This window comes from Cloeon dipterum, chromosome X (genome assembly GCF_949628265.1).
Source record: "Cloeon dipterum chromosome X, ieCloDipt1.1, whole genome shotgun sequence".
Taxonomy (NCBI): Eukaryota; Metazoa; Arthropoda; class Insecta; order Ephemeroptera; family Baetidae; genus Cloeon; species Cloeon dipterum.
In genome coordinates this window covers 557,624-629,712 of record NC_088790.1, presented here as the reverse complement: position 1 = coordinate 629,712, position 72,089 = coordinate 557,624, and the positions used below count along the sequence as shown (strand labels likewise).

General features: G+C 36.6%; 3 protein-coding genes and 2 long non-coding RNA genes across 5 annotated transcripts; 4 read left to right on the top strand and 1 right to left on the bottom strand.

Annotated features, from left to right (window-relative positions):
• Positions 1–47,528: 47,528 nt before the first annotated feature.
• On the top strand, positions 47,529–48,503 carry LOC135947353 (uncharacterized). Its single transcript, XR_010575620.1, has 3 exons — positions 47,529–48,074; positions 48,144–48,212; positions 48,278–48,503. It is a non-coding gene; the product is annotated as an uncharacterized LOC135947353 (long non-coding RNA).
• A 1,109-nt stretch (positions 48,504–49,612) lies between these two features.
• On the top strand, positions 49,613–51,434 carry LOC135945133 (uncharacterized). The gene is made up of 2 exons (XM_065492587.1): positions 49,613–49,890; positions 50,528–51,434. Exons 1-2 carry the CDS (start codon positions 49,613–49,615, stop codon positions 51,432–51,434), a joined length of 1,185 nt encoding a protein of 394 aa, XP_065348659.1.
• Positions 51,435–53,308: 1,874 nt separating this feature from the next.
• LOC135945123 (uncharacterized) lies at positions 53,309–55,870 on the top strand. Its single transcript, XM_065492547.1, has one exon. The coding sequence runs from the start codon at positions 55,043–55,045 to the stop codon at positions 55,868–55,870; it is 828 nt and encodes a 275-aa protein (XP_065348619.1). The 5' UTR covers positions 53,309–55,042.
• Positions 55,871–56,002: 132 nt separating this feature from the next.
• LOC135946775 (uncharacterized) lies at positions 56,003–57,779 on the bottom strand. Its single transcript, XR_010575543.1, has 3 exons — positions 56,567–57,779; positions 56,429–56,497; positions 56,003–56,363 (listed from the first exon to the last, which is right to left on the bottom strand). It is a non-coding gene; the product is annotated as an uncharacterized LOC135946775 (long non-coding RNA).
• A 5,677-nt stretch (positions 57,780–63,456) lies between these two features.
• LOC135946499 (uncharacterized) lies at positions 63,457–66,052 on the top strand. The gene has a single exon (XM_065494727.1). It carries the CDS (start codon positions 63,550–63,552, stop codon positions 64,771–64,773), a length of 1,224 nt encoding a protein of 407 aa, XP_065350799.1. The 5' UTR covers positions 63,457–63,549; the 3' UTR covers positions 64,774–66,052.
• The last annotated feature ends 6,037 nt before the right edge of the window (positions 66,053–72,089 follow it).

The following is a 72,089-nucleotide window of genomic DNA, read 5'->3' as shown; positions in this document are numbered from 1 at the left end:
TTTGGTCAAACATTCTTAGAATTCCTTCAATTTTTGGAAAGAATTGTCTGTTCTAATCACGGGAATCGATAATTTTGATCAAACATTCTTGGTATTTCATCAATCTTCGAAGGTTTGGTCGGTTCTAATAACGGGAATCGATAGTTTTGGTAAAAAATTCTTGGAATTCCACCAATCTTCGCAAGTTTATTGGGTGTTATAAAAGGAAATCCATAGTTTTGGTCAAACATTCTTGGACTTCCATTAATTTTCGAAAGATTGGTCGGTTCTAATAACGGGAATCGATAGTTTTTGTCAAACATTCTTAGAATTCCATCAATATTCGAAATATTATTCGGTCGATTGAAAGGAAATCGATAACTTTGGTTAAACAATTTCGGAATTCGATCAATCTTCGAAAGATTATTCGTTCCTATAAAAGGAAATCGATAGTTTTGGTGAAACATTCTTGGAATTTCATCAATCTTCGAAAGATTGTTTTGTTTTAAGAAAGCGAATCGATATTTCTGATCTGTAACTCTTGGTATTCGTTCAATCTTCGAAAGATTATTTGGTCCTATAAAAGGAAATCGATAGTTTTGATCAAACATTCTTGGTATTCCATCAATATTCGAAAGATTGGTCTGTTCTAATCACGGAAATCAATAGTTTTGGTCAAACATTCTTAATATTCCATCAATCTTCGAAGGTTTGGTAGGTACTAATAACGGGAATCGATAGTTTTGGTCAAACATTCTTAGAAATCTATCAATCTTCGAAATATTATTCGGTCAATTGAAAGGAAATCGATAACTTTGGTTAAACATTTTCGGAATTCGATCAATCTTCGAAAGATAATTCGGTCCTATAAAAGGAAATCGATAGTTTTGGTCAAACAACCTTGGTATTCCATCAATCTTCGAAGGTTTGGTCGGTTCTAATAACGGAAATTGATAGTTTTGGTCAAACATTCTTGGTATTCCATCAATCTTCGAAGGTTTGGTCGGTTCTAATAACGGGTATAAAAAGTTTTGGTCAATTATTCTTAGAATTCTATCAATCTTCGAAATATTATTCGGTCGATTGAAAGGAAATCGATAACTTTGGTTAAACAATTTGGGAATTCGATCAATCTTCGAAAGATTATTCGGTCCTATAAAAGGGAATCGATAGTTTTGGTCAAAAATTCTTGGTATTCCATCAATCTTCGAAGGTTTATTCGGTTCGAAAAACGGTAATCGATAGTTTTGGTCAAACATTCTTAGAATTCAATCAATCTTCGAAATATTATTCGGTCAATTGAAAGGAAATCGATAACTTTGGTTAAACATTTTCGGAATTCTATCAATCTTCGAAAGATTATTCGGTCAATTGAAAGGAAATCGATAACTTTGGTTTAACATCCTCAGAATTCTAACAATCTTTGAAAGATTATTCGGTCCTATAAAAGGAAATCGATAGTTTTGGTCAAACAACCTTGGTATTCCATCAATCTTCGAAGGTTTCGTCGGTTCTAATAACGGAAATTGATAGTTTTGGTAAAAAATTCTTGGAATTCCATCAATCTTCGAAAGATTATTCGGTCCTATAAAAGGAAATCGATAGTTTTGGTGAAACATTCTTGGACTTCCATTAATTTTCGAAAGATTGGTCGGTTCTAATAACGGGAATCGATAGTTTTTGTCAAACATTCTTAGAATTCCATTAATATTCAAAAGATTGGTCTGTTCTAATCACGGGAATCGATAGTTTTGGTCAAACATTCTTGGTATTCCATCAATATTCGAAAGATTGGTCTGTTCTAATCACGGAAATCAATAGTTTTGGTCAAACATTCTTAATATTCCATCAATCTTCGAAGGTTTGGTAGGTACTAATAACGGGAATCGATAGTTTTGGTCAAACATTCTTAGAAATCTATCAATCTTCGAAAGATTATTCGGTCAATTGAAAGGAAATCGATAACTTTGGTTTAACATCCTCAGAATTCTAACAATCTTCGAAAGATTATTCGGTCCTATAAAAGGAAATCGATAGTTTTGGTCAAACAACCTTGGTATTCCATCAATTTTCGAAAGAATTGTCTGTTCTAATCACGGGAATTGATAATTTTGATCAAACATTCTTGGTATTTCATCAATCATCGAAGGTTTGGTCTGTTCTAATAACGGGAATCGATAGTTTTGGTAAAAAATTCTTGGAATTCCATCAATCTTCGAAAGATTATTCGGTCCTATAAAAGGAAATCGATAGTTTTTGTCAAACATTCTTGGACTTCCATTAATTTTCGAAAGATTGGTCGGTTCTAATAACGGGAATCGATAGTTTTTGTCAAACATTCTTAGAATTCCATCAATATTCGAAATATTATTCGGTCGATTGAAAGGAAATCGATAAATTTGGTTAAACAATTTCGGAATTCGATCAATCTTCGAAAGATTATCCGTTCCTATAAAAGGAAATCGATAGTTTTGGTGAAACATTCTTGGAATTTCATCAATCTTCGAAAGATTGTTTTGTTTTAAGAAAGCGAATCGATATTTCTGATCTGTAACTCTTGGTATTCGTTCAATCTTCGAAAGATTATTTGGTCCTATAAAAGGAAATCGATAGTTTTGATCAAACATTCTTGGTATTTCATCAATATTCGAAAGATTGGTCTGTTCTAATCACGGGAATCAATAGTTTTGGTCAAACATTCTTAATATTCCATCAATCTTCGAAGGTTTGGTAGGTACTAATAACGGGAATCGATAGTTTTGGTCAAACATTCTTAGAATTCTATCATTCTTCGAAATATTATTCGGTCAATTGAAAGGAAATCGATAACTTTGGTTAAACATTTTCGGAATTCGATCAATCTTCGAAAGATTATTCGGTCCTATAAAAGGAAATCGATAGTTTTGGTCAAACAACCTTGGTATTCCATCAATCTTCGAAGGTTTGGTCGGTTCTAATAACGGAAATTGATGGTTTTGGTCAAACATTCTTGGTATTCCATCAATCTTCGAAAGATTATTCGGTCGATAGAAAGGAAATCGATAACTTTGGTTAAACAATTTTGGAATTCGATCAATCTTCGAAAGATTATTCGGTCCTATAAAAGGAAATCGATAGTTTTGGTCAAACATTCTTGGTATTCCATCAATCTTCGAAGGTTTGGTCGGTTCTAATAACGGAAATTGATGGTTTTGGTCAAACATTCTTGGTATTCCATCAATCTTCGAAGGTTTGGTCGGTTCTAATAACGGGTATAAAAAGTTTTGGTCAATTATTCTTAGAATTCTATCAATCTTCGAAATATTATTCGGTCGATTGAAAGGAAATCGATAACTTTGGTTAAACAATTTGGGAATTCGATCAATCTTCGAAAGATTATTCGGTCCTATAAAAGGGAATCGATAGTTTTGGTCAAAAATTCTTGGTATTCCATCAATCTTCGAAGGTTTATTCGGTTCGAAAAACGGTAATCGATAGTTTTGGTCAAACATTTTTAGAATTCAATCAATCTTCGAAAGATTATTCGGTCAATTGAAAGGAAATCGATAACTTTGGTTTAACATCCTCAGAATTCTAACAATCTTTGAAAGATTATTCGGTCCTATAAAAGGAAATCGATAGTTTTGGTCAAACAACCTTGGTATTCCATCAATCTTCGAAGGTTTCGTCGGTTCTAATAACGGAAATTGATAGTTTTGGTAAAAAATTCTTGGAATTCCATCAATCTTCGAAAGATTATTCGGTCCTATAAAAGGAAAACGATAGTTTTGGTGAAACATTCTTGGACTTCCATTAATTTTCGAAAGATTGGTCGGTTCTAATAACGGGAATCGATAGTTTTTGTCAAACATTCTTAGAATTCCATTAATATTCAAAAGATTGGTCTGTTCTAATCATGGGAATCGATAGTTTTGGTCAAACATTCTTGGTATTCCATCAATATTCGAAAGATTGGTCTGTTCTAATCACGGAAATCAATAGTTTTAGTCAAACATTCTTAATATTCCATCAATCTTCGAAGGTTTGGTAGGTACTAATAACGGGAATCGATAGTTTTGGTCAAACATTCTTAGAAATCTATCAATCTTCGAAAGATTATTCGGTCAATTGAAAGGAAATCGATAACTTTGGTTTAACATCCTCAGAATTCTAACAATCTTCGAAAGATTATTCGGTCCTATAAAAGGAAATCGATAGTTTTGGTCAAACAACCTTGGTATTCCATCAATTTTCGAAAGAATTGTCTGTTCTAATCACGGGAATTGATAATTTTGATCAAACATTCTTGGTATTTCATCAATCATCGAAGGTTTGGTCTGTTCTAATAACGGGAATCGATTGTTTTGGTAAAAAATTCTTGGAATTCCATCAATCTTCGAAAGATTATTCGGTCCTATAAAATTAAATCGATAGTTTTTGTCAAACATTCTTGGATTTCCATCAATCTTCGAAGGTTTGGTAGGTACTAATAACGGGAATCGATAGTTTTGGTCAAACATTCTTAATATTCCATCAATCTTCGAAGGTTTGGTAGGTACTAATAACGGGAATCGATAGTTTTGGTCAAACATTCTTAGAATTCTATCAATCTTCGAAATATTATTCGGTCAATTGAAAGGAAATCGATAACTTTGGTTAAACATTTTCGGAATTCTATCAACCTTCGAAAGATTATTCGGTCCTATAAAATTAAATCGATAGTTTTGTTAAACATTCTTGGTATTCCAATTATTTTCGAAAGATTATTTGGTCCTATAAAAGGAAATCGATAGTTTTGGTCAAACATTCTTGGTATTCCATCAATCTTCGAAAGTTATGTCGGTTCTAAAAACGGGAATCGATAGTTTTGATCAAACATTCTTGGTATTTCATCAATCATCGAAGGTTTGGTCGGTTCTTATAACGGGAATCGATAGTTTTGGTAAAAAATTCTTGGAATTCCATCAATCTTCGAAAGATTATTCGGTCCTATAAAAGGAAATCGATAGTTTTGGTCAAACATTCTTAGAATTCTATCAATCTTCGAAATATTATTCGGTCGATAGAAAGGAAATCGATAACTTTGGTTAAACAATTTTGGAATTCGATCAATCTTCGAAAGATTATTCGGTCCTATAAAAGGAAATCGATAGTTTTGGTCAAACAACCTTGGAATTCCATCAATCTTCGAAGGTTTCGTCGGTTCTAATAACGGAAATTGATAGTTTTGGTAAAACATTCTTGGAATTCCATCAATCTTCGAAAGATTATTCGGTCCTATAAAAGGATATCGATAGTTTTGGTGAAACATTCTTGGAATTTCATCAATCTTCGAAAGATTGTTTTGTTTTAAGAAAGCGAATCGATAGTTTTGATCAAACATTCTTGGTATTCCATCAATATTCGAAAGTTTGGTCTGTTCTAATCACGGGAATCAATAGTTTTGGTCAAACATTCTTAAGATTCCATCAATCTTCGAAGGTTTGGTAGGTACTAATAACGGGAATCGATAGTTTTTGTCAAACATTCTTAGAATTCCATCAATATTCGAAAGATTGGTCTGTTCTAATCACGGGAATAGATAGTTTTGGTCAAAAATTCTTGGTATTCCATCAATCTTCGAAATATTATTCGGTCCTATAAAAGGAAATCGATAGTTTTGGTCAAACATTCTTGGTATTCCATCAATCTTCGAAAGTTATGTCGGTTCTAAAAACGGGAATCGATAGTTTTGGTCAACCATTCTTGGACTTTCATCAATTTTCGAAAGAATTGTCTGTTCTAATCACGGGAATCGATAATTTTGATCAAACATTCTTCGTATTTCATCAATCATCGAAGGTTTGGTCGGTTCTAATAACGGGAATCGATAGTTTTGGTAAAAAATTCTTGGAATTCCATCAATCTTCGAAAGATTATTCGGTCCTATTAAAGGAAATCGATAGTTTTGGTCAAACATTCTTAGAATTCTATCAATCTTCGAAATATTATTCGGTCAATTGAAAGGAAATCGATAACTTTGGTTAAACATTTTCAGAATTCTATCAATCTTCGAAAGATTATTCGGTCCTATAAAAGGAAATCGATAGTTTTGGTCAAACATTCTTGGTATTCCATCAATCTTCGAAAGTTTGGTCGGTTCTAAACACGGGAATCGATAGTTTTGGTCAACCATTCTTGGACTTCCATCAATTTTCGAAAGATTGGTCTATTCTTATCACGAGAATCGATAGTTTTGGTCAAACATTCTTAGAATTCCTTCAATTTTTGGAAAGAATTGTCTGTTCTAATCACGGGAATCGATAATTTTGATCAAACATTCTTGGTATTTCATCAATCTTCGAAGGTTTGGTCGGTTCTAATAACGGGAATCGATAGTTTTGGTAAAAAATTCTTGGAATTCCACCAATCTTCGCAAGTTTATTGGGTCCTATAAAAGGAAATCCATAGTTTTGGTCAAACATTCTTGGACTTCCATTAATTTTCGAAAGATTGGTCGGTTCTAATAACGGGAATCGATAGTTTTTGTCAAACTTTCTTAGAATTCCATCAATATTCGAAATATTATTCGGTCGATTGAAAGGAAATCGATAACTTTGGTTAAACAATTTCGGAATTCGATCAATCTTCGAAAGATTATTCGTTCCTATAAAAGGAAATCGATAGTTTTGGTGAAACATTCTTGGAATTTCATCAATCTTCGAAAGATTGTTTTGTTTTAAGAAAGCGAATCGATATTTCTGATCTGTAACTCTTGGTATTCGTTCAATCTTCGAAAGATTATTTGGTCCTATAAAAGGAAATCGATAGTTTTGATCAAACATTCTTGGTATTCCATCAATATTCGAAAGATTGGTCTGTTCTAATCACGGAAATCAATAGTTTTGGTCAAACATTCTTAATATTCCATCAATCTTCGAAGGTTTGGTAGGTACTAATAACGGGAATCGATAGTTTTGGTCAAACATTCTTAGAAATCTATCAATCTTCGAAATATTATTCGGTCAATTGAAAGGAAATCGATAACTTTGGTTAAACATTTTCGGAATTCGATCAATCTTCGAAAGATTATTCGGTCCTATAAAAGGAAATCGATAGTTTTGGTCAAACAACCTTGGTATTCCATCAATCTTCGAAGGTTTGGTCGGTTCTAATAACGGAAATTGATAGTTTTGGTAAAACATTCTTGGTATTCCATCAATCTTCGAAGGTTTGGTCGGTACTAATAACGGGAATCGATAGTTTTGGTCAAACATTCTTAGAAATCTATCAATCTTCGAAAGATTATTCGGTCAATTGAAAGGAAATCGATAACTTTGGTTTAACATCCTCAGAATTCTAACAATCTTCGAAAGATTATTCGGTCCTATAAAAGGAAATCGATAGTTTTGGTCAAACAACCTTGGTATTCCATCAATTTTCGAAAGAATTGTCTGTTCTAATCACGGGAATCGATAATTTTGATCAAACATTCTTGGTATTTCATCAATCATCGAAGGTTTGGTCGGTTCTAATAACGGGAATCGATAGTTTTGGTAAAAAATTCTTGGAATTCCATCAATCTTCGAAAGATTATTCGGTCCTATAAAAGGAAATCGATAGTTTTTGTCAAACATTCTTAGAATTCTATCAATCTTCGAAATATTATTCGGTCAATTGAAAGGAAATCGATAACTTTGGTTAAACATTCTCAGAATTCTATCAATTTTCGAAAGATTATTCGGTCCTATAAAAGGAAATCGATAGTTTTGGTCAAACAACCTTGGTATTCCATCAATCTTCGAAGGTTTGGTCGGTTCTAATAACGGAAATTGATGGTTTTGGTAAAACATTCTTGGTATTCCATCAATCTTCGAAGGTTTGGTCGGTTCTAATAACGGGTATTAAAAGTTTTGGTCAATTATTCTTAGAATTCGATCAATCTTCGAAATATTATTCGGTCGATTGAAAGGAAATCGATAACTTTGGTTAAACAATTTCGGAATTCGATCAATCTTCGAAAGATTATTCGGTCCTATAAAAGGGAATCGATAGTTTTGGTCAAAAATTCTTGGTATTCCATCAATCTTCGAAGGTTTATTCGGTTCGAAAAACGGTAATCGATAGTTTTGGTCAAACATTCTTAGAATTCAATCAATCTTCGAAATATTATTCGGTCAATTGAAAGGAAATCGATAACTTTGGTTTAACTTTCTCAGAATTCTATCAATCTTCGAAAGATTATTTGGTCCTATAAAAGGAAATCGATAGTTTTTATCAAACATTCTTGATATTCCATCAATATTCGAAAGTTTGGTCTGTTCTAATCACGGGAATCAATAGTTTTGGTCAAACATTCTTAATATTCCATCAATCTTCGAAAGTTTGGTAGGTACTAATAACGGGAATCGATAGTTTTGGTCAAAAATTCTTGGTATTCCATCAATCTTCGAAGGTTTATTCGGTTCTAAAAACGGTAATCGATAGTTTTGGTCAAACATTCTTAGAATTCAATCAATCTTCGAAATATTATTCGGTCAATTGAAAGGAAATCGATAACTTTGGTTAAACATTTTCGGAATTCTATCAATCTTCGACAGATTATTCGGTCAATTGAAAGGAAATCGATAACTTTGGTTTAACATCCTCAGAATTCTAACAATCTTCGAAAGATTATTCGGTCCTATAAAAGGAAATCGATAGTTTTGGTCAAACAACCTTGGTATTCCATCAATCTTCGAAGGTTTCGTCGGTTCTAATAACGGAAATTGATAGTTTTGGTAAAAAATTCTTGGAATTCCATCAATCTTCGAAAGATTATTCGGTCCTATAAAAGGAAATCGATAGTTTTGGTGAAACATTCTTGGACTTCCATTAATTTTCGAAAGATTGGTCGGTTCTAATAACGGGAATCGATAGTTTTTGTCAAACATTCTTAGAATTCCATCAATATTCAAAAGATTGGTCTGTTCTAATCACGGGAATCGATAGTTTTGGTCAAACATTCTTGGTATTCCATCAATATTCGAAAGATTGGTCTGTTCTAATCACGGAAATCAATAGTTTTGGTCAAACATTCTTAATATTCCATCAATCTTCGAAGGTTTGGTAGGTACTAATAACGGGAATCGATAGTTTTGGTCAAACATTCTTAGAAATCTATCAATCTTCGAAAGATTATTCGGTCAATTGAAAGGAAATCGATAACTTTGGTTTAACATCCTCAGAATTCTAACAATCTTCGAAAGATTATTCGGTCCTATAAAAGGAAATCGATAGTTTTGGTCAAACAACCTTGGTATTCCATCAATTTTCGAAAGAATTGTCTGTTCTAATCACGGGAATCGATAATTTTGATCAAACATTCTTGGTATTTCATCAATCATCGAAGGTTTGGTCGGTTCTAATAACGGGAATCGATAGTTTTGGTAAAAAATTCTTGGAATTCCATCAATCTTCGAAAGATTATTCGGTCCTATAAAAGGAAATCGATAGTTTTTGTCAAACATTCTTAGAATTCTATCAATCTTCGAAATATTATTCGGTCAATTGAAAGGAAATCGATAACTTTGGTTAAACATTCTCAGAATTATATTAATCTTCGAAAGATTATTCGGTCCTATAAAAGGAAATCGATAGTTTTGTTAAAAATTCTTAGTATTCCATTAATTTTCGAAAGATTATTTGGTCCTATAAAAGGAAATCGATAGTTTTGGTCAAACATTCTTGGTATTCCATCAATCTTCGAAGGTTTGGTCGGTTCTAAAAACGGAAATCGATAGTTTTGGTCAACCATTCTTGGACTTCCATCAATTTTCGAAAGATTGGTCTATTCTAATCACGATAATCGATAGCTTTGGTCAAACATTCTTAGAATTCCTTCAATTTTTGGAAAGAATTGTCTGTTCTAATCACGGGAATCGATAATTTTGATCAAACATTCTTGGTATTTCATCAATCTTCGAAGGTTTGGTCGGTTCTAATAACGGGAATCGATAGTTTTGGTAAAAAATTCTTGGAATTCCACCAATCTTCGCAAGTTTATTGGGTGTTATAAAAGGAAATCCATAGTTTTGGTCAAACATTCTTGGACTTCCATTAATTTTCGAAAGATTGGTCGGTTCTAATAACGGGAATCGATAGTTTTTGTCAAACATTCTTAGAATTCCATCAATATTCGAAATATTATTCGGTCGATTGAAAGGAAATCGATAACTTTGGTTAAACAATTTCGGAATTCGATCAATCTTCGAAAGATTATTCGTTCCTATAAAAGGAAATCGATAGTTTTGGTGAAACATTCTTGGAATTTCATCAATCTTCGAAAGATTGTTTTGTTTTAAGAAAGCGAATCGATATTTCTGATCTGTAACTCTTGGTATTCGTTCAATCTTCGAAAGATTATTTGGTCCTATAAAAGGAAATCGATAGTTTTGATCAAACATTCTTGGTATTCCATCAATATTCGAAAGATTGGTCTGTTCTAATCACGGAAATCAATAGTTTTGGTCAAACATTCTTAATATTCCATCAATCTTCGAAGGTTTGGTAGGTACTAATAACGGGAATCGATAGTTTTGGTCAAACATTCTTAGAAATCTATCAATCTTCGAAATATTATTCGGTCAATTGAAAGGAAATCGATAACTTTGGTTAAACATTTTCGGAATTCGATCAATCTTCGAAAGATAATTCGGTCCTATAAAAGGAAATCGATAGTTTTGGTCAAACAACCTTGGTATTCCATCAATCTTCGAAGGTTTGGTCGGTTCTAATAACGGAAATTGATAGTTTTGGTCAAACATTCTTGGTATTCCATCAATCTTCGAAGGTTTGGTCGGTTCTAATAACGGGTATAAAAAGTTTTGGTCAATTATTCTTAGAATTCTATCAATCTTCGAAATATTATTCGGTCGATTGAAAGGAAATCGATAACTTTGGTTAAACAATTTGGGAATTCGATCAATCTTCGAAAGATTATTCGGTCCTATAAAAGGGAATCGATAGTTTTGGTCAAAAATTCTTGGTATTCCATCAATCTTCGAAGGTTTATTCGGTTCGAAAAACGGTAATCGATAGTTTTGGTCAAACATTCTTAGATTTCAATCAATCTTCGAAATATTATTCGGTCAATTGAAAGGAAATCGATAACTTTGGTTAAACATTTTCGGAATTCTATCAATCTTCGAAAGATTATTCGGTCAATTGAAAGGAAATCGATAACTTTGGTTTAACATCCTCAGAATTCTAACAATCTTTGAAAGATTATTCGGTCCTATAAAAGGAAATCGATAGTTTTGGTCAAACAACCTTGGTATTCCATCAATCTTCGAAGGTTTCGTCGGTTCTAATAACGGAAATTGATAGTTTTGGTAAAAAATTCTTGGAATTCCATCAATCTTCGAAAGATTATTCGGTCCTATAAAAGGAAATCGATAGTTTTGGTGAAACATTCTTGGACTTCCATTAATTTTCGAAAGATTGGTCGGTTCTAATAACGGGAATCGATAGTTTTTGTCAAACATTCTTAGAATTCCATTAATATTCAAAAGATTGGTCTGTTCTAATCACGGGAATCGATAGTTTTGGTCAAACATTCTTGGTATTCCATCAATATTCGAAAGATTGGTCTGTTCTAATCACGGAAATCAATAGTTTTGGTCAAACATTCTTAATATTCCATCAATCTTCGAAGGTTTGGTAGGTACTAATAACGGGAATCGATAGTTTTGGTCAAACATTCTTAGAAATCTATCAATCTTCGAAAGATTATTCGGTTAATTGAAAGGAAATCGATAACTTTGGTTTAACATCCTCAGAATTCTAACAATCTTCGAAAGATTATTCGGTCCTATAAAAGGAAATCGATAGTTTTGGTCAAACAACCTTGGTATTCCATCAATTTTCGAAAGAATTGTCTGTTCTAATCACGGGAATTGATAATTTTGATCAAACATTCTTGGTATTTCATCAATCATCGAAGGTTTGGTCTGTTCTAATAACGGGAATCGATAGTTTTGGTAAAAAATTCTTGGAATTCCATCAATCTTCGAAAGATTATTCGGTCCTATAAAAGGAAATCGATAGTTTTGGTCAAACATTCTTGGTATTCCATTAATTTTCGAAAGATTGGTCGGTTCTAATAACGGGAATCGATAGTTTTTGTCAAACATTCTTAGAATTCCATCAATATTCGAAATATTATTCGGTCGATTGAAAGGAAATCGATAAATTTGGTTAAACAATTTCGGAATTCGATCAATCTTCGAAAGATTATCCGTTCCTATAAAAGGAAATCAATAGTTTTGGTGAAACATTCTTGGAATTTCATCAATCTTCGAAAGATTGTTTTGTTTTAAGAAAGCGAATCGATATTTCTGATCTGTAACTCTTGGTATTCGTTCAATCTTCGAAAGATTATTTGGTCCTATAAAAGGAAATCGATAGTTTTGATCAAACATTCTTGGTATTTCATCAATATTCGAAAGATTGGTCTGTTCTAATCACGGGAATCAATAGTTTTGGTCAAACATTCTTAATATTCCATCAATCTTCGAAGGTTTGGTAGGTACTAATAACGGGAATCGATAGTTTTGGTCAAACATTCTTAGAATTCTATCATTCTTCGAAATATTATTCGGTCAATTGAAAGGAAATCGATAACTTTGGTTAAACATTTTCGGAATTCGATCAATCTTCGAAAGATTATTTGGTCCTATAAAAGGAAATCGATAGTTTTGGTCAAACAACCTTGGTATTCCATCAATCTTCGAAGGTTTGGTCGGTTCTAATAACGGAAATTGATGGTTTTGGTCAAACATTCTTGGTATTCCATCAATCTTCGAAAGATTATTCGGTCGATAGAAAGGAAATCGATAACTTTGGTTAAACAATTTTGGAATTCGATCAATCTTCGAAAGATTATTCGGTCCTATAAAAGGAAATCGATAGTTTTGGTCAAACAACCTTGGTATTCCATCAATCTTCGAAGGTTTGGTCGGTTCTAATAACGGAAATTGATGGTTTTGGTCAAACATTCTTGGTATTCCATCAATCTTCGAAGGTTTGGTCGGTTCTAATAACGGGTATAAAAAGTTTTGGTCAATTATTCTTAGAATTCTATCAATCTTCGAAATATTATTCGGTCGATTGAAAGGAAATCGATAACTTTGGTTAAACAATTTGGGAATTCGATCAATCTTCGAAAGATTATTCGGTCCTATAAAAGGGAATCGATAGTTTTGGTCAAAAATTCTTGGTATTCCATCAATCTTCGAAGGTTTATTCGGTTCGAAAAACGGTAATCGATAGTTTTGGTCAAACATTCTTAGAATTCAATCAATCTTCGAAAGATTATTCGGTCAATTGAAAGGAAATCGATAACTTTGGTTTAACATCCTCAGAATTCTAACAATCTTTGAAAGATTATTCGGTCCTATAAAAGGAAATCGATAGTTTTGGTCAAACAACCTTGGTATTCCATCAATCTTCGAAGGTTTCGTCGGTTCTAATAACGGAAATTGATAGTTTTGGTAAAAAATTCTTGGAATTCCATCAATCTTCGAAAGATTATTCGGTCCTATAAAAGGAAAACGATAGTTTTGGTGAAACATTCTTGGACTTCCATTAATTTTCGAAAGATTGGTCGGTTCTAATAACGGGAATCGATAGTTTTTGTCAAACATTCTTAGAATTCCATTAATATTCAAAAGATTGGTCTGTTCTAATCATGGGAATCGATAGTTTTGGTCAAACATTCTTGGTATTCCATCAATATTCGAAAGATTGGTCTGTTCTAATCACGGAAATCAATAGTTTTAGTCAAACATTCTTAATATTCCATCAATCTTCGAAGGTTTGGTAGGTACTAATAACGGGAATCGATAGTTTTGGTCAAACATTCTTAGAAATCTATCAATCTTCGAAAGATTATTCGGTTAATTGAAAGGAAATCGATAACTTTGGTTTAACATCCTCAGAATTCTAACAATCTTCGAAAGATTATTCGGTCCTATAAAAGGAAATCGATAGTTTTGGTCAAACAACCTTGGTATTCCATCAATTTTCGAAAGAATTGTCTGTTCTAATCACGGGAATTGATAATTTTGATCAAACATTCTTGGTATTTCATCAATCATCGAAGGTTTGGTCTGTTCTAATAACGGGAATCGATAGTTTTGGTAAAAAATTCTTGGAATTCCATCAATCTTCGAAAGATTATTCGGTCCTATAAAAGGAAATCGATAGTTTTTGTCAAACATTCTTGGACTTCCATTAATTTTCGAAAGATTGGTCGGTTCTAATAACGGGAATCGATAGTTTTTGTCAAACATTCTTAGAATTCCATCAATATTCGAAATATTATTCGGTCGATTGAAAGGAAATCGATAAATTTGGTTAAACAATTTCGGAATTCGATCAATCTTCGAAAGATTATCCGTTCCTATAAAAGGAAATCAATAGTTTTGGTGAAACATTCTTGGAATTTCATCAATCTTCGAAAGATTGTTTTGTTTTAAGAAAGCGAATCGATATTTCTGATCTGTAACTCTTGGTATTCGTTCAATCTTCGAAAGATTATTTGGTCCTATAAAAGGAAATCGATAGTTTTGATCAAACATTCTTGGTATTTCATCAATATTCGAAAGATTGGTCTGTTCTAATCACGGGAATCAATAGTTTTGGTCAAACATTCTTAATATTCCATCAATCTTCGAAGGTTTGGTAGGTACTAATAACGGGAATCGATAGTTTTGGTCAAACATTCTTAGAATTCTATCATTCTTCGAAATATTATTCGGTCAATTGAAAGGAAATCGATAACTTTGGTTAAACATTTTCGGAATTCGATCAATCTTCGAAAGATTATTCGGTCCTATAAAAGGAAATCGATAGTTTTGGTCAAACAACCTTGGTATTCCATCAATCTTCGAAGGTTTGGTCGGTTCTAATAACGGAAATTGATGGTTTTGGTCAAACATTCTTGGTATTCCATCAATCTTCGAAAGATTATTCGGTCGATAGAAAGGAAATCGATAACTTTGGTTAAACAATTTTGGAATTCGATCAATCTTCGAAAGATTATTCGGTCCTATAAAAGGAAATCGATAGTTTTGGTCAAACAACCTTGGTATTCCATCAATCTTCGAAGGTTTGGTCGGTTCTAATAACGGAAATTGATAGTTTTGGTCAAACATTCTTGGTATTCCATCAATCTTCGAAGGTTTGGTCGGTTCTAATAACGGGTATAAAAAGTTTTGGTCAATTATTCTTAGAATTCTATCAATCTTCGAAATATTATTCGGTCGATTGAAAGGAAATCGATAACTTTGGTTAAACAATTTGGGAATTCGATCAATCTTCGAAAGATTATTCGGTCCTATAAAAGGGAATCGATAGTTTTGGTCAAAAATTCTTGGTATTCCATCAATCTTCGAAGGTTTATTCGGTTCGAAAAACGGTAATCGATAGTTTTGGTCAAACATTCTTAGAATTCAATCAATCTTCGAAAGATTATTCGGTCAATTGAAAGGAAATCGATAACTTTGGTTTAACATCCTCAGAATTCTAACAATCTTTGAAAGATTATTCGGTCCTATAAAAGGAAATCGATAGTTTTGGTCAAACAACCTTGGTATTCCATCAATCTTCGAAGGTTTCGTCGGTTCTAATAACGGAAATTGATAGTTTTGGTAAAAAATTCTTGGAATTCCATCAATCTTCGAAAGATTATTCGGTCCTATAAAAGGAAAACGATAGTTTTGGTGAAACATTCTTGGACTTCCATTAATTTTCGAAAGATTGGTCGGTTCTAATAACGGGAATCGATAGTTTTTGTCAAACATTCTTAGAATTCCATTAATATTCAAAAGATTGGTCTGTTCTAATCATGGGAATCGATAGTTTTGGTCAAACATTCTTGGTATTCCATCAATATTCGAAAGATTGGTCTGTTCTAATCACGGAAATCAATAGTTTTAGTCAAACATTCTTAATATTCCATCAATCTTCGAAGGTTTGGTAGGTACTAATAACGGGAATCGATAGTTTTGGTCAAACATTCTTAGAAATCTATCAATCTTCGAAAGATTATTCGGTCAATTGAAAGGAAATCGATAACTTTGGTTTAACATCCTCAGAATTCTAACAATCTTCGAAAGATTATTCGGTCCTATAAAAGGAAATCGATAGTTTTGGTCAAACAACCTTGGTATTCCATCAATTTTCGAAAGAATTGTCTGTTCTAATCACGGGAATTGATAATTTTGATCAAACATTCTTGGTATTTCATCAATCATCGAAGGTTTGGTCTGTTCTAATAACGGGAATCGATTGTTTTGGTAAAAAATTCTTGGAATTCCATCAATCTTCGAAAGATTATTCGGTCCTATAAAAGGAAATCGATAGTTTTTGTCAAACATTCTTGGACTTCCATTAATTTTCGAAAGATTGGTCGGTTCTAATAACGGGAATCGATAGTTTTTGTCAAACATTCTTAGAATTCCATCAATATTCGAAATATTATTCGGTCGATTGAAAGGAAATCGATAAATTTGGTTAAACAATTTCGGAATTCGATCAATCTTCGAAAGATTATCCGTTCCTATAAAAGGAAATCGATAGTTTTGGTGAAACATTCTTGGAATTTCATCAATCTTCGAAAGATTGTTTTGTTTTAAGAAAGCGAATCGATATTTCTGATCTGTAACTCTTGGTATTCGTTCAATCTTCGAAAGATTATTTGGTCCTATAAAAGGAAATCGATAGTTTTGATCAAACATTCTTGGTATTCCATCAATATTCGAAAGAATTGTCTGTTCTAATCACGGGAATCAATAGTTTTGGTCAAACATTCTTAATATTCCATCAATCTTCGAAGGTTTGGTAGGTACTAATAACGGGAATCGATAGTTTTGGTCAAACATTCTTAGAATTCTATCATTCTTCGAAATATTATTCGGTCAATTGAAAGGAAATCGATAACTTTGGTTAAACATTTTCGGAATTCGATCAATCTTCGAAAGATTATTCGGTCCTATAAAAGGAAATCGATAGTTTTGGTCAAACAACCTTGGTATTCCATCAATCTTCGAAGGTTTGGTAGGTACTAATAACGGGAATCGATAGTTTTGGTCAAACATTCTTAGAAATCTATCAATCTTCGAAAGATTATTCGGTCGATAGAAAGGAAATCGATAACTTTGGTTAAACAATTTTGGAATTCGATCAATCTTCGAAAGATTATTCGGTCCTATAAAAGGAAATCGATAGTTTTGGTCAAACAACCTTGGTATTCCATCAATCTTCGAAGGTTTGGTCGGTTCTAATAACGGAAATTGATGGTTTTGGTCAAACATTCTTGGTATTCCATCAATCTTCGAAGGTTTGGTCGGTTCTAATAACGGGTATAAAAAGTTTTGGTCAATTATTCTTAGAATTCTATCAATCTTCGAAATATTATTCGGTCGATTGAAAGGAAATCGATAACTTTGGTTAAACAATTTGGGAATTCGATCAATCTTCGAAAGATTATTCGGTCCTATAAAAGGGAATCGATAGTTTTGGTCAAAAATTCTTGGTATTCCATCAATCTTCGAAGGTTTATTCGGTTCGAAAAACGGTAATCGATAGTTTTGGTCAAACATTCTTAGAATTCAATCAATCTTCGAAAGATTATTCGGTCAATTGAAAGGAAATCGATAACTTTGGTTTAACATCCTCAGAATTCTAACAATCTTTGAAAGATTATTCGGTCCTATAAAAGGAAATCGATAGTTTTGGTCAAACAACCTTGGTATTCCATCAATCTTCGAAGGTTTCGTCGGTTCTAATAACGGAAATTGATAGTTTTGGTAAAAAATTCTTGGAATTCCATCAATCTTCGAAAGATTATTCGGTCCTATAAAAGGAAAACGATAGTTTTGGTGAAACATTCTTGGACTTCCATTAATTTTCGAAAGATTGGTCGGTTCTAATAACGGGAATCGATAGTTTTTGTCAAACATTCTTAGAATTCCATTAATATTCAAAAGATTGGTCTGTTCTAATCATGGGAATCGATAGTTTTGGTCAAACATTCTTGGTATTCCATCAATATTCGAAAGATTGGTCTGTTCTAATCACGGAAATCAATAGTTTTAGTCAAACATTCTTAATATTCCATCAATCTTCGAAGGTTTGGTAGGTACTAATAACGGGAATCGATAGTTTTGGTCAAACATTCTTAGAAATCTATCAATCTTCGAAAGATTATTCGGTCAATTGAAAGGAAATCGATAACTTTGGTTTAACATCCTCAGAATTCTAACAATCTTCGAAAGATTATTCGGTCCTATAAAAGGAAATCGATAGTTTTGGTCAAACAACCTTGGTATTCCATCAATTTTCGAAAGAATTGTCTGTTCTAATCACGGGAATTGATAATTTTGATCAAACATTCTTGGTATTTCATCAATCATCGAAGGTTTGGTCTGTTCTAATAACGGGAATCGATTGTTTTGGTAAAAAATTCTTGGAATTCCATCAATCTTCGAAAGATTATTCGGTCCTATAAAAGGAAATCGATAGTTTTTGTCAAACATTCTTGGACTTCCATTAATTTTCGAAAGATTGGTCGGTTCTAATAACGGGAATCGATAGTTTTTGTCAAACATTCTTAGAATTCCATCAATATTCGAAATATTATTCGGTCGATTGAAAGGAAATCGATAAATTTGGTTAAACAATTTCGGAATTCGATCAATCTTCGAAAGATTATCCGTTCCTATAAAAGGAAATCGATAGTTTTGGTGAAACATTCTTGGAATTTCATCAATCTTCGAAAGATTGTTTTGTTTTAAGAAAGCGAATCGATATTTCTGATCTGTAACTCTTGGTATTCGTTCAATCTTCGAAAGATTATTTGGTCCTATAAAAGGAAATCGATAGTTTTGATCAAACATTCTTGGTATTCCATCAATATTCGAAAGATTGGTCTGTTCTAATCACGGGAATCAATAGTTTTGGTCAAACATTCTTAATATTCCATCAATCTTCGAAGGTTTGGTAGGTACTAATAACGGGAATCGATAGTTTTGGTCAAACATTCTTAGAATTCTATCATTCTTCGAAATATTATTCGGTCAATTGAAAGGAAATCGATAACTTTGGTTAAACATTTTCGGAATTCGATCAATCTTCGAAAGATTATTCGGTCCTATAAAAGGAAATCGATAGTTTTGGTCAAACAACCTTGGTATTCCATCAATCTTCGAAGGTTTGGTAGGTACTAATAACGGGAATCGATAGTTTTGGTCAAACATTCTTAGAAATCTATCAATCTTCGAAAGATTATTCGGTCAATTGAAAGGAAATCGATAACTTTGGTTTAACATCCTCAGAATTCTAACAATCTTCGAAAGATTATTCGGTCCTATAAAAGGAAATCGATAGTTTTGGTCAAACAACCTTGGTATTCCATCAATTTTCGAAAGAATTGTCTGTTCTAATCACGGGAATTGATAATTTTGATCAAACATTCTTGGTATTTCATCAATCATCGAAGGTTTGGTCTGTTCTAATAACGGGAATCGATTGTTTTGGTAAAAAATTCTTGGAATTCCATCAATCTTCGAAAGATTATTCGGTCCTATAAAAGGAAATCGATAGTTTTTGTCAAACATTCTTGGACTTCCATTAATTTTCGAAAGATTGGTCGGTTCTAATAACGGGAATCGATAGTTTTTGTCAAACATTCTTAGAATTCCATCAATATTCGAAATATTATTCGGTCGATTGAAAGGAAATCGATAAATTTGGTTAAACAATTTCGGAATTCGATCAATCTTCGAAAGATTATCCGTTCCTATAAAAGGAAATCGATAGTTTTGGTGAAACATTCTTGGAATTTCATCAATCTTCGAAATATTGTTTTGTTTTCAGAAAGCGAATCGATATTTCTGATCTGTAACTCTTGGTATTCGTTCAATCTTCGAAAGATTATTCGGTCCTATAAAAGGAAATCGATAGTTTTGGTCAAACATTCTTGGTATTCCATCAATATTCGAAAGATTGGTCTGTTCTAATCACGGGAATCAATAGTTTTGGTCAAACATTCTTAATATTCCATCAATCTTCGAAGGTTTGGTAGGTACTAATAACGGGAATCGATAGTTTTGGTCAAACATTCTTAGAATTCTATCATTCTTCGAAATATTATTCGGTCAATTGAAAGGAAATCGATAACTTTGGTTAAACATTTTCGGAATTCGATCAATCTTCGAAAGATTATTCGGTCCTATAAAAGGAAATCGATAGTTTTGGTCAAACAACCTTGGTATTCCATCAATCTTCGAAGGTTTGGTCGGTTCTAATAACGGAAATTGATGGTTTTGGTCAAACATTCTTGGTATTCCATCAATCTTCGAAATATTATTCGGTCGATAGAAAGGAAATCGATAACTTTGGTTAAACAATTTTGGAATTCGATCAATCTTCGAAAGATTATTCGGTCCTATAAAAGGAAATCGATAGTTTTGGTCAAACAACCTTGGTATTCCATCAATCTTCGAAGGTTTGGTCGGTTCTAATAACGGAAATTGATGGTTTTGGTCAAACATTCTTGGTATTCCATCAATCTTCGAAAGATTATTCGGTCGATAGAAAGGAAATCGATAACTTTGGTTAAACAATTTTGGAATTCGATCAATCTTCGAAAGATTATTCGGTCCTATAAAAGGAAATCGATAGTTTTGGTCAAACATCCTTGGAATTCCATCAATCTTCGAAGGTTTCGTCGGTTCTAATAACGGAAATTGATAGTTTTGGTAAAACATTCTTGGAATTCCATCAATCTTCGAAAGATTATTCGGTCCTATAAAAGGAAATCGATAGTTTTGGTGAAACATTCTTGGAATTTCATCAATCTTCGAAAGATTGTTTTGTTTTAAGAAAGCGAATCGATAGTTTTGATCAAACATTCTTGGTATTCCATCAATATTCGAAAGTTTGGTCTGTTCTAATCACGGGAATCAATAGTTTTGGTCAAACATTCTTAATATTCCATCAATCTTCGAAGGTTTGGTAGGTACTAATAACGGGAATCGATAGTTTTTGTCAATCATTCTTAGAATTCCATCAATATTCGAAAGATTGGTCTGTTCTAATCACGGGAATAGATAGTTTTGGTCAAACATTCTTGGTATTCCATCAATCTTCGAAATATTATTCGGTCCTATAAAAGGAAATCGATAGTTTTGATCAAACATTCTTAGAATTCAATCAATCTTCGAAATATTATTCGGTCAATTGAAAGGAAATCGATAACTTTGGTTTAACATTCTCAGAATTCTAACAATCTTCGAAAGATTATTCGGTCCTATAAAAGGAAATCGATAGTTTTGGTCAAACAACCTTGGTATTCCATCAATCTTCGAAGGTTTCGTCGGTTCTAATAACGGAAATTGATAGTTTTGGTAAAACATTCTTGGTATTCCATCAATCTTCGAAAGATTATTCGGTCCTATAAAAGGAAATCGATAGTTTTGGTGAAACATTCTTGGACTTCCATTAATTTTCGAAAGATTGGTCGGTTCTAATAACGGGAATCGATAGTTTTTGTCAAACATTCTTAGAATTCCATCAATATTCAAAAGATTGGTCTGTTCTAATCACGGGAATCGATAGTTTTGGTCAAACATTCTTGGTATTCAATCAATCTTCGAAATATTATTCGGTCGATAGAAAGGAAATCGATAACTTTGGTTAAACATTTTTGGAATTCTATCAATCTTCGAAAGATTATTCGGTCCTATAAAAGGAAATCGATAGTTTTGGTCAAACAACCTTGGAATTCCATCAATCTTCGAAGGTTTGGTCGGTTCTAATAACGGAAATTGATAGTTTTGGTAAAACATTCTTGGAATTCCATCAATCTTCGAAAGATTATTCGGTCCTATAAAAGGAAATCGATAGTTTTGGTGAAACATTCTTGGAATTTCATCAATCTTCGAAAGATTGTTTTGTTTTAAGAAAGCGAATCGATAGTTTTGATCAAACATTCTTGGTATTCCATCAATATTCGAAAGTTTGGTCTGTTCTAATCACGGGAATCAATAGTTTTGGTCAAACATTCTTAATATTTCATCAATCTTCGAAGGTTTGGTAGGTACTAATAACGGGAATCGATAGTTTTTGTCAAACATTCTTAGAATTCCATCAATATTCGAAAGATTGGTCTGTTCTAATCACGGGAATAGATAGTTTTGGTCAAACATTCTTGGTATTCCATCAATCTTCGAAATATTATTCGGTCCTATAAAAGGAAATCGATAGTTTTGGTCAAAAAACCTTGGTATTCCATCAATCTTCGAAGGTTTCGTCGGTTCTAATAACGGAAATTAATAGTTTTGGTAAAACATTCTTTGAATTCCATCAATCTTCGAAAGATTATTTGGTCCTATATAAGGAAATCGATTGTTTTGATCAAACATTCTTGGTATTCCATCAATATTCGAAAGATTGGTCTGTTCTAATCACGGGAATCGATAGTTTTGGTCAAACATTCTTGGTATTCCATCAATCTTCGAAAGTTTGGTTGGTTCTAATAACGGGAATCGATAGTTTTTGTCAAACATTCTTAGAATTCCATCAATATTCGAAAGATTGGTCTGTTCTAATCACGGGAATCGATAGTTTTGGTCAAACATTCTTGGTATTCCATCAATCTTCGAAAGATTATTCGGTCGATAGAAAGGAAATCGATAACTTTGGTTAAACAATTTTGGAATTCGATCAATCTTCGAAAGATTATTCGGTCCTATAAAAGGAAATCGATAGTTTTGGTCAAACAACCTTGGAATTCCATCAATCTTCGAAGGTTTCGTCGGTTCTAATAACGGAAATTGATAGTTTTGGTAAAACATTCTTGGAATTCCATCAATCTTCGAAAGATTATTCGGTCCTATAAAAGGAAATCGATAGTTTTGGTGAAACATTCTTGGAATTTCATCAATCTTCGAAAGATTGTTTTGTTTTAAGAAAGCGAATCGATAGTTTTGATCAAACATTCTTGGTATTCCATCAATATTCGAAAGTTTGGTCTGTTCTAATCACGGGAATCAATAGTTTTGGTCAAACATTCTTAATATTCCATCAATCTTCGAAAGATTGGTCTGTTCTAATCACGGGAATAGATAGTTTTGGTCAAACATTCTTGGTATTCCATCAATCTTCGAAATATTATTCGGTCCTATAAAAGGAAATCGATAGTTTAAATCAAACATTCTTAGAATTCAATCAATCTTCGAAATATTATTCGGTCAATTGAAAGGAAATCGATAACTTTGGTTTAACATTCTCAGAATTCTAACAATCTTCGAAAGATTATTCGGTCCTATAAAAGGAAATCGATAGTTTTGGTCAAACAACCTTGGTATTCCATCAATCTTCGAAGGTTTCGTAGGTTCTAATGACGGAAATTGATAGTTTTGGTAAAAAGTTCTTGGAATTCCATCAATCTTCGAAAGATTATTCGGTCCTATAAAAGGAAATCGATAGTTTTGGTGAAACATTCTTGGAATTCCATTAATTTTCGAAAGATTGGTCGGTTCTAATAACGGGAATCGATAGTTTTTGTCAAACATTCGTAGAATTCCATCAATATTCAAAAGATTGGTCTGTTCTAATCACGGGAATCGATAGTTTTGGTCAAACATTCTTGGTATTCCATCAATCTTCGAAATATTATTCGGTCGATAGAAAGGAAATCGATAACTTTGGTTAAACAATTTTGGAATTCGATCAATCTTCGAAAGATTATTCGGTCCTATAAAAGGAAATCGATAGTTTTGGTCAAACAACCTTGGAATTCCATCAATCTTCGAAGGTTTGGTCGGTTCTAATAACGGAAATTGATAGTTTTGGTAAAACATTCTTGGAATTCCATCAATCTTCGAAAGATTATTCGGTCCTATAAAAGGAAATCGATAGTTTTGGTGAAACATTCTTGGAATTTCATCAATCTTCGAAAGATTGTTTTGTTTTAAGAAAGCGAATCGATAGTTTTGATGAAACATTCTTGGTATTCCATCAATATTCGAAAGTTTGGTCTGTTCTAATCACGGGAATCAATAGTTTTGGTCAAACATTCTTAATATTCCATCAATCTTCGAAGGTTTGGTAGGTACTAATAACGGGAATCGATAGTTTTGGTCAAACATTCTTAGAAATCTATCAATCTTCGAAATATTATTCGGTCAATTGAAAGGAAATCGATAACTTTGGTTAAACATTTTCGGAATTCGATCAATCTTCGAAAGATTATTCGGTCCTATAAAAGGAAATCGATAGTTTTGGTCAAACAACCTTGGTATTCCATCAATCTTCGAAGGTTTGGTCGGTTCTAATAACGGAAATTGATAGTTTTGGTCAAACATTCTTGGTATTCCATCAATCTTCGAAGGTTTGGTCGGTTCTAATAACGGGTATAAAAAGTTTTGGTCAATTATTCTTAGAATTCTATCAATCTTCGAAATATTATTCGGTCGATTGAAAGGAAATCGATAACTTTGGTTAAACAATTTGGGAATTCGATCAATCTTCGAAAGATTATTCGGTCCTATAAAAGGGAATCGATAGTTTTGGTCAAAAATTCTTGGTATTCCATCAATCTTCGAAGGTTTATTCGGTTCGAAAAACGGTAATCGATAGTTTTGGTCAAACATTCTTAGAATTCAATCAATCTTCGAAATATTATTCGGTCAATTGAAAGGAAATCGATAACTTTGGTTAAACATTTTCGGAATTCTATCAATCTTCGAAAGATTATTCGGTCAATTGAAAGGAAATCGATAACTTTGGTTTAACATCCTCAGAATTCTAACAATCTTTGAAAGATTATTCGGTCCTATAAAAGGAAATCGATAGTTTTGGTCAAACAACCTTGGTATTCCATCAATCTTCGAAGGTTTCGTCGGTTCTAATAACGGAAATTGATAGTTTTGGTAAAAAATTCTTGGAATTCCATCAATCTTCGAAAGATTATTCGGTCCTATAAAAGGAAATCGATAGTTTTGGTGAAACATTCTTGGACTTCCATTAATTTTCGAAAGATTGGTCGGTTCTAATAACGGGAATCGATAGTTTTTGTCAAACATTCTTAGAATTCCATTAATATTCAAAAGATTGGTCTGTTCTAATCACGGGAATCGATAGTTTTGGTCAAACATTCTTGGTATTCCATCAATATTCGAAAGATTGGTCTGTTCTAATCACGGAAATCAATAGTTTTGGTCAAACATTCTTAATATTCCATCAATCTTCGAAGGTTTGGTAGGTACTAATAACGGGAATCGATAGTTTTGGTCAAACATTCTTAGAAATCTATCAATCTTCGAAAGATTATTCGGTCAATTGAAAGGAAATCGATAACTTTGGTTTAACATCCTCAGAATTCTAACAATCTTCGAAAGATTATTCGGTCCTATAAAAGGAAATCGATAGTTTTGGTCAAACAACCTTGGTATTCCATCAATTTTCGAAAGAATTGTCTGTTCTAATCACGGGAATTGATAATTTTGATCAAACATTCTTGGTATTTCATCAATCATCGAAGGTTTGGTCTGTTCTAATAACGGGAATCGATAGTTTTGGTAAAAAATTCTTGGAATTCCATCAATCTTCGAAAGATTATTCGGTCCTATAAAAGGAAATCGATAGTTTTTGTCAAACATTCTTGGACTTCCATTAATTTTCGAAAGATTGGTCGGTTCTAATAACGGGAATCGATAGTTTTTGTCAAACATTCTTAGAATTCCATCAATATTCGAAATATTATTCGGTCGATTGAAAGGAAATCGATAAATTTGGTTAAACAATTTCGGAATTCGATCAATCTTCGAAAGATTATCCGTTCCTATAAAAGGAAATCAATAGTTTTGGTGAAACATTCTTGGAATTTCATCAATCTTCGAAAGATTGTTTTGTTTTAAGAAAGCGAATCGATATTTCTGATCTGTAACTCTTGGTATTCGTTCAATCTTCGAAAGATTATTTGGTCCTATAAAAGGAAATCGATAGTTTTGATCAAACATTTTTGGTATTTCATCAATATTCGAAAGATTGGTCTGTTCTAATCACGGGAATCAATAGTTTTGGTCAAACATTCTTAATATTCCATCAATCTTCGAAGGTTTGGTAGGTACTAATAACGGGAATCGATAGTTTTGGTCAAACATTCTTAGAATTCTATCATTCTTCGAAATATTATTCGGTCAATTGAAAGGAAATCGATAACTTTGGTTAAACATTTTCGGAATTCGATCAATCTTCGAAAGATTATTCGGTCCTATAAAAGGAAATCGATAGTTTTGGTCAAACAACCTTGGTATTCCATCAATCTTCGAAGGTTTGGTCGGTTCTAATAACGGAAATTGATGGTTTTGGTCAAACATTCTTGGTATTCCATCAATCTTCGAAGGTTTGGTCGGTTCTAATAACGGGTATAAAAAGTTTTGGTCAATTATTCTTAGAATTCTATCAATCTTCGAAATATTATTCGGTCGATTGAAAGGAAATCGATAACTTTGGTTAAACAATTTGGGAATTCGATCAATCTTCGAAAGATTATTCGGTCCTATAAAAGGGAATCGATAGTTTTGGTCAAAAATTCTTGGTATTCCATCAATCTTCGAAGGTTTATTCGGTTCGAAAAACGGTAATCGATAGTTTTGGTCAAACATTCTTAGAATTCAATCAATCTTCGAAAGATTATTCGGTCAATTGAAAGGAAATCGATAACTTTGGTTTAACATCCTCAGAATTCTAACAATCTTTGAAAGATTATTCGGTCCTATAAAAGGAAATCGATAGTTTTGGTCAAACAACCTTGGTATTCCATCAATCTTCGAAGGTTTCGTCGGTTCTAATAACGGAAATTGATAGTTTTGGTAAAAAATTCTTGGAATTCCATCAATCTTCGAAAGATTATTCGGTCCTATAAAAGGAAAACGATAGTTTTGGTGAAACATTCTTGGACTTCCATTAATTTTCGAAAGATTGGTCGGTTCTAATAACGGGAATCGATAGTTTTTGTCAAACATTCTTAGAATTCCATTAATATTCAAAAGATTGGTCTGTTCTAATCACGGGAATCGATAGTTTTGGTCAAACATTCTTGGTATTCCATCAATATTCGAAAGATTGGTCTGTTCTAATCACGGAAATCAATAGTTTTAGTCAAACATTCTTAATATTCCATCAATCTTCGAAGGTTTGGTAGGTACTAATAACGGGAATCGATAGTTTTGGTCAAACATTCTTAGAAATCTATCAATCTTCGAAAGATTATTCGGTCAATTGAAAGGAAATCGATAACTTTGGTTTAACATCCTCAGAATTCTAACAATCTTCGAAAGATTATTCGGTCCTATAAAAGGAAATCGATAGTTTTGGTCAAACATTCTTGGTATTTCATCAATCATCGAAGGTTTGGTCTGTTCTAATAACGGGAATCGATAGTTTTGGTAAAAAATTCTTGGAATTCCATCAATCTTCGAAAGATTATTCGGTCCTATAAAAGGAAATCGATAGTTTTTGTCAAACATTCTTGGACTTCCATTAATTTTCGAAAGATTGGTCGGTTCTAATAACGGGAATCGATAGTTTTTGTCAAACATTCTTAGAATTCCATCAATATTCGAAATATTATTCGGTCGATTGAAAGGAAATCGATAAATTTGGTTAAACAATTTCGGAATTCGATCAATCTTCGAAAGATTATCCGTTCCTATAAAAGGAAATCGATAGTTTTGGTGAAACATTCTTGGAATTTCATCAATCTTCGGAAGATTGTTTTGTTTTAAGAAAGCGAATCGATATTTCTGATCTGTAACTCTTGGTATTCGTTCAATCTTCGAAAGATTATTTGGTCCTATAAAAGGAAATCGATAGTTTTGATCAAACATTCTTGGTATTCCATCAATATTCGAAAGATTGGTCTGTTCTAATCACGGGAATCAATAGTTTTGGTCAAACATTCTTAATATTCCATCAATCTTCGAAGGTTTGGTAGGTACTAATAACGGGAATCGATAGTTTTGGTCAAACATTCTTAGAATTCTATCATTCTTCGAAATATTATTCGGTCAATTGAAAGGAAATCGATAACTTTGGTTAAACATTTTCGGAATTCGATCAATCTTCGAAAGATTATTCGGTCCTATAAAAGGAAATCGATAGTTTTGGTCAAACAACCTTGGTATTCCATCAATCTTCGAAGGTTTGGTCGGTTCTAATAACGGAAATTGATGGTTTTGGTCAAACATTCTTGGTATTCCATCAATCTTCGAAAGATTATTCGGTCGATAGAAAGGAAATCGATAACTTTGGTTAAACAATTTTGGAATTCGATCAATCTTCGAAAGATTATTCGGTCCTATAAAAGGAAATCGATAGTTTTGGTCAAACAACCTTGGTATTCCATCAATCTTCGAAGGTTTGGTCGGTTCTAATAACGGAAATTGATGGTTTTGGTCAAACATTCTTGGTATTCCATCAATCTTCGAAAGATTATTCGGTCGATAGAAAGGAAATCGATAACTTTGGTTAAACAATTTTGGAATTCGATCAATCTTCGAAAGATTATTCGGTCCTATAAAAGGAAATCGATAGTTTTGGTCAAACAACCTTGGAATTCCATCAATCTTCGAAGGTTTCGTCGGTTCTAATAACGGAAATTGATAGTTTTGGTAAAACATTCTTGGAATTCCATCAATCTTCGAAAGATTATTCGGTCCTATAAAAGGAAATCGATAGTTTTGGTGAAACATTCTTGGAATTTCATCAATCTTCGAAAGATTGTTTTGTTTTAAGAAAGCGAATCGATAGTTTTGATCAAACATTCTTGGTATTCCATCAATATTCGAAAGTTTGGTCTGTTCTAATCACGGGAATCAATAGTTTTGGTCAAACATTCTTAATATTCCATCAATCTTCGAAGGTTTGGTAGGTACTAATAACGGGAATCGATAGTTTTTGTCAATCATTCTTAGAATTCCATCAATATTCGAAAGATTGGTCTGTTCTAATCACGGGAATAGATAGTTTTGGTCAAACATTCTTGGTATTCCATCAATCTTCGAAATATTATTCGGTCCTATAAAAGGAAATCGATAGTTTTGATCAAACATTCTTAGAATTCAATCAATCTTCGAAATATTATTCGGTCAATTGAAAGGAAATCGATAACTTTGGTTTAACATTCTCAGAATTCTAACAATCTTCGAAAGATTATTCGGTCCTATAAAAGGAAATCGATAGTTTTGGTCAAACAACCTTGGTATTCCATCAATCTTCGAAGGTTTCGTCGGTTCTAATAACGGAAATTGATAGTTTTGGTAAAAAATTCTTGGAATTCCATCAATCTTCGAAAGATTATTCGGTCCTATAAAAGGAAATCGATAGTTTTGGTGAAACATTCTTGGAATTCCATTAATTTTCGAAAGATTGGTCGGTTCTAATAACGGGAATCGATAGTTTTTGTCAAACATTCTTAGAATTCCATCAATATTCAAAAGATTGGTCTGTTCTAATCACGGGAATCGATAGTTTTGGTCAAACATTCTTGGTATTCAATCAATCTTCGAAATATTATTCGGTCGATAGAAAGGAAATCGATAACTTTGGTTAAACAATTTTGGAATTCGATCAATCTTCGAAAGATTATTCGGTCCTATAAAAGGAAATCGATAGTTTTGGTCAAACAACCTTGGAATTCCATCAATCTTCGAAGGTTTGGTCGGTTCTAATAACGGAAATTGATAGTTTTGGTAAAACATTCTTGGAATTCCATCAATCTTCGAAAGATTATTCGGTCCTATAAAAGGAAATCGATAGTTTTGGTGAAACATTCTTGGAATTTCATCAATCTTCGAAAGATTGTTTTGTTTTAAGAAAGCGAATCGATAGTTTTGATCAAACATTCTTGGTATTCCATCAATATTCGAAAGTTTGGTCTGTTCTAATCACGGGAATCAATAGTTTTGGTCAAACATTCTTAATATTTCATCAATCTTCGAAGGTTTGGTAGGTACTAATAACGGGAATCGATAGTTTTTGTCAAACATTCTTAGAATTCCATCAATATTCGAAAGATTGGTCTGTTCTAATCACGGGAATAGATAGTTTTGGTCAAACATTCTTGGTATTCCATCAATCTTCGAAATATTATTCGGTCCTATAAAAGGAAATCGATAGTTTTGGTCAAAAAACCTTGGTATTCCATCAATCTTCGAAGGTTTCGTCGGTTCTAATAACGGAAATTAATAGTTTTGGTAAAACATTCTTGGAATTCCATCAATCTTCGAAAGATTATTTGGTCCTATATAAGGAAATCGATTGTTTTGATCAAACATTCTTGGTATTCCATCAATATTCGAAAGATTGGTCTGTTCTAATCACGGGAATCGATAGTTTTGGTCAAACATTCTTGGTATTCCATCAATCTTCGAAAGTTTGGTTGGTTCTAATAACGGGAATCGATAGTTTTTGTCAAACATTCTTAGAATTCCATCAATATTCGAAAGATTGGTCTGTTCTAATCACGGGAATCGATAGTTTTGGTCAAACATTCTTGGTATTCCATCAATCTTCGAAAGATTATTCGGTCGATAGAAAGGAAATCGATAACTTTGGTTAAACAATTTTGGAATTCGATCAATCTTCGAAAGATTATTCGGTCCTATAAAAGGAAATCGATAGTTTTGGTCAAACAACCTTGGAATTCCATCAATCTTCGAAGGTTTCGTCGGTTCTAATAACGGAAATTGATAGTTTTGGTAAAACATTCTTGGAATTCCATCAATCTTCGAAAGATTATTCGGTCCTATAAAAGGAAATCGATAGTTTTGGTGAAACATTCTTGGAATTTCATCAATCTTCGAAAGATTGTTTTGTTTTAAGAAAGCGAATCGATAGTTTTGATCAAACATTCTTGGTATTCCATCAATATTCGAAAGTTTGGTCTGTTCTAATCACGGGAATCAATAGTTTTGGTCAAACATTCTTAATATTCCATCAATCTTCGAAGGTTTGGTAGGTACTAATAACGGGAATCGATTATTTTTGTCAAACATTCTTAGAATTCCATCAATATTCGAAAGATTGGTCTGTTCTAATCACGGGAATAGATAGTTTTGGTCAAACATTCTTGGTATTCCATCAATCTTCGAAATATTATTCGGTCCTATAAAAGGAAATCGATAGTTTAAATCAAACATTCTTAGAATTCAATCAATCTTCGAAATATTATTCGGTCAATTGAAAGGAAATCGATAACTTTGGTTTAACATTCTCAGAATTCTAACAATCTTCGAAAGATTATTCGGTCCTATAAAAGGAAATCGATAGTTTTGGTCAAACAACCTTGGTATTCCATCAATCTTCGAAGGTTTCGTAGGTTCTAATGACGGAAATTGATAGTTTTGGTAAAAAATTCTTGGAATTCCATCAATCTTCGAAAGATTATTCGGTCCTATAAAAGGAAATCGATAGTTTTGGTGAAACATTCTTGGACTTCCATTAATTTTCGAAAGATTGGTCGGTTCTAATAACGGGAATCGATAGTTTTTGTCAAACATTCGTAGAATTCCATCAATATTCAAAAGATTGGTCTGTTCTAATCACGGGAATCGATAGTTTTGGTCAAACATTCTTGGTATTCCATCAATCTTCGAAATATTATTCGGTCGATAGAAAGGAAATCGATAACTTTGGTTAAACAATTTTGGAATTCGATCAATCTTCGAAAGATTATTCGGTCCTATAAAAGGAAATCGATAGTTTTGGTCAAACAATCTTGGAATTCCATCAATCTTCGAAGGTTTGGTCGGTACTAATAACGGAAATCGATAGTTTTGGTAAAACATTCTTGGTATTCCATCAATCTTCGAAAGATTATTCGGTCCTATAAAAGGAAATCGATAGTTTTGGTGAAACATTCTTGGAATTTCATCAATCTTCGAAAGATTGTTTTGTTTTAAGAAAGCGAATCGATAGTTTTGATCAAACATTCTTGGTATTCCATCAATATTCGAAAGTTTGGTCTGTTCTAATCACGGGAATCAATAGTTTTGGTCAAACATTCTTAATATTCCATCAATCTTCGAAGGTTTGGTAGGTACTAATAACGGGAATCGATAGTTTTTGTCAATCATTCTTAGAATTCCATCAATATTCGAAAGATTGGTCTGTTCTAATCACGGGAATAGATAGTTTTGGTCAAACATTCTTGGTATTCCATCAATCTTCGAAATATTATTCGGTCCTATAAAAGGAAATCGATAGTTTTGATCAAACATTCTTAGAATTCAATCAATCTTCGAAATATTATTCGGTCAATTGAAAGGAAATCGATAACTTTGGTTTAACATTCTCAGAATTCTAACAATCTTCGAAAGATTATTCGGTCCTATAAAAGGAAATCGATAGTTTTGGTCAAACAACCTTGGTATTCCATCAATCTTCGAAGGTTTCGTCGGTTCTAATAACGGAAATTGATAGTTTTGGTAAAAAATTCTTGGAATTCCATCAATCTTCGAAAGATTATTCGGTCCTATAAAAGGAAATCGATAGTTTTGGTGAAACATTCTTGGACTTCCATTAATTTTCGAAAGATTGGTCGGTTCTAATAACGGGAATCGATAGTTTTTGTCAAACATTCTTAGAATTCCATCAATATTCAAAAGATTGGTCTGTTCTAATCACGGGAATCGATAGTTTTGGTCAAACATTCTTGGTATTCAATCAATCTTCGAAATATTATTCGGTCGATAGAAAGGAAATCGATAACTTTGGTTAAACAATTTTGGAATTCGATCAATCTTCGAAAGATTATTCGGTCCTATAAAAGGAAATCGATAGTTTTGGTCAAACAACCTTGGAATTCCATCAATCTTCGAAGGTTTGGTCGGTTCTAATAACGGAAATTGATAGTTTTGGTAAAACATTCTTGGAATTCCATCAATCTTCGAAAGATTATTCGGTCCTATAAAAGGAAATCGATAGTTTTGGTGAAACATTCTTGGAATTTCATCAATCTTCGAAAGATTGTTTTGTTTTAAGAAAGCGAATCGATAGTTTTGATCAAACATTCTTGGTATTCCATCAATATTCGAAAGTTTGGTCTGTTCTAATCACGGGAATCAATAGTTTTGGTCAAACATTCTTAATATTTCATCAATCTTCGAAGGTTTGGTAGGTACTAATAACGGGAATCGATAGTTTTTGTCAAACATTCTTAGAATTCCATCAATATTCGAAAGATTGGTCTGTTCTAATCACGGGAATAGATAGTTTTGGTCAAACATTCTTGGTATTCCATCAATCTTCGAAATATTATTCGGTCCTATAAAAGGAAATCGATAGTTTTGGTCAAAAAACCTTGGTATTCCATCAATCTTCGAAGGTTTCGTCGGTTCTAATAACGGAAATTAATAGTTTTGGTAAAACATTCTTGGAATTCCATCAATCTTCGAAAGATTATTTGGTCCTATATAAGGAAATCGATTGTTTTGATCAAACATTCTTGGTATTCCATCAATATTCGAAAGATTGGTCTGTTCTAATCACGGGAATCGATAGTTTTGGTCAAACATTCTTGGTATTCCATCAATCTTCGAAAGTTTGGTTGGTTCTAATAACGGGAATCGATAGTTTTTGTCAAACATTCTTAGAATTCCATCAATATTCGAAAGATTGGTCTGTTCTAATCACGGGAATCGATAGTTTTGGTCAAACATTCTTGGTATTCCATCAATCTTCGAAAGATTATTCGGTCGATAGAAAGGAAATCGATAACTTTGGTTAAACAATTTTGGAATTCCATCAATCTTCGAAAGATTATTCGGTCCTATAAAAGGAAATCGATAGTTTTGGTCAAACAACCTTGGAATTCCATCAATCTTCGAAGGTTTCGTCGGTTCTAATAACGGAAATTGATAGTTTTGGTAAAACATTCTTGGAATTCCATCAATCTTCGAAAGATTATTCGGTCCTATAAAAGGAAATCGATAGTTTTGGTGAAACATTCTTGGAATTTCATCAATCTTCGAAAGATTGTTTTGTTTTAAGAAAGCGAATCGATAGTTTTGATCAAACATTCTTGGTATTCCATCAATATTCGAAAGTTTGGTCTGTTCTAATCACGGGAATCAATAGTTTTGGTCAAACATTCTTAATATTCCATCAATCTTCGAAGGTTTGGTAGGTACTAATAACGGGAATCGATTATTTTTGTCAAACATTCTTAGAATTCCATCAATATTCGAAAGATTGGTCTGTTCTAATCACGGGAATAGATAGTTTTGGTCAAACATTCTTGGTATTCCATCAATCTTCGAAATATTATTCGGTCCTATAAAAGGAAATCGATAGTTTAAATCAAACATTCTTAGAATTCAATCAATCTTCGAAATATTATTCGGTCAATTGAAAGGAAATCGATAACTTTGGTTTAACATTCTCAGAATTCTAACAATCTTCGAAAGATTATTCGGTCCTATAAAAGGAAATCGATAGTTTTGGTCAAACAACCTTGGTATTCCATCAATCTTCGAAGGTTTCGTAGGTTCTAATGACGGAAATTGATAGTTTTGGTAAAAAATTCTTGGAATTCCATCAATCTTCGAAAGATTATTCGGTCCTATAAAAGGAAATCGATAGTTTTGGTGAAACATTCTTGGACTTCCATTAATTTTCGAAAGATTGGTCGGTTCTAATAACGGGAATCGATAGTTTTTGTCAAACATTCGTAGAATTCCATCAATATTCAAAAGATTGGTCTGTTCTAATCACGGGAATCGATAGTTTTGGTCAAACATTCTTGGTATTCCATCAATCTTCGAAATATTATTCGGTCGATAGAAAGGAAATCGATAACTTTGGTTAAACAATTTTGGAATTCGATCAATCTTCGAAAGATTATTCGGTCCTATAAAAGGAAATCGATAGTTTTGGTCAAACAACCTTGGAATTCCATCAATCTTCGAAGGTTTGGTCGGTTCTAATAACGGAAATTGATAGTTTTGGTAAAACATTCTTGGAATTCCATCAATCTTCGAAAGATTATTCGGTCCTATAAAAGGAAATCGATAGTTTTGGTGAAACATTCTTGGAATTTCATCAATCTTCGAAAGATTGTTTTGTTTTAAGAAAGCGAATCGATAGTTTTGATCAAACATTCTTGGTATTCCATCAATATTCGAAAGTTTGGTCTGTTCTAATCACGGGAATCAATAGTTTTGGTCAAACATTCTTAATATTCCATCAATCTTCGAAGGTTTGGTAGGTACTAATAACGGGAATCGATAGTTTTTGTCAAACATTCTTAGAATTCCATCAATATTCGAAAGATTGGTCTGTTCTAATCACGGGAATAGATAGTTTTGGTCAAACATTCTTGGTATTCCATCAATCTTCGAAATATTATTCGGTCCTATAAAAGGAAATCGATAGTTTTGGTCAAAAAACCTTGGTATTCCATCAATCTTCGAAGGTTTCGTCGGTTCTAATAACGGAAATTAATAGTTTTGGTAAAACATTCTTGGAATTCCATCAATCTTCGAAAGATTATTTGGTCCTATATAAGGAAATCGATAGTTTTGATCAAACATTCTTGGTATTCCATCAATATTCGAAAGATTGGTCTGTTCTAATCACGGGAATCGATAGTTTTGGTCAAACATTCTTGGTATTCCATCAATCTTCGAAAGTTTGGTTGGTTCTAATAACGGGAATCGATAGTTTTTGTCAAACATTCTTAGAATTCCATCAATATTCGAAAGATTGGTCTGTTCTAATCACGGGAATCGATAGTTTTGGTCAAACATTCTTGGTATTCCATCAATCTTCGAAATATTATTTGGTCGATTGAAAGGAAATCGATAACTTTGGTTAAACATTTTCGGAATTCTATCAACCTTCGAAAGATTATTCGGTCCTATAAAATTAAATCGATAGTTTTGTTAAACATTCTTGGTATTCCATTAATTTTCGAAAGATGATTTGGTCCTATAAAAGGAAATCGATAGTTTTGGTCAAACATTCTTGGTATTCCATCAATCTTCGAAAGTTATGTCGGTTCTAAAAACGGGAATCAATAGTTTTGGTCAAACATTCTTAATATTCCATCAATCTTCGAAGGTTTGGTAGGTACTAATAACGGGAATCGATTATTTTTGTCAAACATTCTTAGAATTCCATCAATATTCGAAAGATTGGTCTGTTCTAATCACGGGAATAGATAGTTTTGGTCAAACATTCTTGGTATTCCATCAATCTTCGAAATATTATTCGGTCCTATAAAAGGAAATCGATAGTTTAAATCAAACATTCTTAGAATTCAATCAATCTTCGAAATATTATTCGGTCAATTGAAAGGAAATCGATAACTTTGGTTTAACATTCTCAGAATTCTAACAATCTTCGAAAGATTATTCGGTCCTATAAAAGGAAATCGATAGTTTTGGTCAAACAACCTTGGTATTCCATCAATCTTCGAAGGTTTCGTAGGTTCTAATGACGGAAATTGATAGTTTTGGTAAAAAATTCTTGGAATTCCATCAATCTTCGAAAGATTATTCGGTCCTATAAAAGGAAATCGATAGTTTTGGTGAAACATTCTTGGACTTCCATTAATTTTCGAAAGATTGGTCGGTTCTAATAACGGGAATCGATAGTTTTTGTCAAACATTCGTAGAATTCCATCAATATTCAAAAGATTGGTCTGTTCTAATCACGGGAATCGATAGTTTTGGTCAAACATTCTTGGTATTCCATCAATCTTCGAAATATTATTCGGTCGATAGAAAGGAAATCGATAACTTTGGTTAAACAATTTTGGAATTCGATCAATCTTCGAAAGATTATTCGGTCCTATAAAAGGAAATCGATAGTTTTGGTCAAACAACCTTGGAATTCCATCAATCTTCGAAGGTTTGGTCGGTTCTAATAACGGAAATTGATAGTTTTGGTAAAACATTCTTGGAATTCCATCAATCTTCGAAAGATTATTCGGTCCTATAAAAGGAAATCGATAGTTTTGGTGAAACATTCTTGGAATTTCATCAATCTTCGAAAGATTGTTTTGTTTTAAGAAAGCGAATCGATAGTTTTGATCAAACATTCTTGGTATTCCATCAATATTCGAAAGTTTGGTCTGTTCTAATCACGGGAATCAATAGTTTTGGTCAAACATTCTTAATATTCCATCAATCTTCGAAGGTTTGGTAGGTACTAATAACGGGAATCGATAGTTTTTGTCAATCATTCTTAGAATTCCATCAATATTCGAAAGATTGGTCTGTTCTAATCACGGGAATAGATAGTTTTGGTCAAACATTCTTGGTATTCCATCAATCTTCGAAATATTATTCGGTCCTATAAAAGGAAATCGATAGTTTTGATCAAACATTCTTAGAATTCAATCAATCTTCGAAATATTATTCGGTCAATTGAAAGGAAATCGATAACTTTGGTTTAACATTCTCAGAATTCTAACAATCTTCGAAAGATTATTCGGTCCTATAAAAGGAAATCGATAGTTTTGGTCAAACAACCTTGGTATTCCATCAATCTTCGAAGGTTTCGTCGGTTCTAATAACGGAAATTGATAGTTTTGGTAAAAAATTCTTGGAATTCCATCAATCTTCGAAAGATTATTCGGTCCTATAAAAGGAAATCGATAGTTTTGGTGAAACATTCTTGGACTTCCATTAATTTTCGAAAGATTGGTCGGTTCTAATAACGGGAATCGATAGTTTTTGTCAAACATTCTTAGAATTCCATCAATATTCAAAAGATTGGTCTGTTCTAATCACGGGAATCGATAGTTTTGGTCAAACATTCTTGGTATTCAATCAATCTTCGAAATATTATTCGGTCGATAGAAAGGAAATCGATAACTTTGGTTAAACAATTTTGGAATTCGATCAATCTTCGAAAGATTATTCGGTCCTATAAAAGGAAATCGATAGTTTTGGTCAAACAACCTTGGAATTCCATCAATCTTCGAAGGTTTGGTCGGTTCTAATAACGGAAATTGATAGTTTTGGTAAAACATTCTTGGAATTCCATCAATCTTCGAAAGATTATTCGGTCCTATAAAAGGAAATCGATAGTTTTGGTGAAACATTCTTGGAATTTCATCAATCTTCGAAAGATTGTTTTGTTTTAAGAAAGCGAATCGATAGTTTTGATCAAACATTCTTGGTATTCCATCAATATTCGAAAGTTTGGTCTGTTCTAATCACGGGAATCAATAGTTTTGGTCAAACATTCTTAATATTTCATCAATCTTCGAAGGTTTGGTAGGTACTAATAACGGGAATCGATAGTTTTTGTCAAACATTCTTAGAATTCCATCAATATTCGAAAGATTGGTCTGTTCTAATCACGGGAATAGATAGTTTTGGTCAAACATTCTTGGTATTCCATCAATCTTCGAAATATTATTCGGTCCTATAAAAGGAAATCGATAGTTTTGGTCAAAAAACCTTGGTATTCCATCAATCTTCGAAGGTTTCGTCGGTTCTAATAACGGAAATTAATAGTTTTGGTAAAACATTCTTGGAATTCCATCAATCTTCGAAAGATTATTTGGTCCTATATAAGGAAATCGATTGTTTTGATCAAACATTCTTGGTATTCCATCAATATTCGAAAGATTGGTCTGTTCTAATCACGGGAATCGATAGTTTTGGTCAAACATTCTTGGTATTCCATCAATCTTCGAAAGTTTGGTTGGTTCTAATAACGGGAATCGATAGTTTTTGTCAAACATTCTTAGAATTCCATCAATATTCGAAAGATTGGTCTGTTCTAATCACGGGAATCGATAGTTTTGGTCAAACATTCTTGGTATTCCATCAATCTTCGAAAGATTATTCGGTCGATAGAAAGGAAATCGATAACTTTGGTTAAACAATTTTGGAATTCGATCAATCTTCGAAAGATTATTCGGTCCTATAAAAGGAAATCGATAGTTTTGGTCAAACAACCTTGGTATTCCATCAATCTTCGAAGGTTTCGTCGGTTCTAATAACGGAAATTGATAGTTTTGGTAAAACATTCTTGGAATTCCATCAATCTTCGAAAGATTATTCGGTCCTATAAAAGGAAATCGATAGTTTTGGTGAAACATTCTTGGAATTTCATCAATCTTCGAAAGATTGTTTTGTTTTAAGAAAGCGAATCGATAGTTTTGATCAAACATTCTTGGTATTCCATCAATATTCGAAAGTTTGGTCTGTTCTAATCACGGGAATCAATAGTTTTGGTCAAACATTCTTAATATTCCATCAATCTTCGAAGGTTTGGTAGGTACTAATAACGGGAATCGATTATTTTTGTCAAACATTCTTAGAATTCCATCAATATTCGAAAGATTGGTCTGTTCTAATCACGGGAATAGATAGTTTTGGTCAAACATTCTTGGTATTCCATCAATCTTCGAAATATTATTCGGTCCTATAAAAGGAAATCGATAGTTTAAATCAAACATTCTTAGAATTCAATCAATCTTCGAAATATTATTCGGTCAATTGAAAGGAAATCGATAACTTTGGTTTAACATTCTCAGAATTCTAACAATCTTCGAAAGATTATTCGGTCCTATAAAAGGAAATCGATAGTTTTGGTCAAACAACCTTGGTATTCCATCAATCTTCGAAGGTTTCGTAGGTTCTAATGACGGAAATTGATAGTTTTGGTAAAAAATTCTTGGAATTCCATCAATCTTCGAAAGATTATTCGGTCCTATAAAAGGAAATCGATAGTTTTGGTGAAACATTCTTGGACTTCCATTAATTTTCGAAAGATTGGTCGGTTCTAATAACGGGAATCGATAGTTTTTGTCAAACATTCGTAGAATTCCATCAATATTCAAAAGATTGGTCTGTTCTAATCACGGGAATCGATAGTTTTGGTCAAACATTCTTGGTATTCCATCAATCTTCGAAATATTATTCGGTCGATAGAAAGGAAATCGATAACTTTGGTTAAACAATTTTGGAATTCGATCAATCTTCGAAAGATTATTCGGTCCTATAAAAGGAAATCGATAGTTTTGGTCAAACAACCTTGGAATTCCATCAATCTTCGAAGGTTTGGTCGGTTCTAATAACGGAAATTGATAGTTTTGGTAAAACATTCTTGGAATTCCATCAATCTTCGAAAGATTATTCGGTCCTATAAAAGGAAATCGATAGTTTTGGTGAAACATTCTTGGAATTTCATCAATCTTCGAAAGATTGTTTTGTTTTAAGAAAGCGAATCGATAGTTTTGATCAAACATTCTTGGTATTCCATCAATATTCGAAAGTTTGGTCTGTTCTAATCACGGGAATCAATAGTTTTGGTCAAACATTCTTAATATTCCATCAATCTTCGAAGGTTTGGTAGGTACTAATAACGGGAATCGATTATTTTTGTCAAACATTCTTAGAATTCCATCAATATTCGAAAGATTGGTCTGTTCTAATCACGGGAATAGATAGTTTTGGTCAAACATTCTTGGTATTCCATCAATCTTCGAAAGATTATTCGGTCCTATAAAAGGAAATCGATAGTTTTGGTCAAAAAACCTTGGTATTCCATCAATCTTCGAAGGTTTCGTCGGTTCTAATAACGGAAATTAATAGTTTTGGTAAAACATTCTTGGAATTCCATCAATCTTCGAAAGATTATTTGGTCCTATATAAGGAAATCGATAGTTTTGATCAAACATTCTTGGTATTCCATCAATATTCGAAAGATTGGTCTGTTCTAATCACGGGAATCGATAGTTTTGGTCAAACATTCTTGGTATTCCATCAATCTTCGAAAGTTTGGTTGGTTCTAATAACGGGAATCGATAGTTTTTGTCAAACATTCTTAGAATTCCATCAATATTCGAAAGATTGGTCTGTTCTAATCACGGGAATCGATAGTTTTGGTCAAACATTCTTGGTATTCCATCAATCTTCGAAATATTATTTGGTCGATTGAAAGGAAATCGATAACTTTGGTTAAACATTTTCGGAATTCTATCAACCTTCGAAAGATTATTCGGTCCTATAAAATTAAATCGATAGTTTTGTTAAACATTCTTGGTATTCCATTAATTTTCGAAAGATGATTTGGTCCTATAAAAGGAAATCGATAGTTTTGGTCAAACATTCTTGGTATTCCATCAATCTTCGAAAGTTATGTCGGTTCTAAAAACGGGAATCGATAGTTTTGATCAAACATTCTTGGTATTTCATCAATCATCGAAGGTTTGGTCGGTTCTTATAACGGGAATCGATAGTTTTGGTAAAAAATTCTTGGAATTCCATCAATCTTCGAAAGATTATTCGGTCCTATAAAAGGAAATCGATAGTTTTGGTCAAACATTCTTAGAATTCTATCAATCTTCGAAATATTATTCGGTCGATAGAAAGGAAATCGATAATTTTGGTCAAACAACCTTGGAATTCCATCAATCTTCGAAAGATTATTCGGTCCTATAAAAGGAAATCGATAGTTTTGGTAAAACATTCTTGGAATTCCATCAATCTTCGAAAGATTATTCGGTCCTATAAAAGGATATCGATAGTTTTGGTGAAACATTCTTGGAATTTCATCAATCTTCGAAAGATTGTTTTGTTTTATTGAATGAAATATTTTATTAACACCAAGGTGTGCTACAGTACAATACAATATACACATACAACATAACAATAAACTTTTAAAGAACATTTATTTTTTAAATCACTTGATCACAGAATTTGCTGCTTGCGCGAGACTCATATCGTTTTTATCACAGCTGAAGAAGTGGTAGGAGCCAATGTTCTTTTCGCAGAATTTGCAGACGCACTCGCTGATCGCGCTGCTGTGGTAGCTCTTGGTTTTGCACAGCAGGAAGTGGAAATCGTGGCACGCGTGTCGAGTCCTATATTGTTTTGTTTTAAGAAAGCGAATCGATAGTTTTGATCAAACATTCTTGGTATTCCATCAATATTCGAAAGTTTGGTCTGTTCTAATCACGGGAATCAATAGTTTTGGTCAAACATTCTTAAGATTCCATCAATCTTCGAAGGTTTGGTAGGTACTAATAACGGGAATCGATAGTTTTTGTCAAACATTCTTAGAATTCCATCAATATTCGAAAGATTGGTCTGTTCTAATCACGGGAATAGATAGTTTTGGTCAAACATTCTTGGTATTCCATCAATCTTCGAAATATTATTCGGTCCTATAAAAGGAAATCGATAGTTTTGGTCAAACAACCTTGGTATTCCATCAATCTTCGAAGGTTTCGTCGGTTCTAATAACGGAAATTAATAGTTTTGGTAAAACATTCTTGGAATTCCATCAATCTTCGAAAGATTATTTGGTCCTATAAAAGGAAATCGATAGTTTTGATCAAACATTCTTGGTATTTGTCAGGGTTTTACCTGACGATATTACGATCGCATTAATAATTGTTCCGCACCGATATGTATTGACGTGAACTTTCGGGCGCCCACAGGGGAGAGCGGAGGGAGAAACTCAGGTATCAATAAAGGCAACGCAAGAACCTCCCCCTCACGAGCACACGACCCGCTCGCACCAACGCATTCGCTCTCCTGACGGCACGCGAGCAAGAGGGTAACTCTCTAGCTCCCCCGTTCGTCCCTCTGGGTAGCCACGCCGTGTACTGTCGCCGCCAACTACAATAAACTGGTATGGTATAGTAACTGGGCATTTTCCCTTCTTGTCCACCCTGCACCCTGTAAAGTCTACTTTGGCCACAGAAGAACAAACTCTGACCTCGTGATAGGGAGAAGGCGCGCCGGCAGGGCCGACTGCGCCCATTCGGCGGCCCTGCTCCGCGTCGCTGACATGTGGAGGCACACCGGCGAGATGACCCGTAAGTTGATATGTCAGCCCTCATGAGCGAAGAGTTTTTTTTTCTGTTGCCAAAGTGCCCTCCCAAACCCAGCCCTCCAAATTTTTTTTGACCCGAAACCCCCCCAACAAGCGCGTAATTTCCTCCTAAAGGACATGTAAAATCGAACTTACGTACGCGTCATGCAAATTTTGTAAATATTGTATAATTTAAAATATGTCAGGTGCATATTAGGCGATCTAATTTTTTCTTTGCACGCTGAGACATACGTAAATTTAAAATGGACGGTAAATCTATGCAAATCGGACGCCGGTTGCTCGATGAATTTTTCGGTGAAAGTACAGAGGACGTTGAATTATACGTACAGGACTTACACGTAATAAGAAAAATCTCGGGAATGACAAAAGACGAAACGTTTGATGTTCTTGCAGGCAAATTACAAGGACACGCGAAAAACTGGCATTTGCAGTGGGAATGTGACCCATTAAATGTAAATAAGGGACTTGATAAACTTTTGAACGATTTGAAAAATTGGCACAATAATTTCAAACACTCGTACTACGTCAAAAACCCGAGAAAACATAGCGAGCCGCAAGATTCTTCCCCTTTCTCAGATAGCGATCAATCTACCGAGAACGTTGAGACAGATTACACCTTTAGAGTCAGGCGAGACCGTAAGAAAAAATCGAAAACACAAAAGGAGGAAAAAGATGAACTAATTTTACTCCTCCTCAAACAGTTGCAACAAAAAGAAGAGCAATTGCGCACTCTTCAAGTGGCACCTTGCACCGCACAAAACACATACGCGTTAACTTCACCTCATACTAATTATGTACTCATGAAAACCCCGCTACCTATACAACAACAGTTCGTGGAAATTCTTCCTCAGCCGCAACCACAGCATGTTTTCCCAATTTACCAATACCCAGCCGAGTACCCGTCGTACCAAATGCACCCACCACCAGATTTCGCACCTGCCTACCAAACGGCACCCCAGTCAGAACAACAGCAATTTTTCTCATACCGAGTCCCCAAAATTTGTTTCAAATGCAACCGCAGTGGACACATTAGAAAACAATGCAGATCACGCGTAGGAGATGCGCATCGCGGAAATCGGAGACAAAATTACTCTTCGCGCACGCACGGCCATATAACATCTCAGCCGGCAACGACATGCGGCAATCGACCAAACGCGATTTTTCCCCAGAACGCACATTCGACTCTAACGCGAAAGATGCGCCATAACGTGCCGGTTTATGCACCCAAATCAGCAGAAAACCCAGAAAAGGAGAATCAAAACGGGGATACGTCAATCACGCAAAATCATGGCCTCGCCAGGGAACGCACTCATGTAAATACTGTAAATTCCATTTCCTCCAAAGAAGCCGAGTCTTCCGTTCCCTCGGAAAAGGGTAATTCGCAACAACAAAAGCACGCGATTAACCAAATACCGTTCTCATCAGTGCCAAAATCAAGTTCAAGCGAGTATTTCGATTTGTCATATTTTCAAGACGAAAACCAAAAGCCAGTAGTGAATTTGCACGAAAAAAAGAGAGAAGTTACGCACACAACCGGATTTGTAGCTCAAAGTGAATTAATATCCGAAAAAAGAGCTCCAGAACATGCATGTACATTGGCGGAAACCAAAAATGCCGGAATAACTGGACAAGTAGAGTCATTCCAATCAGCTCAGGTGAAAAATGAGATTGGAAGATCTAACGTTAAGAAAAAGAAAACTCCAAAGAAGATCAATTCACAAGGGAAAATTGAACGTAAAAAGTTAAAAAACGCGCAAAAGGCTGAAATTCAAATTGCAAAAGACACTGCTATAGAAAATGCCGTAGTTGCAAATAAGTTCGTACCGCAGAAAAAAGCGTTAATCAGTACAACAGAAAATAACATCACATTGCCCGGAAAATGTGTAGTAGATACTGTAGCAGCAGTTAAGCGAGAAATTAATAACTTGAATGAGCGCGAAAATCACGTTGACAACGGTGATAAAACTATTCCCAGTGACAAGAGTAAGGAAAAAATTGAAATTCCTTTGAAACTAAAACCCAGTATCAAGAACACAGTAGATTTTTTACGAAATCTTGGGAACTTTAGTAGCAAGTGGCGCAATAAGCGAAAGCACAAAAAAGACAACACGAAAACCTTCGAAATGGTAAAAATACCGAAAAGCGAGGTATTGCCGAACAACCCAGAGAACGGTTGAGATTTAAAGTTGCATATGTAAAATATTCTTGTAAAGTAATTTTAGCATTTCGATTTGTAAAATTTACATCCAGTAATTTGAACGTCAAACGCTTTTCTTCGAAAAATGTGCATGATTTTCCAAATAAATAAATTAGGTACGATTTCCTTTCAAGAAAGGACATGAAACAAATTTGACATGACGGAATACAAATATTCCTAAAAGCAGTATTGATAAATTTTCCTCTACGCGCAGTAAAAATATAAAGAAGAACGGAATGATCCGTATATGAAATCCAGGTTGTCACAAGGTTATCGAATTTTTAAGGTCCCGATCGCAGATTTTTTTAAAAGTAAATTAACGTCCACAAAAGAAAAAAAAACGACGTTATATATTCCTTTTCTTCTTCCTTCACACTGATTTCTTAAGGTCAGGTCTCTAGATCTCTCTACATGAATGTGTATTATATTAATCCAGGTCAATGAACCAAGTCAATGCCAAGTAACCCCCCGTCCCTTAACTTTTCACTCGCCAGCACAAAGAGTAATATAAAGCTTCAAACGTTAGCAAACAATAGCACACAGCATGAAAACCTTTACTTCACAAATTCTCATTACAGGCGGCGCAATTTTTATTCAAAAAATATTCTAAATAAAATCATACTCCCCTAAAGGTCACCAAAAACCACCAATGTCAATCAATTTTCCTCAAATCCATTTCCCACGAACTCTCTGTATATCATCCAAGTTACATCATTAACAACAAAGAGGTTTAGAACCTATATCACCAGGAGTTCCAACTTTCTTCCTCATACAAAAATAACTTTTCTTTAAAAAATATCCCCAACCTAGAGTTCATAAATAAATAAACCTTTGTCATCTTTCAAATTCAAAAGCCTCTAAAAAGTTCTCACAAAGTGGCAAGACATTAAATCTTGAAGTTCATACAGGTCAAGGAACCCTATTTTAAGAGGATCAAAGCAGCACAAGAGACATTGTATCGCAGTAATCTTTAGTCGTAAAAAAGGACAAATTTTTCCCCCCCTTTAAAGAATTAGACCGACCGCCCACTAAAGAAAATCTCACGCTCGCCCTCTTACAAACGAAACACATCTGTTTTAGAAGGTCAAGCGAGCAATTAATCATGAGATACCTTTGTGCTTAGTTCTATACAAAAAAAGGTTATTGTCAAGTTCTTACAAAGCTAAAAAATTCCTATCTTTTTATGAAGCATTGATACATTCTGCTCTTTCATCTATTATTACGATTTCTTAATGTATTTAATTTTTGTCACATTCTTATTTCTCTGTTTTAATATGAACACAATACTCAATACCCATACATTAAGTTTTAAGTAATGAATTAATATGGCAGGAACACGCAATTAGGTTTAATAATAAAGTGCAGAAAGCTTTCCCGTGATAGAGAACCAAGAAGGAGATAAATCCAATTGTTAGTTTTTACTCCTATTAGTGCAACACAAATATTAGTCGCGGTTTTATTTAATTTTTCATTACGCGACACACACTTGGTCAAGATTTGAGGTTAACAATACCTCAATCTTCCAACGTGGGCAGAAAATTCCGGCCAATCGGGCAGTTGACTCAAATTCGATTTGTTTATCTTAATTTTAAGAGCGCGCAAATTTTTTTATATTAGTTTTAAAGAGGTCAACTGTTTTATTTCTTTATTAATTAGTGGTTGCAATTGACGTTTACAGGACAGAAGCGAGATAAGAAGATAATATGGGCCTTTATACACACTTTTTTCACACATAAGAACGCACCATGGGAGGATATGGGGCAGGGATAGAGGAAGGCGGAGGTTGGGCGCGAGTTGGGCGCAAGTAAGGCGCTAGTTAGGCGGAGGTAAGGCGCGAATTGCGCGCGAGTTGGGAGAGAAATAATTTTGCGCGAGTTGTGCGGGAGTTTTTCACAACGTTGGCCGCGCGAGTCAGCCGAAGAGAGAAATCGGCGCAGAGAGTAAATTATGAGTGTTGGCTCTCGAGGTACATGCGAGTCGCGCTGTGTGTAAGTTGGCGCAGAGAGGAAGGTGCGAGTAGGGTATGAGATAGGCTGGTATGGTTCTCGAGTTGGGAGAGAAACAATTCAGTGCGAGTTGTGCGGGAGTCGGGCGCACACGCTTTCTTCCTCACGGACGGACGACTCATGCAAAAGAGAGTAAACGGCGCACAGAGAGAGTTAATTATGATTGTTGCCGCTCGAGATGCATACGAGTCGCACTGTGTGCAAGTTGGCGCACCGGGGAGAGAGGAAGCCGCGAGATAGGCTGGTATGGGTCTCGAGTTGGGAGAGAAATAATTCAGTGCGAGTTGTGCGGGAGTTGGGCACGCACGTTTTTTCCTCACGGATGGTCAACTCATGCAAAGAGAGTAAACAGCGCACAGAGAGAGTTAATTATGATGTGTGCGATTCGGTCGCGAGTCGGAATGAGAGACACGCAGAGAGAATTTGCGCGAGCCGAGCACTTCACGAGGATGTGATTTTTAATTGTAGCGGTGTAGAACGGAGAGAAAATATTTATCGCAGTAGTGGCGTGACACGCAGTACATGCATTTATATTTTGTAGCGGGGCGCATCGGCGCGCTCGAGAAAGAATTCTTCAGTAATATTTCTGCTGGGATGAATAAAAAGCAGCACGAGAGAAAAGGTGACCGAAGCCCGAGCATGTGTGTGGCGGGCAAGTGGCCACTGATGTATCAGCGCGTTAGCTCGGTTGAGGAAAAAACTGCCTTGTGGACACATAACCCTGTGTGTTCAATGTGTCGATATTGCGTGTGGCGTATGTGAAAAAACAATTGTTGGCCAAATAAAAATTGCAGGTTCACTCTGATACAAATATTTGTTTTCAATTAGTGACCTTTGATCGTAAAGAGGGTGGAGCTTAAATTATTGTGGTAGGGCAGGGTCGTGCTTTTAAAAGCCCGTGTCTCATGTTAAATCGTCACTCCTGTCACTGTATCCCGATGGAGGACACACGAGAGCCACATACAACGGAGGAGGAAGGCAGGCAGCAATGCTGCAGCCACGATCCAGATAATGCGGTAAATATAATATTTCGCTCGTACCCACGACACTTTTTAATTGTATAATGCCCCTCTTCCATTTTACAGATGGTCAGAGATGCTGAACTTTTCTGCGCGTTGATATACGGACTCAGAGGCGGCAACCCCGGCACAGCAGTAAGGACGATGAAAACTCGGTGTATGTTGAATGTGACTAACTCTTTATTATAATATGTTCGCAGCCGCCTGCACAATATGTATTGAGAAGATCCAGTTTGTAAATTTTGAAGAACCGCGTGAATGTTACCACATAGCCTCTCTCCGCAAGGCATTTCAATCGCAGATATGTAGTACGATTTTATTATATCATTAATCGCACAAATATTTCTTCATCTGTTCATGCTGTATTTTATTGTTGGGGTTAATAAAAAATGAATAAAAATGTTACAACTAGTGTTTAATTTCACAAAACACACCTCCAGCGTTCGAGTCCTCTGGAATATATAAATATAAGATGAAAATGTACGATGTGGAATCTCAGTCAGAGTCATGGCACTGGCCTGGACACACCCCTTCACCTGCACGATTGCTGGCCCGACTAACTGTGGCAAAAGCGTTTTTATTATGAATTTTCTAAGAAATTTAAAGGAAATGATAGACTGTAAGATAGAAAGAATAGTGTGGTGCTACGGCATCAGCCAGAAATTTCATAATGAGCTTGAGAAAATATTAAACGTCCCCGTCTTGCTGGTAGAAGGCGTGCCGAGCTTGGATGTGATCACGGACGAGTCCTCAGGTCCGCAGATTTTAATTTTAGATGATCTGATGGGTAGATTTCCGAGAGAAACTGCAGAAATATTCACAATGGGAAGCCATCACAGATCGCTCTCAGTCTTCAACGTCGTTCAAAATTTGTTCCACAAGAACAACAGAGACGTATCTTTAAATTCACAGTACATGGTGCTGTTCAAAAATCCCCGCGATAAATTTCAAATCTCGCATTTGGCTCGGCAGATCGAGCCGCAAAATTCTCTCTTCCTGATCGAAGCGTACAGAGACGCGACGAAGAGTGCTCACGGCTATATGGTGTTCGATCTGTCGCAATCGTGTCCGGAGCATTTGCGCTACAGAAGCAACGTATTTCCAGGGGAGCAAACGATTTTTTACCTGTCCAAGAATACGCGAGTATAAATTGTCCAGGACATGGTAGATTCGATTCAGTCAGCAGACATGTCTTCGAGGTTAGAGAGGAATGCAAAAAAACTCCGCAGTCTGTGCAAGTGTTCTAAGCAGCGGCGAATAAAAATACTAAGCGGCGCAGACGACGAATTTATTAAAGTCTTGTGCGAATGTGCAGCGAACACTATAAATAGCAATGTTCCCTTGACGGACAGGCAGTTGCGAAAACTAAAACCCCACAGAACCACGCTTCGATTTCTGGCGGACAAAAAGTATCCGATCAAAAGCAAAAAGAGAAGAATAATCAAGCAGGCCGGCGGCTTTCTGATACCCCTTCTCGCACCGATTGTGTCAGGGATCCTGACGGCTGTCTTACAATGAATGTACACGGGAAAAAAATGATACTCGTCCCAGAAAATGGAGCTGTGGACGTAGCGCGAGCACCGGCGCCGGTTAATGATTTCTCTGAGCTGGACAGAGATATGGAGAAAATTCTAAATGACAAGCATCTCTCTGATTTCATCAAGTGGAAGCGATACGAAGCGACCCTCGATCGCTACATGATGATGATAAGGAGAACAAAAAGAAAAACAGAGTTAAAAAACCGCGAAGAATCAGATGACAGTGACGAGGATTCAGAGGTCTCGACGATGGATAAAATCCTGAGTGGAATAAAGTCAGAGTCGAAAATGCAGCAGGCGAGAAAACTTTACGGATTTCTAACAAACTGCGCTCGAATACAATGGTCCTCTGATGGGGTGACCCAGATAGATGGATTGACGATCGGTAATTTGCAGGAACTGTTCGCGATTTCTCTGTCGAGCAAAACCCCGCCAAATACATTGGGTTGGGCCCGGTTTAAAGCGTTTTTAAAAGAGATGGACGTTCCAACCACCATAATAAATAACCCAGAGTTGAAAGGTCCACGTTTTCTCATAAATAATCCAGAGCTGAAAACGACGACTAGCGCCACCGATAAAAGCCTCGATGGTGGGGTTCATAAATTAAGAAGACTGTGCAACTATAGTTGGAAACCTTATTAAGAAAAAAATTCAAACTATATAAGAATTTTGCAGGCTGAGAAATATTTATTCACAGAAACGAACTAATGCGAAAAGGATGTCCCGCGAGCTGAGTAAAGACGACGCGAGACTGCTCTCCAAAATATACCATGATGTAGGGCATCCTGCTGGTTTCGCGGGCGTGTCAAAATTAATGGAATATTCGAAGCTCCCGAGAAAAATCGTGCTGGAATTTCTGCAAAGAAATGACACGTACACGCTTCACAAGCCTATAAAGAGAAATTTTTCCAGAAATAGATACATTGTGCCGACGCTCAGGTATCAATACGAGTGCGACCTTGCTGAATTTCAACCTTACTCCAATGAAAACAAAAACGTGAGATATTTGCTCGTCGTCATAGACGTCTTCTCCAGATACGCACAAGTAGAGCCGCTGGTGGACAAGACGGGCCGCGCTGTGGCTGATGGGTTGAGAAAAATTTTCAAATTAATGGGGACGCCTATTCTGCTGCGAAGCGACAAGGGGACCGAGTTTATCTCGAGCGAGGTGCAAAAATTGCTCAAACAATTATTTGTCAAGCACATTACGACCAACAATGAAGTCAAGTGCGCGATTGTAGAGCGGTTCATTCGTACGATCAAAACAAAACTTTACAAGTACTTCACGAACAAAGGGCATCACAAATATGTTGATCGGATAAAATGTGTCGTGCGCGCGTATAACAACTCTTGGCACTCGAGCATTGGTTGCGAACCTGCCAACGTGACGTCGCGGAACGTGAGCAAAATATGGAAATATCTTTATTCAGGAGTGGGGCGGTATCCAAAGTTGCAAGTTAGAAATTTGTCCAAACCGAAATTCAAAGTTGGCGACGTCGTCAAAATTTCCAGCAAGAAAAATTCGTTCTCCAAGGGCTACAAGCACAATTTTACTTATGAAAATTTTGTCATTGACCAGGTGCTGCGCAGAAATCCGCAAGTTTTCAGGCTGAAGGATCTGGAGGGGGTGCAGATAACGGGTGTTTTTTATGCAGAAGAACTACAAAAAGTAATCACCGATGACAAGACCGCTTACAAAATAGACTATGTGATCAAGTCGAGAGGAAAAGCTGGCAGTAGGCAGTTGTACGTCAAGTGGAGAGGTTATCCGGACGCATTCAACTCGTGGATAAAAGCCACCGATTTGGAAAAATTATGAGCGACCCTATTTATCTAACTCTGGCGAGCGACTCGCAATGCACGTTTGCAGAGCGAAACAAGACCAGCAAATTCACTGTTCACTTGGGGAGAGCTCTCGACCTGAGTGCAGGTTACGAGGCTGCGGTCTGCGAAATATTTTATCCAGGTACACTTGCAAACGTGATTTCAGACGAATGTTACGCTGCCTTGATCAGTTACGGAAAAAATGCCGAGGAAATTATTTCTGACAGCGGCGTACTGTACGACAGACTGTCCCTTGAGGAGAGAGCGCGCTTCAAAATATCCGAAAAACGACTTAGCGCAAAGACCGACTGCTACCACGATTTAAAATCGTACATATCCGCATTTAATGCACTTTACAATCGTTTCGTTTGGCTTGAAATTACGGACAAAGGTCTAGTCAAGTTATCAACGTCGGAGGTCACGTACAATTTATATCTCAGGCATGAGGAGGAGGGCGAAAACGCGGCATGGAGATTGAAATTATCGCCAAGACTCGCTGAAATTTTAGGGTTTGCCAATGCGAATCTGATTAGCTTTGGCGAAAAAATCGTCGGGGTAAAATATCCTGATCTGAATAAAGGCCATGTTCAGATTTTAAATATCTGCAGTGATTTCACTGCTGATCAAATTATAAATAACAAGCATGAGCGCGTGCTGCGGAGTTTTCTTGTGCCTCGAGAAAAATATCAGCACGGTTACGATCACTACAAGGCTTTCAACAAATTAATATTTCTGCCTGTGGAAAAAAAGCGGCTGGAGCATCTCACTTTGCATATAAAGGACCGCAACTTTAATTCAGCCTCATTCCTCGGCGGATCAGTCCAGCTGCTTCTCGTGCTTCGCAGAGTAAACAATGGCTGACCAGAGATATTATGCGTACTACGTAGCTCAGGCCAAGGGCGTGGGTGGAAATGCCAAGCTTCAAAGGGTACAGAAAGGTCTTGGCGTTGGATCGACGTTGGTGTCGCTACTCAGGCGGCTATTTCCCTACGTGAAGAGTGGACTGAAGGCGGTCGGAAGTGAGCTTCTCTCGAGCGGGGTTAACATATTGAAAGACTCGTTCGACCCGAAAAAAGACTTTAAGGACAGCCTCAAAACGCACATCACCAACGCTGGCGCAAACCTTGGTGGTAAAGGAGCTGAAAAGGTGAACTCGTTGCTCGGGATGGGCGCTATAAAAAGAAAGCGGAGGGGGTCGACGAGCCAGTCTGTCACTAAGCGTAAACGAGTGAGGAGAGCAAACAAGAGTAGATCCCAGAAAAATAACAAAAGGAAAATAAAGAAGCCTCGAAAGCGGGATATTTTTTCGTAGTTTGCAAGTATGGAAGACGAGGCAATAGTGTCTGAGTTGGATATTTTCGCTCCACAAGTCGTGCAGACAAGTATTCTGGGTGGAGATTATGTGAGCTACAGGCCACTGCAGACACTGGATAATGCAGGCCCGATTATATTCCAAGTGCCAGGTGCCGGAGATAATTATTTGGATATTTCGAAGACATTGCTTTATGCAAAAATTCGAATTGTGGACGGGAAAACAGGGTTTGCGTTCGCTTTAGGGACAGACAGCAGAGACGTTGAATATTCCTTTGTGAACAATCTACTCAACAGCCTGTTCAGCGAAGTTAAATTCGAGTTAAATCAAACTTGCGTCTCGTCGTCGTCAAATCTGAACCATTTCAGGTCCTACCTGGAGACTTTGTTCAGCTACAATGAAACTGCTAAAAAGTCTCATCTGACCGCCGGACTTTTCTCCATGGATCAAGCCGGCGGCTTTGCAGATTTATGTTCGCCAACACACATCGAGCGGATGAGTTATGTTAAAGGAGGCAAGAGCGTTGAGCTCATGGGGCGGTTGAGTTTGGACGTTTGTAACAGCGGCAAGCTGCTGCTGAACGAGATTGACATGAGGTTAACTTTAACACGAAACCCCGACAGCGTCGTGTGCATGGTGAGCAAAAGTGACATAGCGCCTAAAATTGTGATCGACGACGCTGTTCTCTATGTGAGAAAAGTAAATGTAAGCCCCACCATCATGCTGGCACACGCGAAAATGCTGCAAAATGTTACGGCCAAATATAATTACACGCGTGTAGAAATGAACACTTGGACTATACCAGCTGGAGTCACTCATCACACGCTCGAGAACTTATTTCTCGGACGCGTGCCCACAAGGATAATTTTTGGTCTTGTTAAAAATTCCGCAGTTTCGGGGAACTACATGGAAAACTGCTTTGATTTCCAGAACTACTCGGTGTCGCAGCTCACCCTATCCATAAACGGAAAAATTGTAAACTCCTCGCCGTACTCGCTGAACTTCGCAGGAAATGAAAACTACCTTGTCCCATTCATGTTCTCTTTCATTTCGACTGGTAATTTTCTGGCGGACGATGGCTATTGCGTGAATAGGCAGGACTATAAAGACGGCTACTGCCTGTACGCCTATGACCTCTCGCCAAACGAAAGTGCCAGTTTCGATTACTGCTCGCCGCCGCAGCAAGGGAACGTACGGCTTGAACTAACATTTAAAATCCCGCTGGCGCACGTCGTTAATGTCGTTTGTCATGCCGAGTACCCTGAAACGCTGGAGATAGACCGAAACAGAGAGGTGATGATCCAATATAAGAAATAGCTATTCGTACGGTAGCGTCATAAGGGAAGATGGCTCTGATCGTAGAGGTTCAGGGCTTCTGCTGCTCGTCGTTTCTGCCAAAAGAAGTTTTTTTGCTGGCGGATGACTTGTCCAGAAAATATTTGATAAAGCCCGGGATGGATTTCAGTTCGCTGAGCGACAAAGAGAAAAAAACGATCGCGTGGAATTCGCGTTATTATCACAAAATACCGTGGCACATGGGCAACTGCACAATGACCGACTTCATCTTGAGTATAAATATGATTGCACCCGGCTACAAATACATTGTTACAAAGGGCAGCACCAAAGCAGCTTATCTGAGCGAGATACTAAGCAGGCGCGTTCACGATCTTTCTTTCTACGGCTGCCCCAGTGTGCGCGGAGCCACGGCCGCTTGCAAATTACATTTTTCATCAGACGCGCGCTGCGCCGAGTCGAGTGCGAGAGTCATAAAAAAATTTCTAGATGGACACGGTGATGTTGAAAAGCTGCTTGGCGGGTCTTCAGGAGAGAGCGAAAAGTAATACGCACGTTGGCGTGTACGCCGCGGATATGCTTCCTCGCAGAAAACTCAAGCGCCCCGCAGCGATCGTAGTTAACACGGCCCCATCGAGAGAAACCACCGGTCATTGGATCTCGATTTATCTCCCCGTGCGCGGAAAAATAATATTTTTCGACTCGTACGGGATGGGACCGCACGTTCCAACACACGAGAAATTTTTGAAGAGGCAAGGAAAATTCACGTACAACAAAAAATGTTACCAGTCGGTAAATTCCGTTGTGTGTGGTGGGTACGCTTTACTTTTCCTCGCTTCAAAAATGGGGGTCATAAAGTCGTTTAAGAATAGCATGACGGAGAACAAGCAGCAAAACGACGACTTTATCGCACTTGCCTGTGGAAATCTAATGAATCGTTTGGGGGTGGAACTCTAAGTCCTCCAATCTAACCACCAGATGGCGGTCCAAAGGTATAAATGTTCTCGCGGTGGACGGGTCTAAGTAGCAAGGCTCCAGTCACGCGACAAGTATCATCACCGGTCTCGCCAACAAGCAGCCATATGGACAGGAAATTTCTGTTTAATCGCGGTGATAAGCCGTACGCAAGGCCGCTGGAGGAGACTGTTCTGGACAAGAAGAAGAAAATCACTTATGATCCGGTGGACAGATGCCATGAGGTTCTCCGCAGGATTTACCCCATCAACAAGAGCGGCGGCAAGCAGATCATCATTGGTTGCGATCCTCTTGAAGACTACAACCCCGTCATTCTACTTAAAAAACCAGGAACCCGCGGTGTGAAGCTGCAGCACGAAGCTTCTGTGAGGTTCATCGACTGCTTTGAGAAATTCACCGAGTTTTTCAAAGCAGACGCGGATCCTCAGAACAAGATTTTGCGCCTGACGGACAGCGCCACTGTTGAATTTGGCTATCACTACAACAAAAAGGCGATTTTCGTCCGCGTTGACGGATCCGAGCCGAACGGGCAGCTCTTAATCATGAACTGCTACACTTGGCAATTCATGCGGACCATCATGCCGCTGATTGTTCACACGTTCGGCCTGCTGAGCAAGTACTCCGCTGAGCTGAAAAAGATGAGCGATGTCATGAAGGTGCACTTGGCAACACACTTCAAGCTCAGCGACCCGCAGGAAGTAGGACGAGCCGAGCAATACCTCTCCGAGATGAAGACAGACGACATCAACTTCGAACCTGACGAGAAGGGAGAGGCGCTGTCCACCCTGGACTACTACGCCTGCTTCTGTGAGATCAAGCGTTTCTGTATTCATTCTTTGACATCTCAATAAAATCTGATGATTTAATGTTTTGAAAAAGAAACACCATGCATTTCATTTGAATACCCTTTTTTATTGTTATAAGTTCGATAAAGACAACGTACATTAAATTTCACATTATGAAGAACGTACTTACAAAAAACAAAAGTATTCACTTTGATCTTTTTTATTGTTCGATAAAGACAACGCACAGTAAATTTCACATTATGAAGAACGTACTTACAAAACAGAGTATTTGCTTTAATATTTAACATCTTTTGAAGAAATGTGCACCAGGAGAAAATTCAACGCCTGGCGGTAACGAATAATGACTTGCTCTGCATTGGGCAGTTTCTCTCGGAAATCTATGAACAGATGAAGAAATATTTGTGCGATTAATGATATAATAAAATCGTACTACATATCTGCGATTGAAATGCCTTGCGGAGAGAGGCTATGTGGTAACATTCACGCGGTTCTTCAAAATTTACAAACTGGATCTTCTCAATACATATTGTGCAGGCGGCTGCGAACATATTATAATAAAGAGTTAGTCACATTCAACATACACCGAGTTTTCATCGTCCTTACTGCTGTGCCGGGGTTGCCGCCTCTGAGTCCGTATATCAACGCGCAGAAAAGTTCAGCATCTCTGACCATCTGTAAAATGGAAGAGGGGCATTATACAATTAAAAAGTGTCGTGGGTACGAGCGAAATATTATATTTACCGCATTATCTGGATCGTGGCTGCAACATTGCTGCCTGCCTTCCTCCTCCGTTGTATGTGGCTCTCGTGTGTCCTCCATCGGGATACAGTGACAGGAGTGACGATTTAACATGAGACACGGGCTTTTAAAAGCACGACCCTGCCCTACCACAATAATTTAAGCTCCACCCTCTTTACGATCAAAGGTCACTAATTGAAAACAAATATTTGTATCAGAGTGAACCTGCAATTTTTATTTGGCCAACAATTGTTTTTTCACATACGCCACACGCAATATCGACACATTGAACACACAGGGTTATGTGTCCACAAGGCAGTTTTTTCCTCAACCGAGCTAACGCGCTGATACATCTGCGGCCACTTGCCCGCCACACACATGCTCGGGCTTCGGTCACCTTTTCTCTCGTGCTGCTTTTTATTCATCCCAGCAGAAATATTACTGAAGAATTCTTTCTCGAGCGCGCCGATGCGCCCCGCTACAAAATATAAATGCATGTACTGCGTGTCACGCCACTACTGCGATAAATATTTTCTCTCCGTTCTACACCGCTACAATTAAAAATCACATCCTCGTGAAGTGCTCGGCTCGCGCAAATTCTCTCTGCGTGTCTCTCATTCCGACTCGCGACCGAATCGCACACATCTCGCGCGCAGCACTCATAAGTAACTCTCTCTCTCTCTCTCTCTCTGTGCGCTGTTTACTCTCTTTGCATGAGTTGACCATCCGTGAGGAAAAAACGTGCGTGCCCAACTCCCGCACAACTCGCACTGAATTATTTCTCTCCCAACTCGAGACCCATACCAGCCTATCTCGCGGCTTCCTCTCTCCCCGGTGCGCCAACTTGCACACAGTGCGACTCGTATGCATCTCGAGCGGCAACAATCATAATTAACTCTCTCTGTGCGCCGTTTACTCTCTTTTGCATGAGTCGTCCGTCCGTGAGGAAGAAAGCGTGTGCGCCCGACTCCCGCACAACTCGCACTGAATTGTTTCTCTCCCAACTCGAGAACCATACCAGCCTATCTCATACCCTACTCGCACCTTCCTCTCTGCGCCAACTTACACACAGCGCGACTCGCATGTACCTCGAGAGCCAACACTCATAATTTACTCTCTGCGCCGATTTCTCTCTTCGGCTGACTCGCGCGGCCAACGTTGTGAAAAACTCCCGCACAACTCGCGCAAAATTATTTCTCTCCCAACTCGCGCGCAATTCGCGCCTTACCTCCGCCTAGCTAGCGCCTTACTTGCGCCCAACTCGCGCCCAACCTCCGCCTTCCTCTATCCCTGCCCCATATCCTCCCATGGTGCGTTCTTATGTGTGAAAAAAGTGTGTATAAAGGCCCATATTATCTTCTGAGATAGTATGTCACAAAATTGAATTTTTTTATATCTTGGTTACATTTCGGAAACACACGGTTTTTGGATAATGATTGAAGAGAAATGACAAGTAAAGAATGAGTTATCACTGCGTTAAACCCTGCATAGGAAATTAAGAGTTATGGAAATTTCACAGAATTTCGTGAAAATAAAAAGAAAATAATGAGTATGTATGTTGCGATAAAAGCAGCGGCTTATTTGCACCATCAAGGTGAACATAATATGTGTTTCGAAACTCTAATTTTTTGGTATACTTTTCCAATATACCTCAACGGTACGTGTGAGCATGGTAGACACAAAACGAGACGAACTTCTAGATATTCACGATATTAAAGGAAAAAAGGTTCAAAACAAAGTGGCGATAATTTATAAAAGTTATGCATATGATACTCAATGAGTAAAGATATTTCTCGAGTCTAGTTTTCTCAAAGCGATCAAAGGGACACTTTTGTAGAATGTAAAGTCAAAGTATTAAGCGCGACAAGGAGGAAAAAGAGAAATTGAGCGTAAAATATCCACCTCGAACCACCAGGAAACTCACCAATATAACAAGGCGTATACATACGTGACTAAACCTTAAGGTCTGAAGCAAAGAACTGTTTATTTTGTTGGAATAGAAAGAATACATGAAGCCAAAAAAAGAAGGCAATTCTAAAAGTATTTATCCCTCTGATAAATGGCGAATCCCATTAAATCGCTTCTCTGATGAGTTCTATTGATTTAGCATTAAAGACAAGGTACTTCAATTAAACATGGAATGTGTATATATATTTTAGTTATTAATAGAGTATTGACATGACACCCTTCTCACTGCTCAAATCAAGAAATTATAATGAATATGCAATCAGATATTCATTTAATAGCAAAAAGAGAGTTAAACAAAAAGCGCCTAACCCCCCCCCCATTCCCGCGCGCCAGCCAGCCATAAGAAAATTTAATTTATTTTATTAAAATTCTCAACGAAACCCCAATGCTAACGTAACTTTTAATTCAAATCAATTCCGTGATTGGAAGCCTTTTAGCATAATTTAATAGAATCACTTCGATTTCAATAAACCATATCACTCAAATCAATTTTAAAATTCGAACAACTCACGATCCTTTATCTTTTTCATTTAATAAATTAAAAGATATTAAATTTTCATAAAAAAAAAATATTAATTATTCAATCATTTTGCAATTTTCATAGTTTGATAAATTTTGGGAGACTGGACTTTATTAACGTTTGGAAGTCACTTAGCAAATCTAGTCCTGTGTTTTTGCATGGCCAGCAAAACACAGATCTTAGCCTGAGGATTTCTGACTGCTAATATAGGCAGAAGGCAAATAAATATTACTAACATCTCATAAGTATTTCAACTTACTGCAACGCGTGAGCAGCCAAGTTAGTAATAATGATGACTGATTGTTGGTCTTATTCTTTAGCCGAGTTGAATAATAGTCCAGTGAACCGCAGTTAAAGAAAAATTAATTTCATTGGAAACATAATTAGAGAAAAAGATAGTTATTAGCAAAGCAGATTTTGTAATCTTGAGAGATTTTTGAGCATAGCATGACATAAGTGACAGAGACAGAGAAATAGAAACAGACACGCGGCGGCGGCGGCGGTAGCGTTGGTTTAACATAATAGAAAATTACTCCCGGTTAGGCATGCAACAGCAATAATGTACGCAGAGGCAGAGTGTAGCAAACATAACATTTTTGTGACATTATACAAAAAATTCACCACACATTTCTAATACAATTTACGGTTACAATTTTTTTTCAAAAAAATAAAGGGTATCAACATTGTCAATGTCAATACTTGTAAATATAAACAATTAGTCTCGACGATTACTACAAGAAAAGTCGTGCATCTCCCCTAACTCCCTGTTCTGTTCTAATTAAATTTTATTTTCAGTTTAATTTCGTATTCTTTTCAGATTCTTTGAAATGCTCATGTTAAAGCAATAATCAGGTAGAGAATTAATTTTGAGTAGCCTTGAGTTTAAAGAGTTTTGAGAGTTGAATTGATTTAAGAAATAAATTAAAAAGCTAGATTATTGTAAATAAGATAACAAGTTGAATTAATAATTTCGAAATACTGAGCATTTCCAACGATAATTTAAATTTTACCTAAGAGTATAACAATGGCACAGATATAAAAGTTATTTATCTTTTGAAAAAAAATAGATGTTTAATATTTAAAATATAATATCAAATTGATTAATTTCCATTAATGAGTTATTTTTATTAATTACAATATAGAAGATTTGAATGAATTTTGAGTTAGTACCACCCATTAAATTGAACATACTAATAATACTTTGTAAAATTTACAGAAGCCCAACGATGTTTCCAGTAATTGTATATTGACTACATTAGACTTGTTTCCCATCAAGAAAAAAATCAGATCACGGTTAACGGCAGCTTATAATTCGAGTTCAACAAATTTGAGTCTCTCAAACAGATATCTACCTTTTTTGCTCTTTTCTACGAATGTTGTTTCAAAGTATATCCAAAAACAATTAAATTCAACAACTAGATGAGCGTAAAGCAAAACCAATTCAGACTGTAAAAAATGGATTCTTAATTTTTTTGCATAATTGAACATATTATCCCATATCATACTGATCATACACAATCAAATTAAGTTGGCAACATTAAGTTTAATTGGAATGATTTCGTTTGCATTTTCATTATACCACATTTCAAGAATAACATCATTTTTCATTGTGCAATAGATCTATTGAATTCAGCCATTATAGAAATCCCGCCGGAACGACAAATAATAGACTCACCATAATAGAAACACTCAAAAAGAAGACATTTCCACAAACATAATACACCACAGTTTTGCCTGAAACGTAAATACAAAACACAAAAAAAGTAACAAGTGAGAAAACCTACATATTAATATGAAATTAAATTCACACACACTTGAGCAATAATACACAAAATCAACACTAAAATCACAAATAAATTTCGTTTTTTTTTTAATTTACGGGGGACAAAGAACAACACCGCACCTTCATAAATAAATAATTTGCGTACCAACAATTTCTCACTTTACGTTTTTCAACAAACCCAAATATTACGGCAATTTTAAATAACCTTAGGAAATAAAATATTTTTCACGAGCCCACCACTTATATGTTACACTGTTCAATTGGACGGAATGATAATTTCAAAACAGTACACACACACCTTCATTGCTTAACATCTATGCCACATTTTTTCTCCGAATTCAGCAATTCTACTCGAGAACACATTAGAACACCCTCGTCAACACAAAAATACTAATCTAGCCAAAAAGCAGCAAAACAAGAAATAAGAGAGAAAAATGGAATTAATGGATTTAGCAGTAAATTAATGTATTTTTCAACATTTTGAAGAATATTCATATATGCTATATAGCTGCTCAAATTAAGTTACAAAGTTTATGGATATAAAGAATATAAACGCTTAGAAAAAAGAGTATATCGTTGAGCTTTATAAAATAATAATTCATATTCAAGACAAATTATTTAGTTTGGATACAACAGTAAAATTTGATAGACATTGATTTTGCACTATAATCATTTTATGCAAGCATTTAATTTTTTTTCCTTTTGTTTTATTGTTACAATCACTTGTAATAAAGGCAATAGCAAAATTGGCAAACACGTAAATTGTGTAAAATGACTGATTTATTTTTATTTTTGTAAAAATATCTTTCCTATCTTTCCCTCTCTTCTTTGATTATTGCTTGTGTTTTTGTATTTGTGCAAGTGAAGTGATTATGTGAAAAACTGTGCAAAAGCGAACTTGTGTGCAGCACGAGTGCGACAGCACAGCGACCAGCTGCTTCGCCCTCCCAATTTCTCCACCTTCGATAGGTGCCGCAGGGGGGTTAGCCTGAGCTAACCCACGGTAGGTCAGGGATCAATAAATCAGATGGCCCAAATTCACCGACGAGAGCGCACGTCACCTGAGCAGGGTGCGTCTCTCATTGCAGACCACGAAATCATACGATTTCGGATTCGACGTTAAATTCACTCCAAAATCAGGAATTGTAAGTAAACATTTGCTTTTCCAACTTTTGGGATTCTCCTTTTGGGCTTCCGCCAGTGGTTGCTTCGGGCACCACAATAATTTCAAAGAGCCATTCTGATGTTCCCTCGTCCACCACCCTGTAGGTGTCCCTCGTGGCCAGTCCCTGTCAGGAGTCCCTGGTCCACGCGGAGCCCAACCGAGGCGTCATATCGGCGGCCGCGCGCACACGTCACCCGCGCGCGCCGTGACCTTTGCCGAACCCATGGTCACCCGGTGGACAACACCAGCCTGGAGAGAGCGGCAGCATCGACAACTTTGAGGATTTCTTTCAGAACGAGCGGCAGCTACGTAGACGGAGCAGCCACCGCGCCAACACCCGAGAAGAGGAAGTGTGATGAGTACTCCTTTTAGTGTTGCGCGTCGAGATATCTTTTTCATCGCATTTCTATATTTGTAATTTCCCCACTAACAACTTCCATTTTTTTTTTAATGTGAATTCGCTCGATTAAAAACAACAGACAAACACTCAACAAACGCCAAATTTCTATTGTTCTGATTTTCAGAAAGATTGTTGTTTTTCCGGTTAATAATAATAATCAGCGACCTTAATTCCATTAAATTCCGTGTGTCATTTTTTGCGATATTCCTAACTTAGTCTATTTTTCTTGAAGGGCAGGGAAGAACCTTAGCGACCTTTGGTTTAGAGTAATTAGAGTCATTATTAATGATTAGTTTAATTCTGACGCAGATTTTTTTGAATAAATAAATTTTGTTAATTTTTCCAAAAATTAACTGGCATCCTACAAACATTATTATCAGCACATTAGGTGTTGTGACATGGCATCCCTACCCAATTATACCCTCCAAATTACGCAGACACATACACTTTGAAAATAAATTCCTCAAGAGGAATTTCTAGCTTCACTCCAATAATTCCTCCGTACGTAGTTTTCACGACAAGGCCGATACCCCACACACACACGAGCGTGTGCCGATTGATAGTTGTCGATTCTTGTTGCATCTAGGCGTAAAGTTTGAGTGCGGGAGAGAGCTGTAGGCATACTCTGCACGCGTGAAATTTTTTGAAGGCGAGCGTTGTTGGTTAACTGGACGCGGTTAATTTTACTTTGCTTGTAGGTGGTAATAAAGATTTATTGCTGCTAATTTGTTGATTGTAATTTAGATTGCAATTAGATTTCTTTTGAATTTTTCTATCAGATTGTTGATTTTTGCACAGAGAAAATTAAAATCAGTAGATTAAGATGGAGAGTCAAAAGATAGAGTTCTCGCGACTCGAGGAGAAGTTTGTGCATTTCGAGTGCGACCAACTTTCGATCCAAAAAGAGGGCAAAACCTTAACAGCCCTGCGAGACGAGCTCAAATCTGAGCATTCACTTTTTGCCAACGGCGGAAAGGAGAAACCGAAAATTACAGATCTGGACACCGCAGTTCAGATTCTGACATTTTCGATTGCCGAGATAATTGAGTTGCGACCGCGCGCGGCGCAGGTGGCAGCTGCGAAAAATCCCAGTGAGGCGCGGAAAATTCGGGCGATTGTCGCGTATTTGTATGCGTTGATTTCGCGTTTGATGCCGACAGAGCACGCCGAGAGCTGTGCCGAACGCCAACAGCAGCAATTCCGACATTTAGCCGCGATTTTGAGCACTCTTCAAGGTGTTCCGGTCCAACTAGAATCCAATGATGACGAGGTCGAGTCACTATTTGGTGACTTGGACAAAACGATGGCTGATTTAGGCGACGAGTTAGTCGACTTGGCGGTAGAGCCAGGGCAGGCGGCTAGCGGCAGCGGCACGCTCGCGCTTGATCAAGTGCAGACGATTGCACAAAATGCAACCGCGAACCCGACTCGTAACCCAATTTTGAACCCTCGTTACAGCGGTAAGATCATTCCTGTCACCAACTGGAATTTGAAATTCAGTGGTGAGCCCCATTCAAAATTGTCCTTTGCTGAATTTCTGCGTGAAGTCCATTTAAAAAGAGACGAAAGTAACCTCACTGAGCACGATTTTTGGCGCAGTGCTCACGGCCTTTTTGAGGACTCCGCGCGCGTCTGGTTCATTACGAACAAATTAAAGTGGTCCTCCTGGGCAGAGTTTGAACCTGATTTCCTGCGAAACTTCAAACCCGCGCGTTTTGACGACCGGCTTTGGAACCAGCTTCGTTTGCGTACACAGGGTAGACATGAGCGACTGAATCTGTACGTCGCCGAGATGACACATTCTTTCAATCTACTCGCGAGCGCGCCGACCGAGAGCGAAAAACTCGAATTCATTAAAGCGAGGCTGAATCCAGAGACAACGAGACAAATTCCATTGCGCGAGATTATATCGTTAGATGCATTAATAACTGCGGGATTAGATTTCGAAGTGGTTCAGGGGCAAGTGGACGACTACCGTGACCCAGCCGCGCCGGACAATCCAGCTTTACCGAGTTTGGTCTACAAAGACCCCGTGCAAAAGCGCGAGAAAAACGCGGCCAAAGCTAGTAGCGTGCATGCGAACAAGCGCGGAAACAAGGGCAAGAAGGACAGACAGGACGAGGACAAAGGGAAGGGAGACGGAGGCGCGAAAAAGACTGATTCGGTGCAAGTTGCGGTTCCACAACAAAACATGCCCACTTCGCAGGACAAGCCGCGATATCGTTTCAAGTGTTGGAATTGCGATAAACCGGGTCATTCATTCAAGAGCTGCAAAGAAAAGCAAACTGATTTCTTCTGCTGGGGTTGCGGTCAAAAAGGCGTAACTCAAAAATCCTGCACTAGTTCAAAATGTACTAAGTCAAAAAACCCGTAGACGGGCCGTGCCGGCAGTCGCACACAGCAGCCGAGCACGCGCGAAAAATATGTAGTCGCGCGGGACAGGATTGGACGCGCCATTTGAACAAAATCCGAACAGACACAGTGAAAAAGAAATTAGATCGCATTGCGAATTCTTTGAAGGCTAAAATAGAATCCGTTAAAGTCAATTGTGTGCGAGACTTTACGGACAGTTCAAACACATTTACAGAGAACAAAGATGATGACCGCTTGTTTTTGCTAGTGAGCGTGCTAGGCGAGCAAATCAGCGGATTGCTCGACAGCGGCTCTTCGAGGTGTATTTTAGGCAAGCCCGGTATGCATCTGATTGAAAAATTAGCTTTGCGAGTCGAAAACTGCCGCGTAAAGCGAGTAGAATTAGCGGACAATTCTTGTAATGACGTGAAAGGCGAAATTGATCTCCCAATTACAGTCGACAATAAAACTTTTCTCGTTCCCATTCTGGTAGTTCCTGATATTGAGCAATCGTTAATTTTGGGACTTGATTTTTGGAAATTCACTGGTTTTATTCCTGACGTGGCCAAGGGCACTTGGCACTTGTCGGCGAGTAAAATATGTGCAATTTCCAGCCCAAAAATAGCTTTGGCGCATTCTGATGGAAATATTCTGAATGACGAGCAGAGAAATGTTTTGAATACCATTGTCGAGGAGGCGAAGAACAAATTCCCTCTTGGGTTAGGTCAAGTAAAATCGCAGCATACCATTGACACAGGTGACGCGCTCCCTGTTAAATGCAAACAACGTTACATTCCTCCGCCGCAGCTAAAAATGATGCATGAGACCGTAGATAAATTGCTTACACTCGGCGTAATAGAAAAAGCAAAAAGTCCGTGGCTATCACCTGTGTTCTTTGTGCGAGATGAGAAGGGCCAAAAAGAGCCTCGTTTCGTTGTAGATATGCGCGCCGTTAATAAAGTTACAGTAGAAGACGCGTATGCGATCCCGATTATGACCACAATATTAGACGATTTAGGAGATTTTAAATTCATCTCCACGGTTGATTTTGCCAAGAGTTATTGGCAGGTGCCACTCGACGACGCGAGCAAACCCAAAACCGCATTTTTTGTACCAGGTAGAGGTCAGTTACAATTTCGTGTGATTCCTTTCGGTGCGGTTAATAGCGGACCCGGCTTCATGCGTGTCTTTGACAGCATTATTGAAGGCTCGTGGATTAAGCAATATTTGCGCGCGTATGTCGACGACGTGATAATTGGCACGCCTACTCTTGAATTGCATTTCACAGTGTTGACTGAATTTTTCCGTCTCTTGTTAGAAGCGAATTTAGTGCCAAACTGGGAAAAGTGCAAATTTTTGCGCGATTCCATCAAGATACTCGGTTCCATCCTTGAAAATGGTAAATCCCTGGTAAGATAAGCGCGTTAATGCAGCTTAAGAAGCCATCAAACGTGAAGGAGGTTAAAATGTTCCTCGGTGCTATATCTTACTACCGGCGGTTGATTAGTGATTTCAGCACTATCGTTGAGCCGCTTACGCGATTGACGCGGAAAAAAATACCATTTGATTGGGGGGACGAGCAGGAAAACGCGTTTATTGCGATCAAAGAGGCGCTTATTCGTGACCCAGTCGTGCGACTCCCGGATTTTTCTCGACGTTTTATTTTGTCAACTGACGCGTCAAATGTCGGCATTTCTGGTGTGCTGACTCAAATTTTTGAGGACGGGCAAGAGCACCCAATTTTCTTTGTCAGCCGCGTTCTGACGGCAGCGGAACAAAAATACCCGACCATTCATTTAGAGGCATTAGCTATCATTTGGGCCATAGAACGTTTAGAAGGCTACTTGGCGTACAACAAATTTCTGTTGTATACCGACAATCGTCCACTTCGGTATTTGCACGACATTAAAGATCCCAAAGGAAGACTCGCTAACTGGATTTTCAAGTTAGACAAATATAATTTCGAGGTTTTCCACAAGCCAGGGAAACTTAATGTCGTCCCCGATTTGTTGTCTCGTTCTTTCTCAGCAGTTATTCGCGCCGGTCCGCGCACATTGAGCAAGCGCGTGAATGATCCGTGGTATTTAGACTTGAAGGACAAAGTAACTAGACAGCCGGAAAAATTCCCCCTTTTTAAGGTCGCGAACGGGAAATTGTTTAAGATCGTGAAAAGCTGGCTCCCGTGGGAAGAGTCAAGCTACCGAGAGGTCGTTCCTAAGGAGCAACGTGACAAAGTGATGCAGCAATGCCACGATGCGCCGGAAGCGGGCCACTTCGGTTTTCTCAAAACTTTCAAACGCGTGTCCGAGTACTATTACTGGCCAAAAATGCGCTCCGATATTTCGCGTTACATTTCAAAGTGTCGCAACTGTTTAATGCAAAAGCCTAACCAGTCCGCACCGGCGGGTTTTCTTGCGTCGCGCACTGTGCAGCGACCCTGGCAGGTGGTTTGTATTGATTTAGTTGGACCTTTTCCGCGAAGTGTGCGAGGCCAAGCGTATGTACTGTCGGTCATTGATTTTTTCACCAAGTTAGTTGTGTTAGAAACTCTAAGAGACGCCACTGCAAAAAGTGTTTGCAACGCGCTAGAGAGGTTATTTTACACTCACGGTGCCCCGCAGTTGCTTGTGCAAGACAATGCGCAAATTTTTAAAAGCGAGCTTTTTAAAAATTTTGCTAAAAGATTTAACGTAGAGTTACAGTTCACACCAAAACACCATAGTCAGGCAAATCCTGTTGAGCGTTGTCACAGGACGTTTGAAACGATAATTCGTTGTCATGTTAATGAAAATCAAAAGGATTGGGATGTTTTCCTTCCCCAGATTTCCTTTGCGATTAATAGTAGTGTGCATGAGACGACTCAACTTTCTCCTTTCTTTATGGCATACGGCCGTCAGCCTTCTGTTATCAATAATCACGCGCCAGACGACACTAATGACGATCAGCCGGAAATTGATCCTGTTCAAAAGTACGCTAAACGCTTTCCCAAACTACTCAAAATTTTTGACCTGGTTAAGCAACGTATGGCGGCGGCTAACGAACGGAGCGCCCGGCATTATAATCTGCGTCGCAGGCCCCTTGATATTAAAGTTGGTGATAAAGTAATGAGGAGGAATTTTGTGCTCTCAAACAAAGGTGCTGGTATTTCTGCCAAGTTAGTACCCACATTTGTCGGTCCATTCACTATTGTTGCTCAAAAAGCGCAAAACATGTTCACATTGGCAGATGATGCGAATAAACGGATTGGTGATTACGACGTTAAAGACTTGAAAAAATTTCCAACCACGTGATAAATTTTTTACGTCAGTTAGTTTTCAGAAGGAAAATTTTCTTTCATAAAATTTTTTTCCGTGGGGGGAGATGTTACAATCACTTGTAATAAAGGCAATAGCAAAATTGGCAAACACGTAAATTGTGTAAAATGACTGATTTATTTTTATTTTTGTAAAAATATCTTTCCTATCTTTCCCTCTCTTCTTTGATTATTGCTTGTGTTTTTGTATTTGTGCAAGTGAAGTGATTATGTGAAAAACTGTGCAAAAGCGAACTTGTGTGCAGCACGAGTGCGACAGCACAGCGACCAGCTGCTTCGCCCTCCCAATTTCTCCACCTTCGATAGGTGCCGCAGGGGGGTTAGCCTGAGCTAACCCACGGTAGGTCAGGGAACAATAAATCAGATGGCCCAAATTCACCGACGAGAGCGCACGTCACCTGAGCAGGGTGCGTCTCTCATTGCAGACCACGAAATCATACGATTTCGGATTCGACGTTAAATTCACTCCAAAATCAGGAATTGTAAGTAAACATTTGCTTTTCCAACTTTTGGGATTCTCCTTTTGGGCTTCCGCCAGTGGTTGCTTCGGGCACCACAATAATTTCAAAGAGCCATTCTGATGTTCCCTCGTCCACCACCCTGTAGGTGTCCCTCGTGGCCAGTCCCTGTCAGGAGTCCCTGGTCCACGCGGAGCCCAACCGAGGCGTCATATCGGCGGCCGCGCGCACACGTCACCCGCGCGCGCCGTGACCTTTGCCGAACCCATGGTCACCCGGTGGACAACACCAGCCTGGAGAGAGCGGCAGCATCGACAACTTTGAGGATTTCTTTCAGAACGAGCGGCAGCTACGTAGACGGAGCAGCCACCGCGCCAACACCCGAGAAGAGGAAGTGTGATGAGTACTCCTTTTAGTGTTGCGCGTCGAGATATCTTTTTCATCGCATTTCTATATTTGTAATTTCCCCACTAACAACTTCCATTTTTTTTAATGTGAATTCGCTCGATTAAAAACAACAGACAAACACTCAACAAACGCCAAATTTCTATTGTTCTGATTTTCAGAAAGATTGTTGTTTTTCCGGTTAATAATAATAATCAGCGACCTTAATTCCATTAAATTCCGTGTGTCATTTTTTGCGATATTCCTAACTTAGTCTATTTTTCTTGAAGGGCAGGGAAGAACCTTAGCGACCTTTGGTTTAGAGTAATTAGAGTCATAATTAATGATTAGTTTAATTCTGACGCAGATTTTTTTGAATAAATAAATTTTGTTAATTTTTCCAAAAATTAACTGGCATCCTACAAACATTATTATCAGCACATTAGGTGTTGTGACATTATTTTCCGATTTGTTTATAATATAATTTTTCATCTTATTCTCACGATGGAATTGAAATTTTGAATTTTAAGGCACCAGCAGTGAGAAGTTTTTTTTAAGTTCACAGACAAACAAAGTAACGTACATTTAGTGCCATTTCCTGTAAATACTTTCCACTGTACCTATATTCCACTTATGGGCACATAACCCGAAGAAGCAGTCACAGAGAGTAACTCCTAAACGAAACTCTGGAATTGACCATAAGTGTGTGGCACACGAAAAAGCAGACCCCTGGAAAATCAAAGAAGCCACAACTTTAACAAGCGCGCCCGGTCCGTTTTGAAGTGGTACCTGAAACAGATGACCCCTGGAAAATCAAGGAACCTTCCAGCCAAAGACTATTGTGACTCTGCCATTCCACAACAATGCGACCCTATCTATCACCTGCAGCAAACATTCGAGTGCACCTAGTAGCACCGTACGTTCGGTCAGCAAGTGCAGATATATCCATAACGAAACGAACATTTGCAACAAATGGACCCAGACAGTACGACATTTTAGAAAAGATGACAAACAAACAAGTGTTGTGCAGTGCTATAACCAAAACAATGACATTTACTCATAGTGCAACGGACGCGAGTGTTATATTATTATGTTCGGTATATTTCTTTAATTTAACGACGAAGAATTGTATTCATTTTCATTCTATCTTAGCGAACGGTTGTCCAAATTAGATATAAGTAATTTTTTTTCACTTTCCAAGGTAACAAAACGGACAGCCTTTCAAACGTGTACAAGAAGTTTTCTTTGTTTTGTTCAGATTAGGCAATCAAGGGACACAACGCGAATATCGTTTCCTTATTAATTTTACTTAAATTTAAGATAGATATTCATTTGCCAGATCTTAGCATACTTTAATTTATTAAGTTACATTATATCACATTAAGCGTTAAATTTATTCCACATTAACATTTTGCTATCGGAGTATTTTCTTTTCTTCTTTATTTCAAATCGCGATTCATTAACAAGAAAAAAAAAGAAACCATCCAACCAATTCATTACTTTAAACATTTATAGTGGTAATTTGATTTGTGAAGAATTGCTCTCTATTTGACTCAGAACGAGGAAGTTTGATAAATCCTGGAAAAAACTTCGTCAACTGATTACAGCAGCGTGTGTGATTACACACATGGAACATCACACCAATCATCATTCAGTCCTCAGGGCTTGGAAGATCCGGCCGCCGTTATAATATATCACTCACGACCACAGAATCATCTAGCATCGCCCCAAGATTTGCTTGCAACCAACAACTATGCTCCTACATGCAGCTGTCTTAAACGTTCAAGACCGATAATTCCCACTTACCTCACTTGGTTGAGAGCAAATAATTTACCTGTCACTTTTCCTCTAGAATTTTTTCATCTTTTCATGCGCTCCACATTTTATTTAAATTGTTTTGTAAATTTCGAACTCTAATTTGCCAATTTTTTTCTTTGCTGGTTGGAGGTGTAGAAGGTGTTCTACCATTTAATTACAATTAACGTTTAATATAAATCTCCGAAAGTGAAAGTTAGACACCTAAGACACACACATACACACATCTACACATTGATACATACTTAGTTAAGATTTGAAAGAAAAATTAGATTAAACTGAAGTAATGAGGGCACACAAACAACACAAACACATGAATACACAATTATGTCCGAAATAAAAATGTAAACACGGGAAATAAATCAAATGTTAGAATTAAGGTTGAGAAAAAAAAAAAGAAAACAAAAAACCAAACCCCAATGAGATGTCAGGGTTTTACCTGACGATATTACGATCGCATTAATAATTGTTCCGCACCGATATGTATTGACGTGAACTTTCGGGCGCCCACAGGGGAGAGCGGAGGGAGAAACTCAGGTATCAATAAAGGCAACGCAAGAACCTCCCCCTCACGAGCACACGACCCGCTCGCACCAACGCATTCGCTCTCCTGACGGCACGCGAGCAAGAGGGTAACTCTCTAGCTCCCCCGTTAATCCCTCTGGGTAGCCACGCCGTGTACTGTCGCCGCCAACTACAATAAACTGGTATGGTATAGTAACTGGGCATTTTCCCTTCTTGTCCACCCTGCACCCTGTAAAGTCTACTTTGGCCACAGAAGAACAAACTCTGACCTCGTGATAGGGAGAAGGCGCGCCGGCAGGGCCGACTGCGCCCATTCGGCGGCCCTGCCCCGCGTCGCTGACAGTATTCCATCAATATTCGAAAGATTGGTCTGTTCTAATCACGGGAATCGATAGTTTTGGTCAAACATTCTTGGTATTCCATCAATCTTCGAAAGTTTGGTTGGTTCTAATAACGGGAATCGATAGTTTTTGTCAAACATTCTTAGAATTCCATCAATATTCGAAAGATTGGTCTGTTTTAATCACGGGAATCGATAGTTTTGGTCAAACATTCTTGGTATTCCATCAATCTTCCAAATATTATTTGGTCGATTGAAAGGAAATCGATAACTTTGGTTAAACAATTTCGGAATTCGATCATTCTTCGAAAGATTATTCGGTCCTATAAAAGGAAATCGATAGTTTTTGTCAAACATTCTTGGTATTCCATCAATCTTCGAAAGTTTGGTCGGTTCTAAAAACGGGAATCGATAGTTTTGGTCAACCATTCTTGGACTTCCATCAATTTTCGAAAGATTGGTCTATTCTAATCACGAGAATCGATAGATTTGGTCAAACATTC

What these genes read in the sequence shown, in the direction of transcription:
- LOC135945133 (XM_065492587.1), top strand. Translation starts at nt 49,613, where the DNA reads ATGATACTCGTCCCAGAAAATGGAGCTGTGGACGTAGCGCGAGCACCG. An exon ending in AAAATCCTGAGTGGAATAAA is followed by an intron (nt 49,891 to 50,527) that starts GTCAGAGTCGAA and finishes AAATTTTTCCAG; the next exon opens with AAATAGATACATTGTGCCGA.
- LOC135945123 (XM_065492547.1), top strand. Translation starts at nt 55,043, where the DNA reads ATGTTCTCGCGGTGGACGGGTCTAAGTAGCAAGGCTCCAGTCACGCGA.
- LOC135946499 (XM_065494727.1), top strand. Translation starts at nt 63,550, where the DNA reads ATGCCGACAGAGCACGCCGAGAGCTGTGCCGAACGCCAACAGCAGCAA.